General features: G+C 38.6%; 1 protein-coding gene across 3 annotated transcripts; it reads right to left on the bottom strand.

The window, feature by feature from the left end:
- Positions 1–13,168: 13,168 nt before the first annotated feature.
- WASHC3 (WASH complex subunit 3) lies at positions 13,169–55,608 on the bottom strand. Of its 3 annotated transcripts, none has more exons than XM_080658577.1 (7): positions 55,434–55,608; positions 54,766–54,864; positions 46,248–46,313; positions 43,664–43,759; positions 39,396–39,506; positions 20,539–20,603; positions 13,169–13,724 (listed from the first exon to the last, which is right to left on the bottom strand). In XM_080658577.1, the coding sequence occupies exons 1-7, from the start codon at positions 55,482–55,484 to the stop codon at positions 13,640–13,642; spliced, it is 573 nt and encodes a 190-aa protein (XP_080514703.1). In that variant the 5' UTR covers positions 55,485–55,608; the 3' UTR covers positions 13,169–13,639. The 3 variants fall into 3 exon arrangements, with proteins under 3 accessions (XP_080514703.1, XP_080514704.1, XP_080514705.1); XM_080658578.1 differs by having other exon boundaries at positions 39,396–39,503; positions 55,434–55,603; XM_080658579.1 differs by lacking the exon at positions 39,396–39,506 and having other exon boundaries at positions 55,434–55,603.
- Between the last annotated feature and the right edge of the window lie 5,340 nt (positions 55,609–60,948).

The raw sequence follows: 60,948 nt of genomic DNA on the forward strand, positions 1-60,948 counted from the left end.
TAAGCTAACAATGTAAACTATATTAAGGCTCATAACAGAAATACAAATAAAGTATGTACAAGAACCAAAATATTATTTCTGCTGGAAAATCCAGAAGGACTTCATGGAAGAGGTAGCATTTTTGACTGGGACTTGAAGGATAGGACTATATTTCAATCAGCAAGAAGTTAGGGAAGTAAGAAGAGAGAAGAATGCCTCAGACAAAGACCAGATGCTTCTATGGACAGGGTGTATTTGGGAGACAATTAGTACATTTTGGCTGGAGTACATGTAGCAGAGTAGGAGGAGATCACATTATAACATTATGTTGGCATCAGAGCCTTGACTATGAGGCTATAGAATCTGTACTTTATTAGATGATGGGGAGAAATTGAGGGTTTTTGAGCTGGGAGGTGACATGCTTTGAGATGCATTTCAGAAATCTTAATAGATATTGGAATTTTGGAGTTGAAGGGAAATAGGGCTGAGGTGATTCCAAGTGTATGGATGGGACTCCTTTTGGATTCCAATCATCTTTAGTGGTAGGTAGGGTGCTGTTCCAGAGACCCTCAAGTGTAAAGGGTTCTAGAAGATTAATACTATAGTCAGAAGTCAAGGTTCATCTTTGGCTTGGGCACCATGTTAATACAGTAGACATAGAGAAGCAAAATAGCAGTAGGGTCTGGCGGACCTGCTTCCTTACAGCACGCAGAGCCCCCTGAGGCACAATTGTTCCAGAAAGGAACAGTCAGGTCCTGGGGAGCAAGTGTAGCTTCTAAACCATCCAAGAGAAAACTGTAAGAATCCCCCACTGAAGAGACTGTACTTCTTTTTAAAAAAATACGGTGACTATGTAATACAGTACAGAATTACTCTGTCCACCATGGTAGACACTAGTTCAAATCCAGACTTTTCCATGAGTATAATACACTCAAGATTCAAAGCTTGAGTAAGAAAAAAAAAGTAAAGGATTTCTTTAATATTTTTTATTGATTATGTATTAAAATGACAATATTTAGATTTATTGGAGTAAATTAAATGTTATTAAAATATATTTACATTTCACCCAGCCTGCGTGGCTCAATGGTTGAGCATCCACCTATGAACCAGGATTGATTCCCATCAGGGCTCATGCCTGGGTTGCGGGAAAAAGGTTTAAAAATCCCCAATGTGGGGCGTGCAAGAGGCAACCGATCAATGTTTCTCTCTCATCATTGATGTTTCTATCTCTCTCTCTCTCCCTTCCTCTCTGAAATCAATAAAAATATATTTTAAAAAATAAAAAAAATAAATTTACTTTTCAAATTTGACTCCTAGAAATTTAAAATAATTTATGTAACTTATATTACCATTCTGTTGGACAGAACTACTATGAAAAGTTCATTGTTATTTTCTATCACAAAAATAAAATTGTCCTATCTCCTCTGATTTTTTAAAATCTTTTTCCTTGTAGGGAAATTGCCAATATGTGCATCAGGAATAAACTCAAAACCTGTAATAAACAGGTTAATGCATACTGGTACTTGTCTACTGTCCAGAATTGTTTATTTGCCTTTCAATGTTTCCATGGAGATTACTGCAACTGCAGGTTTCTGCTGTGCAGTTGGCATATTATAGAATTATTTAAATGAAAATTTTAAAGGGTTCATTATTTGGGGCGGTTGAAAGACAAGAAATATGGGAGACCAAAAGTTTCATACCAATCACTTTTGTATCAGGGCAAGTGGTAGCCTGGGATGTTTAAATGGACCCAGCCTTTGTAAAGAAGAGGTTAGCAAAATACTCTTCTCCTACAAAGAACTTGGAGTCAATATTCATTTTAGAACATCAACAATCCCAAATTCTCAAAAACCAGAGTCCTTGAAGGATCACTTTGTTGTCAAGGACATTCCTGTATTCACCTGCAGGGTTTCCTTTTTCTTGTGGGCCCGTGGAAATTGTCACATTTGACCCTAATTCTGACCTTTAGCTTAATCTGCCTGAATGTTGCAGAGCCTTCCTACTTCACACCAACAACCCCCTATGGTTCTACAAATTTGGTGTGCGATAGTGTTTAGCAGAACGTGAAAGAGCCCCAAGCGTTCCCCAGCCAACGGAACTGATTGTACAATGAAGATAAACTTCGGGAAGGATCTGAGACATTATGTATTTCACTAGTACTATGTTTTTGCAAGGCCCTTTGCATTTGGAAGCCAGTAAGTTTGTTTTAAATAAAAGTGATCTCCCTTTTAAAAAAATAAGTAAAAGCAAAATTTTATTCACTGTCCTGGAAGTGTGAGCAACACTTCCCCACCCTTCCCCAAAGTTAAATGATGACTATGAAATCCACAGGGGAAAATTACAACCCGAGGCATGCCTGCTACACAGAGGGTCTGCTTTGCTTCAGTTTATGTATACAGACAGCCTGATAGTATTCGGCAGACAGAGAACCTTTAGGAACAGAACAGGCAGTTCTGAAATACCTGTCACCAGCCCTCTTACAGCCGAGCAAGATGGAACTGGAAGGTTCTCATGTCAAATCTTTAATATCCGTACAACAAAAATGACTTCATCCGTGCAATTAGTGAACAAGCTGTTCTCAGAGTTCCAGGAGGAGAAACTTATTTTGACTTTCATTTGTCCCATTTTTCCTGCGCACTGAATGTTGCAACCTTCTGTCAACTCCAATATCTTGGCCTAGCAGTTACAGCCAACCTTAAAACATTCTTCCCTGAAACTGTTAGTACAAATAAAAGGAGGGAGAAATAAATTACACTCGGCCCTCCTACCCCTATGTCACATCCCCTTCTGCACCCCAGAAGGTCTGTGGTCAGAATGTGCCAGCACTTCTTCATCCATAAAATCAAACTAAATTTCTGTCTAATAAATTAACTTTACCAAGTTGTGTTTTACAATGATCACTGCTTTATTTTCCTGTTGGGGCAGTGTATGCCGTAAAGTTTAAAACAACTACATTCTTTTACTTAAAGGGAAGAACTCTGAGAGATCCCTTTCTTTCCCATTCAATTGTCTGAAGGAAGAAGGTGGAAGAAAGTCACACGAGTCTAGAAATGTATGGATGGCAGGACGCAAGTGTATATGAGAAACACACTGTGACTTGAGTATCTCATCTAGAAGAAAATGTTCAAGTATTAACATATTATATCCCAGAAAAAGCAGAAAATGGATTTTGTGTCTTCACTTTGTCTCTATGGTGAGTCCAAATAGGCAGACTCATTGATCTTTTCCATCAAAATCTGAAAAGAAATATTCCTATTCTCCCAGGCCTTATCTATCTTGCTAGTAATAAGCCCTAGGAATCTGGGGACTGTTAGCAAAGTTGCTTAAGTGATGCAACTTCTTCCAGGACATAAGCATTCCAGACTCATTAATCCAAAGTGAGAAATAGATGTAGAATTAGGGCAATAAGTGGGGAAATGCTCCCTCTACAAGCTGTAGTAATAAGCCACTTACACTGTGGCTTAGCAGATGGCACCCTTACCCTACACCATATTCCACTTTAATTTGGGGAGAATATGTTACTTAAACAAATCATTTTCACTTCACAAAGTGTTTCCATTTAATTCCACATCTGATTTGTAGAAAGTGTAAAAAAAAGTTTTTTTGCTTCTCGGTGCTGATATATGTAGTCCCACTCTTGTCACATTAATTCCCTTAAAAAAAAAAAAGTCAATTTCAGAACTTTTAAGGCTTAAGAAGGAAATGCAAGTTAATGTATTAGCACAATACCCCAGTTATAACAGCTTCATTTTCATTTCATAGATTTCCTTACATGAATATTTTTATAGTGAAAAGTCACGATTTTGCTATTGTGTGCCATGCATTGTGCTTTGACTCATATTTCTTCCCAGCTAATCAAAGGGTGTGAGGAGCCCAGCCAGGCACTGCACAAAATGTAGAATGCTTCACAAATATGTGTGTCACCCTTGCACAGGGGCCATTCCAATCTTCTCTGAATCGTTCCAATCTTAGTATACAAGCTGCTGATGCGACTATGTCATTCCATTTTTTCAAAAGGCAAATGTGCTAATAGGGATGAAAGAATAGCAGCTATAGGGACAATGGGGGAAGCCCAAATGCCCACTATGGGCCAATACAGGTATTAGCTGAATTTCCATGGGCATACCTTCTAATTAAATTTAAGGGTCTCAAATTGAAGCACTGAACTTCCACTTCAGGTCATGATGGAGTAACAGGGACCACATTTACCATCCTCCTCCTTAAACAACTCAACAACTGGTCAAAAATCCATGAAACTAAGTTCAGACATTGGAAAACAGGCAGTGCAGGATAGCAATCTCTGGAGAAAGCTAGGCGGGGGTGGGGGGTGGGGGGTGGGCGGGAATGGAGGGGAGGGATGAATGCTCTAGTTTACTCTCTGGTGAGTTTCTAGGCCACTGCAGAGTTAGGTGATCCCCCTGAGTTGAGACAGAGTTCAGAGTACAGAGATGCAAGACAGCTAGACTTCTTGGAGAAGAGCACTGGAAAGAAGAAAGCTGCAATGAGAGAGCTCCAATATCCACAGAAGGTCCCCTTCACTCTTGAGCTGAATAGTAATCAGTGCATGGGTTTAAGGAGACTATCAAGACAGAAGAAGCCACTGGAAAGGATTTGGTGGAGCAATCCCTGGAGCACACAAAGGGCTGGGAATCTTTTATATGCCTACTAACCAGAGTAGAAAGACTTCCTAACACATATGGAACTGTGGAGAGCCTTCAGAAGAGTATTGCCTCAATAGCAGGGTCAAATTAACTCTAGATTAAAGGCTGTTCTGCACCCACCAAACATTTAAGAGCAAGCCTCAAAAACATCAAACTGTTCCCAAGTAATTTAATTGCATCCTATTGCAAAACTCCCAAATATTGAAAGCATTACCAACATATCCAGTACCCCCAAACTGTTAAACTTACAATGTCTGACAGTAAATTAAGTTACCACTGTAACTAATACAAAATAATATTGAACTCAGACTGTAATTGAAAAATAAAATTTAAAAATGAATTGCCAGGCATTCAAAGAAGCAGAAACATAAGATCCAAAATGAGGAGAAAATTTATAGAAACACTCAGAAATGACATAGATGATGAAATTAGTAAACAAAGACATTAAAACAACTATTACAAATACATACCATATGTTCAAAGAGTTAGAGGAAAGCATGAGTGTGACAAGGAGAGAAGTGGAAGATATCTAAAAAGACTCAAGTCAAACCTCTTCAGTGGAAAAGTGAACTGAATGGAGCTGAGATTAATAGCAGATTAGACATGGCAAGAAGAAAAGATTAGTGAATCTGAAGGCTGTAATACTAAAATAAATAGTGAGCAATGGGACAATAGCAGCCTAACATGTGTAATTGGAATTCCAGAAGGTAAGGAGAGGCAAGTTGAGAATAAAATATTTAAATAAACAATGGCTGAAATTTTTATTTATTTGACAAAATACTTATTAAGTATCTGTGTGTACCTGGCGCTGGGAATATGATGGTAAGAAGTACTAATGCCCTCCCAGAGCTCAGGTCTGGTAGGAAAATCTATCTAAAAATGTGTGATAAGTTCAAGTGGCTGATCTCTCATACGTGAACTACTCTTTGATGTTGTCTCCTGTGACACCATCCTTTTAAGGTCATATTCTCCTAATTCTGACCACATCTTAATACTCGTTATACTGGCCTGCTCTTCTACCTGTCCAAGGAGTTGTGCGTTTCCCCTCTGCTTACTTCCTTGGCCTTTTTCCCAATCTATGTTGCAGGTTTCCTTCATGAGCTCATCTATATCCACGGTTTCATCTATCTACTCTGAGATGACACTTCCAAATATCTATCTTTAGCCCTGATTCCCCCCCCCTAAATTCCAGACATGCGTTATCTACTGAACAGTTTCACTTGGATGTCCACAAGTGCTCCCAAGTAAACAAGTATCAAATTGAATTATTATTTACCCTAAACCTGTTCTCTTATGTACTCCTTAATTTAGTGAATGGTACCTAGTGATCATAACCTTAACCCTTGGCATCATCCTTGACTTCTCTCTCCTTCAAACCTCACATCTAGTTGGTCACCAAAATCTTGCTGATTTGCTCCCCGGCATTTCTCAAGTGGGTTTCATGTCTATCCCTAAAGCTTGTGCTTTAATTCAACCTTATCATTTCTCATTTGGAATAGTCATATCTCTCTGCTCTGGTCTTGATTTCTTTCAATCATGTCCTTACAGCAAAAAGTGATTTATTTATTTATTTAATATTTATTATTGAAAGTACTTCATATGACTCCTTCCCGCTCCACATTGATCCCTTCTAGTCTACCCCACCCCCCACCCCAGGCCTTCACCACCCTAAAAAATGATCTTTCTGAAGTAGAATCTGATTATGTTACTTTCATGTTTGCCTTTTGATAGTTCTGCATAGACTTTCAGATAAAATTCAAGCTCTCCATCATGCTCCACAATGCCACAACCTGCCAGCCTCATCTCTCATTTCATATTGAATTACTCGGTTCCTCAGATGCTCCATGGTGTCTCATACATCATGGTATTTGCACACACTACTCTTTCTTGGTTTTGCTCCCTCCTACCAATAACTCTTTGTAGCATACTTTAACATTCAGATTAGACATTGCCATATCTAAACAGCTTCCTTGACATTCACCTTCTCTAAGCTGAAATTAGATGACCTTCCTCATATTCATAAAATATTCCCTATATATTCGTTTGAAGCATTCATCTTGATTTTTTTTCAAATGTAAGGTTTAAGTATTTTTTAAAATATATTTTTATTGATTTCAGAGAGGAAGGGAAAGGGAGAAAGAGATAGAAATATCAAGGATGAGAGAGAATCATTGATTGGCTGCCTTCTGCACATCCCCTTCCTGCAACCCAGGCATGTGCACTTGAGCAGAATTGAACCTGGGACCCTTCAGTCTGCAGGCTGAAGCTCTCTCCACTGAGCCAAACTGGCTAGGGATCATCTTAATTTTAAAAAAGTGTTTGTCTTTCTCATCACTAGATTGTTGAATACCTCCCAATTTTCTCTATTATCTATCCTTCTTCCTTGCTTAATTTTTCTTTAAGCACTTATCTGGCATACAATATATTTTACTTATTTGTTTGTCTCTCTCACCCCCAATAAAAATGTAAGCTACATGAAGGTGGAGACTTTTGTCTGTTTTGTTCATTTCAATATCTTTGACACCTGTAACAGAACCTGACACATAGTAAACACTTAAAAGTCATCCTATCTAATAAAAGGGTAATATGCAAATTGACCATCACTCCAACACACAAGATGGCCACCCCCATGTGGTCAAAGATGGCCACCCCCCCCCCATGTGGACACAAGATGGCTGCCACAAGATGGCCAGCAGGGGAGGGCAGTTGGGAGAGACCAGGCCTGCAGGGGAGGACAGTTGGAGGGGGACCAGGCCTGCAGGGGAGGGCAGTTGTGGGTGATCGGGCTGGCAGGGGAGGGCAGTTGGGGGGAACCAGGCCTGCAGGGGAGAGCAGTTGGGGGGGACCAGGCCTGCAGGGGAGGGCAGTTGGGGGGGACCAGGCCTGCAGGGAGGGCAGTTGGAGGGGGACCAGGCCTCCATGGGAGGGAAGTTGGGAGGGACCAGGCCTGCAGGGGAGGGCAGTTGTGGGTGATCGGGCTGGCAGGGGAGGGCAGCTGGGGGCAACCAGGCCAGCAGGGGAGAGCAGTCGGGGGGGACCAGGCCTGCAGGGGAGGGCAGTTGGGGGGGACCAGGCCTGCAGGGGAGGGCAGTTGGGGGGGACCAGGCCTGCAGTGGAGGGCCATTGTGGGGGGGACCAGGCCTGCAGGGGAGAGCAGTTGGAAGGGACCAGGCCTGCAGGGGAGGGCAGTTAGGGGTGACTGGGCCAGCACGGGGGGGGGGGGCAGTTGGGGGAGACCAGGCTTTCAGGGGAGGTCAGTTGGGAGGGACAAGGCTGGCAAGGGAGGGCAGTTAGGGGTGACCAGGCCAGCAGCGGAGGGCAGTTAGGGGCAATCAGGCCAGCAAGGGAGCAGTTAGGCGTCGATCAGGCTGGCAGGGGAGTGGTTAGGGGGTGATCAGGCTGGCAGGCAGAAGCAGTTAGGGGCTATCAGGCAGGCAGGCAGGCAAGCAGTTGGGATCCAGCAGTCCTGGATTGTGAGAGGGCAGTTGTGCATCCCTTGAGGGGTCCCAGATTGGAGATGGTGCAGGCTGGGCTGAGGGAACCCCCTCCCCCCCATGCACGAATTTTGTGCACTGGGCCTCTAGTCCTATATAATAAAAGCCTAATATGCTAAGTGTCAGACCATTCATTCAACTGTTCGACCAGTCACTATGACGTGCACTGACTACCAGGGGGCAGACACTCTGACTGGTAGGTTAGCTTGCTGCTGGGATCTGGCCAATCAGGACTGGGCGAGATGGGCCGGACATGCCCTGGAGCCCTCCTACGGTCCCTCCCCAGACCGATCATGCACCAGTGGGGTTCTTTGGCCTGGCCTGCACCCTCTCACAATCTGCAGGCCAGGCCAAGGGACCCCACCGGTGCACAAATCTGTGCACCAGGCCTGTAGTTCATTATATAAACAAATAAATCTTTGACCAACATCTAGTACATGGTACTGGTTGTTAAACTTTATTGCAGCCTTGTTTGCTCATCTGAATCCCCTTCTAGGGAAGATCTCATGGGAACAATATTCCCTAATTAGGTTCTTAGGTTCTGGCATGATTTTAGTAGGTTTTTTAAAAATTGTGGTAAAATATCCATAACGTAATTTAACATTTTAACCATTTTAAAGCGTTAGGTACATTTGCATTGTTGTGCAATCACCACCACCATCCATCTCCAGAACTTTGTCATCTCTCTCAACTGAAACTCTGTACCCATTAAACACTAATTTCCTATTTCCCTATTTCCCTCTCCTCCCAACCGGTGGTAACTACCACTCTACTTTTTGTATCTGTGAATTTGACTACTCAAGATGCGTAATACAAGTAAAATCATATGATATTTGTCCTTTTGTGTATAGTTTATCACACTATCATCAAGGTTCATCCATGTTGTAAGAATTTCCTTCCTTTTTAAGGTGAATATTCCATTGAATGTATATTCTACATTTTGCTTATCCACTCATCCATGAATGGGCATTTGAGTTGTTTTTCCACCTTTGGGCTGTTGTGAATAATGTTTTCATTTCTTTTGGGTATATGCCCAGAGGTGGAGTTGCTGGATCATATGGTAATTCTGTGCTTATTTTTTTTTAGGAACTGCTGTGTTATTTTCCACAGCAGCTGCACAATTTTACATTTCCACCAGCAATGTATAAGGGTTCCAATTTCTCCACATTCTCACCAAAGTTTTTTATTCATTGCTTTGCTTCGTTTGATAATAGCCATTCTAATGGGTGTGATAGCTAATTATGGTTTTGATTTCTATTTCCCTAATGATTCATGATGTTGGGTATCTTTTCATGTGCTTATTGGCCACTTATATATCTTCTTTGGAGAAATACCCATTCAAGTCTTGCACCCATTTTTTATTAAATTTATTGAGGTGACATTGGTTAACAAAATTGTTTCAAGTGTCTAATTCTATAATAATATATCAACTGTGTATTGTATTGTGTGTTTACCATCCCAAGCCAAGTCTCCTTCCATCACCACTGTGCCCATTTTTTATTTGGGTTAGTTGTTTGCTTTGTTGAGTTCCAGGATTAAGTTTGACTATAAGTTTATATACTGTGAAGTTTAGTTTGGCTGGATATAAAATATTTAGCTTGCATTTTTTTCTTTGCATGTCTTAAATATGTTATGCCATTGTCTTCTGCATAAACCATTGCTATCAAAAAATTTGATGACAATCTCATGTTATTTAATTTACAAGTGACTTGGTATTTTTGTTGTTGTTTTAACTAGATGTTCAAAAGATTTTTTTTTTCTTATTGCCCAATAGGCACAGTAAAAGATGTGGTGATATTAGCTGTTCTGGGTTTATTTTTCAGATATATAGTGTGCCTTCTCAATATTTAATTTTAACATGCACTCCTTTTATTTTAGGAAAGTTTTCTTGGATTGTACTTTTTGTATTTTGTTACATTATGATTTGCTTTTCTTTTTTTATGGACTCATATGTATATGGAATCTCCTTTCATTTTATTTATATATATAAACCTTTCTTCAAATCCTCTACATTTTTGCTTGTGCTTGGTATAGTCAGCCTTTCTAGTTTTAGCCATTCTAATAGGTGCATAGTAGTATCTGGTTGTGGTTTTAATTTGCATATTCTTAATGACTAACGATGCTGTGCATTGCTTTGTATACTTGTCACCTGTATACCTTTTTTTTTGAAATATCTGATCAAATTTTTGTCCATCTTTTTAAGTTGGATCTTTTGTTATTGAGTTTTGAGAGTTCTTTATATATTTCAGAGATAAGTCCTTTATCAGATGTATATTTTGCAAACATTTCCTCCCAGTCTATGGCGTGCCTTTTCATGAACTTAGCAGTATCTTTTGATGAAAAGTTTTTAATTTTGGTGTTATGTTTCATTAATTTAATTTTTTAAGGGATCATACTTTTTGTATTGCATTTAAGAAATCTTTGCTTAACCTAAGGTCACATAAATTTTCCCGTTATTTTTCTAGAATTCTTGTAGTCTTAGGTTTTACGTTTATGTTTATGATATATTCTAAGTTAATTTTGTATAATGTTCAAAGTATGGATTAAAGTTTATTTTTTTGACATATGAATAGCTGATTATTCCATCACCATCTGTTGAAATGCTGCCTTCTCCACTAACCTGCCTTTACATTTTAGTTGAAAATTAAAGCGAAGTATATGTCAGTTTAATTCTGGACTCTCCATTCTGTTCCATTGACGTTTGTCTATTTTTACACTAGTACTATACTTTAATTACTGTAGCTTATAATAACTCTTGAAATCAAATAGTTTTAGTCCTCCAACTTTGTTCTTTTTCAGAGTTGTTTTGGCTATTTTAGCTAGGTTCCTTGAATTTCTACATGAATTTTAGAATCAGTTGGTCAACTACTATTAAAAAAAATTCTGGAATTTTTATTGGATTGCATTTAATCTATATAAAAATTTGACAACTCAACAGCTTAACAAAATACAACCTTTCTCCATTGCTTTGGGAAGGATAACTAATGGCAAGTCTTAGCTCCGAGAGAAAATATAGTCCTTGATTGGGGAAGAAATTTACTGAACTTTAGAAACTGGCAACAAGTGATTTTAGTGACCATCTTTTTGTTTATAAATCTTATCAACAAGAAAGGTAAAAGGGAATGAGTTTGAAAAGACACCTTGGCACTGCTGCAGCAACTACTGAAGGAAAGAACTGAACTGTGGGAATTTAAGTTCTTCACGACTCCTGGAAATCAAGCTTGTTTTTGTGAAGAGCTTGATCAGAAACAAAAGTTTCCCTGAACATTATGTCTGGGCGCTCTTCAAGAGCACATGGACACAATTTACTCTCTAACAGGAGCCACGTTCTGGTTCAGATATAAAAGTTTTGCAGAAGAACTCAGCGGGGTATGTGTAAAAGGAAACATTTAAAAATTGCATTATAATTGCAACAGACTATAAAGATATAGATTTAGTCATTGTTTATCCTTTGGTCATTCTGGAAAGATTTTAAAAACTAAAAATTTTAATGAAAAAGTTCTGGAAATCTTGAGTGTGGCTTACCGTCCAACTTATCTTTATATCCAAGAAGAAAAGTCATACATTTTAAATGATAGTAAGTCCAAGTCAACTTGGTATTTTAGAAGCAGCTCTGTCTGTAGCCAATGCTTGTGGTGGTGGCCCTACAACATGTCCTCTGGGCCCACATGGGGTTTCAGCCAGCGCTGTAGTAGAGTCCCACTCAATCTCAGACTCACCTTTTGGTGACAGCAAACCCATCTCAAAGAAGTGCCCCATTTCTCCACTTTGTGACAAAGTGTCCTTTCAAAGGCCATGGGAACCCCCAGGCCTATGGTGCAAGTATATCACATAAATGAAGAGGAGCAGCCTTCAACCAATGGGTCCAGGCCTAGTGGACAGAGGGTCCAGCCTCTAGTTCTTCTGGTAGACAATCCTGGGAAGCACTTGCTCATTTCCAAGGTGGTGCTATGGTCCTTGGACCATGTCCCAAGCTCCCCAATGGCAATCTGGATAAGGCACCTTTGTATGGCTTTCCCCTCTCTTACACTCTCTGTTCTCTTCCTTTTGCTTCCTGGGATCACCTCACAAATGACTTACATACACTCAAGTCCCTTTTCAGGGTCTACTTTCAGGTGGCCTAAACTAAAATGAGCACCATTAATCAAATGTATTTATATATTTCCAAGTAAGTGTAGGTGGTTCTTCATATCTGTAGCTTCACCATTTGTGAATTCAACCAATAGTGAATTGAAAATATTTTTGTGAAAATGTTGCTACTGCTGACATGTACTATGTAGTTAGGCTTATGATAGCTGCGTCTGTATTGAACATGTGTAGATTTCTTTTTCCTTGTCATTAGGCTCTAAACAACACAGTATAATAACCATTTACATAGGGTTTACATTGTATTAGGCATTCAAAGTAATCTAGATATGATTTAAAGTGTACAAAAGGATGTGTATAGGTTATTTGCAAATATTTTGTCATTTTATATGAGGGACTTGAGCATCCATAGATCTTGGTACCCATGGGGGTTTCCGGAACCAATTCCCCACAGATACCAAGGGTCAACTGTATTTTACAGATTTTCTAGATTGTGTGCAAATAATTATTCTTGAAGAATAATTATTTGGTGAGGACATTTTAAACCTGTGCAAATTGAATATATTTTTTTCTGTTTAGGCAGTAAAAGAGCTGATGATAATGATGCTTGCTCATTATGAACCACATTGAAACTACCTTTGATTCAATTTCTTTTTTTTCTGGTTACCTCACAATTTCTTTTCTATTTTTTTTATTATTTTTTTATTTTATTATTTTTATACATATGTGTCCTTATTCCCCCATTACCCCCCTCCCCCCACTCATGCCGCACCCACCTGTTGTCTGTGTCCATTGATTAGGCTCATATTCATGCACACAAGTCCCTTGGTTGATCCGATAACAAATATAATACAAATATCTAACTTTGATGGTATATGAACTTATGGCCAAGTGGTGAAAAACTCTATAAGCTAATAAATACTATCAATAAGTTCTGTATGCATACTCTATATGATATATAAGCTTTAATTTGTCACATAAAACTTCAATATTACTTTCTGCCAGAAATTTAGCAACTCTTATACAAATGCACACAATACTTTTATGCTAAAAGTCACAAAAACTGGATAATTCATTCAGCCAAATTCACTTTTTTTTTTTTTGCAGTCTATTTTTGATCACTAATCTCACATTGATTTTATGTTAAATGCTCATTACATCTCTGTAATATTCCATCTTGGTAATGGTAGCACTAATTTAACTTTTTTAGGTTATTTTATTTTCCAGTTCAGGGCCCTTAATTGGTAACAGGATATACTGCCAGGTTATAAATGCTTCATTATTATTACAATTTTAGCACTGAGGAAGTTTGGTGGTGAATATCTGGCCATTTGATGATGTTTTGACAAAGAGTTCAAGTTCAGACTCTCTTTAAAGTACGTCTACACGTGTTATCTGTAATTATTATCAAAGTTAATCTTAGTCACTAAAAGAGGATTCACTATCTGAACTTTCTTCTGCATTTTTTTCACCTTCTCCATCAGGCATTGGAGCATCTGGCCTCCTGAAAGAGAAGGAAAACATTTTTAAAGGTTTTTCCAGTTGAAAAAAGCACTTACTCATTGTAAATTAGGTTCATCCTAGAATATTGCTGCTAATAAATCTGCCAAGTCTGCGTCTTTAACTGAGAGAGACTCCCACTCGCCACCGCAGCGCGCTCTCCCTGGCCGTCTCCAGCATTGTGGGGATTAAGTGCCTTTCCTGTGTGGGCCGTGGCACTGTCTTCTCTTGCCAGTGCTTACAGAGTTTGCTGCTTCAGCACTTTATGCTTCTCATTGCCATGGAGATTAGCTATAGACAGAGATGCGATCAGGGGAGACTGGCAGGACCATTGCCACAGCCAGGCAGCCTCCAAGTGCCCTGAAGTACAGAGAAAGAAAAGCCAGCAGTGGAAAGAAAGGGAAAACCTTCATGCTCAGGAAAGCTGCAGGGAGAAATTTTTTAAGTGGAGGAGTGTTCAAGAGTGGCTATTCAGAAACACAGGCAATATAGAAAATCTGTGGGGGCAAAGGTTCTTTCTTGTATTGAATGTTTTCACTTATGTGCAACATGGAGATATGAGAATGGTTAAACTCCAACTCTGCAAGGCTGTGCTATCATAAAACAAAATAAAATTTAATACTGTCATTAAAACCGTCAACTGGATAGGCTCCACCATGCTTGTCAGTAAACCATTCAGTTCACCTGGGAGCGCTATCACTCAGCCTGTGTCCCTGCTACCAAGAAGGAGAATTAAGTGAGGAAAGTATACTTTTGGGGGAACTAAAAGAGAAAGGAGGAATACAGCTGCTCTGTCCTAATAATTAAAATCTACCACTTATGTCTCCCTCAGCCCCTTGTTCTTATTAAAGATTGGGAACACCAACAAATACAACTCTTCTTTGTCAGACATATAACTACTATGCATAGTTCATTATTTACTATTATTTACTCTTATTAAAAATTACAGTTGAGTTTTGGCTTATATTTTTAATATCATACCTGGCAAACTACAAAACAGAACACATACTGGTACTGCTTTCTAGTCGTCACATATAAACCCGTTCAATTTTAGATTATGCCTAGGAGGGAATCACATGCACTCAATACAGTACAACTTTGAAGCTGGCCACAGCATTTCTAGGTGTTGACTGATGCTCTGTCTGTCTGAAATACTAACATGGGACCACAGTCGTCTTCACTACCCAGGGAAGCAAGAACTCTAGAAGCAGTGGACATGAGTACCAGGCACATTTTCCCAGTAAGTTTCTCTTTGCTCTATAGTTGATTTCTTATTGTCTTCACTTTGTTTAAAAAGGAAAAAATTGCCAGAGGGAATTATCTGACTATTACATCAAATTACATTAGTACCTATGGCAACTCAAACAAATAAAACAATGTACACAACTCCCCTAAAATAAACGCTACTTAAGAGCAGGGTAAAAGTAGCTTGGGCCTAGAAGAGCGTGAAACAATCAAATTAATTGATTTATGTGTGTAACCACTTTTTGATATATAGAATGCTGTATGGCATGGTGGTTACGAACAAAGACTATGAAGTCAGACTGACTGAGTTCAAATCCCAGCCTTGCTACTTTGTTAGGCAACTCTGGGGAAGCTATTCAACCACTCTGTACCCAACTAACTGGATTGTTGTGTTGATTAAGATAAATCACTAATGTAAAGTATATTGAATAATATCTGGCATATAGTAAGTATATTAAATGTTATTTTCTATTATTTTTATTACAGAATTATTATTATTCTAATCATTATCATGTGCCTACTATTTGCCAGGAACTGTGGTAGGTGCCAGAGATACAGAGATAAAAACCAAACAGTTCCTGCCCTGAACAAGTTGATATTTCCAGGGGGAGACAGAAATGCAATCAATTATTGTTATACAGTGTGATATACACAAACACAGCTGTATGAGCGACACGTGTGAAAAGAAAAGTAATTCACTCTACTAGGGTTGGTTAGAGAAAACTCCAGAGAGATGAAGACACTTGTGAAGGGTTTTGGGATGTGAGTAGAAGTTTGTCAGAAACAAAAAAATGTGGGAATAAGTGGGGATGAGAATCTGAGTAAAGAGAAAAAATGGGAATGGTATGATGCTACATTAGGAAGCTGGAAGTCATTCAGTAGCTAGAGGGTAGGGTGCATTGCAGTGCAAAAGTAGATGACATCAGATAATTTGGCAGGAGTAATAGGTGACGGATGGGGAAAAGTTATATAAATAAGTTTTCGCTGCAACTGCACAATTTTGGGATTCTTAAATAGTCCTTTATTTCACATTCATGTTGTTATGTAATAATCACCACTCTGAAACTCTATACCCATCCTATCTAATAAAGAGGGAATATGCTAATTGACCATCACACCTTCACAAAGATGGTGGTGCCCACAGCCAATGAGGGAATATGTTAATTGACTGCCATGCCCTCAAAGATGGCTGTGCCAAAAGCCACAAGATGGCGGTGCCATCCCCTCAGCCCTGCCAGGGTGGCAGGCATGCAACACAGCTGGGCCCATCCCAGGCCGATCTGGCCGCTCCACATGCCTGCCTCCTGAGTCCCCCAGTTCCCTCAGCTCCCCAGTCGCCCAAGCCTTGGATGGCAGCTGCCCAGCAGCCTAGGGCTGGCCCGAGGTACAGGCAAGACTCAGATGTCGGCTGCCCAGCTGCCCAGGGTCGCGCGAGGCTCAGGTAACCAGGGCCGGCCAAGGTTTGCACTGCCGGCAGTAGCAGCAGCAGAGGTGTGATGGGGGCATTGCCTTCCCCTGATCACCGGGTCACCTCCCACCCCTGAGGGCTCCTAGACTGTGAGAGGGGGCAGGCTGGGCTGAGGGATCCCCCTTCCAGTGCATGAATTTTCATGCACCAGGCCTCTAGTTAAGTAATAACTCCCCTACACTCTTTCCCTCCAGGCTTTGGCAACTACTATTCTACCTACTGTCTTTCAATTTGACTATTCTAAGTGGAATCATAAAGTGTTTGTCATTTTGTGACTGGCTTATTTCATTTATCATAACGGAAGGTTGATCCATGTTCTAGCAAGTATCAGAATTTCCTTCCTTTTTAAGGCTGAATAATACTCCATTGTGTGCACATAGTACATTTTGTTTAACCATTCATCTGTGGATGGGCATTTGGGTTGTTTCCACCTTTGGGCTACTGTGAATAATGCTACTATGAACATGGGTATACAAATACAGGGTGGGGCAAAAGTAGGTTTATAGTTGTTCATATGGCAAATAATATAATAATCAATAAATAATAATACAAGAATAAACTCTGTGTTTTACGTACTCACAACTGTAAGCCTACTTTTGCCCCACCCTGTATATGTTTTGAGTTCTTGCTTTCACTTTTGGGTATATGCTCAGAAGTGGAACTGCCAGATTACATGGTAATTCTAGGGTAAATTTTTTTGAGGCACTGCCAGACTGTTTTCCATAGTGGCTATATTATTTATACACAGTACATAAGTGTTTCCAATTTCCTTGCCAAAACTTGTATTGTTTGTCTTCATTCGTTTTTTAAAATTGAGATATAATTGATATATAACATTATATTAGTTTTAGGTATATAACACATTTTGTTATTTGTATATATTGTGAAACCATCACACATTAATTCTAGTTGACGACCACCCCCATATATAACTTCAAAAATTTTTTCTTTTTATGAGAACTTTAAAGATTGACTCTCGCCCGGCTGGTGTGTCTCAGTTGGTTGAGTTCTTTCACGTATCTTTTTATTTCAGTGGCACTGGAAACTAACAGGACTGACTATTGGTTATATACAACTATTGTTATTTTTGAAAACTTGGTTTTTTAAAGATAATCACTTAAAAATACCATTTATTTGGTAATTACCAGGCATTTACTTCAGTTTCATAGACTTCCTGAAATTCAGTGATAGACATTTTTCTAGGAAAATAGGCAGGCTCTCTTCTCCTTTAGCATGTTACACTGCTTTAGTTTAAAATTATGTACTCTTAGCTACTGAAATTTTATACATAATCAAATAACAATGTATTTTCTGATCAGTATTTATTTCAGCTTTGCTCTTTGCTCAGTACAGACTATCTTGACTATTTTTTCTAAGTTATATGAGTCTCTCTTATTATCTGGGGCTAATAAAAAAAAGTGTAGTTTATATTTTTAAAGAAAAAAGAAAACAGAACAATCTTTCACTGAAAGTTCTTGGCTGAGGCTTACTATGTATCTAAGATTCTAAATAAAAGTACACTCTTCACTTGGGTGGCACATTTTTTTCTCCTTCATCAGCCAAGAGCTATCTTCCAGAGTGAGGCTCCTTAACTTTTAGGTAAACATGATCCCCCAAGCTCCAGAATTCCTCTTTCACAAGGCAGTTGATTCCACTTCTCATATCTGGCTAAGTGTCGTTGGAGCTGGTCTAGTGGTGGTGGTGACAGGTTATAGTGAGTCACCCCCACTCCAACCAGTGCCCCTTGTGACCAATGGCCTGGACTTATGAGGTAATGGGTCAGAATTCCGGCTCCAGGCTGTGGTTGAGGAGCAGCTTTCGTGTAAGATGATGTTTTAACTGTTACTGGAATTCTACCCTAAAACTTGGCACCACTTTGCAACCAAATGTTTCTTAACATTTAAAGACAATGACATACCCTCAAATTTGCTAAGTGAGATATACCAAGGAAGAATTGGGGGTACTGGGAGTTCTCCCCTCAGTAGTCATCCATGAACTTCTTAAGGCCGTGGTTGGCAAACTGCAGCTCGCGAGCCACATGCGGCTCTTTGGCCCCTTGAGTGTGGCTCTTCCACAAAATACCATGGCCTGGGCGAGTCTATTTTGAAGAAGTGGCGTTAGAAGAAGTTTAAGTTTAAAAAATTTGGCTCTCAAAAGAAATTTCAATCGTTGTACTGTTGATATTTGGCTCTGTTGACTAATGAGTTTGCCGACCACTGTTTAGGGTAGTGATACCTAAATGGAATCTTGGAGAATATGAACTTAGCCAGGCCAATAAGATGGGAAAAGGAAGTTCCATGGGGAAGAAAGAAAACATTCAAAGACACCAAAAGGGAATAGGAAAATGATACAATCAGAGGAGAGCCAGTAGTGTGCTACAGCTACACGAGAGAGGTGATATGGAACAGTGGCAAGAAATGAAGCTCGAGCGAGAATCTGGGTCTTGATGACAAAAGCATTTATATGTAATTCTAGTGTTAGACTACATGCTGAAGGTACTGGAGGGTCACAGAAAGATTTGAAGCAAGAATGAAGTATTAACAGAAACACTCAAGCTTTAGTGACAGATTAAAAGAGAAATGGGAAACCAGTCAGGAGCTACTATAATAATTCAGGTGAGAAATGATGACAGTTTGAACTAAGCAGCGATGAGCACGGAGGTCTGTGGTCAGATGTAAGGGGTATTAAAAATGAGTCTATCGTAGTGACTGACAGTCAGGGGTAGGGAAGAGGGCACAATCAAGGATGACTTTCAAGTTGCGAATGTGGGTAGCTGGTTAAGTAAAGGATTATGAAGGTTTAGTCTGGGCAAGGGATAACGTAAAGCCCATAGGAGGTAAAAGGAGTGGAGAGCCAGTGTCTGTTGATGCTTGTCGGGATGCTAGTTTTCTATTTATTACATTTTCTCTAGAGAAAAATAAATCAGCCTTTTAAAAGTCATTTTAGCTTTCTACTGTATATTTCGTCTACTATGTATTTCCAGAAGCAAAAAGGAGGCCATGGTCAATGTTGAATATATTTATAACATGTAAGTCAATGAGTACCAAAATGGATTGGACCCATATGTTCAATTCACATTCTAAAATATGTCACAATCCATCTGCTTTTAAAGTGTGTGTCAGAAAGAATTTCCAGAACAAATGTCAAATATCCTGGAGATGCCTTAGTTCAAATTACCCATCTATGCCATTGGACTTCAGTTACTTGGATATATACTAAATGTAGATACATGTTGGAAATCAGTTCTTGTAGACTTTTAAAAAATTCTTAAATTTCATATTTTAGAAGATAAAATATGAAAAAAGACTGTTTTATGGTGTTTCACATGCAAAATGCAGTTTCTTGAAGGGCTGAGAGCCAAGAAAAATAACAAAGCAGTATATTGCTAGTAGAATACAAATGCCTGGAACACACAGTTAAATACATCGGGGTGGACCAAAATCCCAAACTGGAAAGACTTTTTACAAGTATCCAGATACTTGCAAAACAGACTACTTCTGAATAATCCATTAAGATATATATTTATCCAGGATGAGCTATGTAGCTAGCTTTTCTTGGATGAAATACATTATTGACAAATTTCTGAGCCACATATTTACAGCATTTCTCAAAAATATTTTATAAAACTCACAAAAACTGGTATCTAGTTCCATAATAACCATTAATGTGGACCTAGAGTGACTTTACCCTATTTATTTCTCAATCTGGCTCAACTTAGAGCTTGGTAGAGTAAATTTCCTATATACTAAGGTATTAAACAAAAATCTGGTAGATAATTTAAAAAGAGAAAGAAAGAAAAAGGTAGCATGGAGAGAAAAACACCACTGCTTCTTGAGGACACTACTGTTGTGCAACAAAACTGCCATCAAATTCCATCTCTCTGGATATATAGATTCATCACTGATCTACTATAACTGCCCTTAAATGTGAAAAGGCTGGTTTTAACAGCATAGGATAGATTTTTCATTTTTGTAACACTATTTATGAATGTAGTTCCCTCAACTATAAAATACTGTATAGGAAAAATATATAGTTTGAAATCTTTTTATTATAACAGATAAATTCAACATCTCGACGGTAATATCATATTAGAAGAATTACTTACTCGAGAAGATCTGGGTCTAGTCCTTCTGATATCATTTTGTTTCTTATTGCCATCACTGGGACACCCTAAGCAAAGGACACAATTATAATAATTCAATGATTAAAAATGCCTCCTTCATAAAAACAGAAAAATAGACCAATGGATTGAACTGAGAGCCTAGAAATAAAGCCCAAGCATATATAGTCAACTAATATTTGACAAAGGGGCCAAGATTACTCAATAGAGAAAAGAAATTTTCTTCAATAAATGGTGCAGGGAAAATGGAGTATAAAAGAATGAAACTCAATATGAGGAGTCTTCAGAGTTATATCTCTCAGAGAAATGCTACAGATCTTGACAAATTAAGTTCAAATCATTGTTAACTATAATCCTCATTTCTAAAATAGGAAATATGCACAGCCAGTGTGGCTCAGTGGTTGAGCACCTACCTATGAACCAGGAGGTCTCAGTTAGATTCCTAATCAGGGCACATGCCTGGGTTGTGGGTTCAATCCCCAGTGGGGGTGCCATGCAGGAGGCAGCTGATCAATGATTCTTTCTCATCATTGATATTTCTATTTCTCTCCCTCTCCCTTCCTTTCTAAAATCAATAAAAATATATTTGAAAAAATAAAATAAGGAAATATATTAAAATTTTATTTTATTTTTTAAAAATATATTTTATTGATTTTAGAGAGGAAGGGAGAGGGAGAGAAACATCAATGATGAGAATCATTGATTGGCTGCCTCTTGCACGCCCCCTGCTGGGGATCGAGCCCGCAACCCAGGCATGTACCCTCAGCAGGAATCGAAGCTGGGACCCTTCAGTCTGTAGGCCGATGCTCTATCCATTGAGCCAAACCAGCTAGGGCTAAAATTTTAAATATTTACTTTTTTTTTTTCATGTATAGGGCGTAATGTCACAGGAAGGTCATAGTATGCAGCCACCCGTGAGGAGTAAGCCCAAGTCACTGTTGGATGAGTTATACACAAAGCCATTCTTCAGGCACTCTGCTCTCTTTACACCCATTAAATATTTAGTTAAAAAAAAAATGTCCAGAAAAGATGCCTTCTACAACCACCATCCCTTATTTTGGTTATGGAGGAAGAGAAAGTCCACGTTCCCTACAGCTTGCTAGGCTAAAGGAGGATGGGAAAGCAAAGGCTTCCGTTCAGGTTTGCAGGTTTCCAGGAACACTCTCTCTCCTGAGTGGCAGCAAAGGCAAGGCTGTCATTTGTAGGCCCATTTACACATTTATATTCAGAACTGTTATGTTTAATTTTATAAATTAGTAAAAATTAATCTGTTAAGACTTGGCTAAAATGAACACCGAAATGCATCCTAAATGTTAGATGGATGAAAATAAATAGCACCATCACAAAGTTATCTTCAAAAACATACTCCTGAAAGTAATACTGTTTCATGGGGGCAATCTTCAAGGTATTCTGCAAATGACAAACAAGGCAGAAGATAAAACTCTGGGCTTCTTGTTTGCTTATGAAGTTTAACAATAAATGAAAGACAGAAAAATAAAAGTTGCTTAGGGGCATTCATTCCATGTTAACAGACTCTTACATTTGGGATACAGTAAGCATGAGAATAAAACTTGCACCATTTTTAAAATATAGGTGTCCCAAAAATGTATACACACACTTTGAATAATTATAAAGGCAATGTTTATTAAAATACATTTTCAAAATTGAGCTGTTAAAATATACATTTTTTGGATACCCTGGAATTAAGACTTGTGAGATTTTTAAATAAAGTATACTTAATAATCACTTGATAATAAAGTTTATATAATAGTGGAGGAGAAAGCTGACTACTTGAATGACAAGGGTGGGAATTTTATTTGATAATTACATGCCATTCAACTATTCAGTATAACAGAGAAAGTTAGAAGTTTGAAACAGTTCAAAGAAGAAAACACTGAAGTGCTAAGGAGAACAGGAAAAGAGAGCCGAGTTAACATCATACTTCTTTAAAAAGACCTCTGTTTCTGTTAACTACAGTTTGATGGTATAAGGTCTTTCTACAAATTCAACTGTGATTTATTTATTACTAGTGGCCTGGTGCACGAAATTCGTGCACGGGAGGGGTGTCCCTCAGCCCGGCCTGCACCCTTTCCATTCTGGGACATCCCTCTCACAATCTGGGACCACTGGCTCCTAACCGCTCACCTGCCTGCCTACCTGATCGCCCCTAACCACTCTGCCTTCCGGCCTGATCACCCCCAACTGCCCCCCCTGCCACCCAACTGCCCCCCCCGCCAGCCTGCTCACCCTCAACTGTACCCCTGTTGGCCTGATTGCCCCCAACTGCCTCCCCTGCCTCCTGCTTGCCCCCAACTGCCCCCCCCGGCCGGCATGATTGCCCCCAACTGCCCTCCCCCTGCTGGCCTGCTCACCCCCAACTGCCCCCTCCCCCCCGCCAGCCTGATCACCCCCAACTGCCCTCCCCTCCTGGCCTGATCGCCCCCAACTGCCCTCTCTCCTGGCCTGATCACCCCTAACTGCCTCTGCCTTGGCCCCGCCACCATGGCTTTGTCCGGAAGGACATCCAGAAGGTCTCCCGGGTCTAATTAGCATATTACCCTTTTATTAGTATAGATACTTTAGCATAATCTACAGGAAAGCATTAGAAAGGTTATACAAAATTACGAAGCTGAGAAAACAGAAGGAAGAAGAAATGAGGTTGAAAAATCTTTCCTAAAATATAGCAAAGAAAGTGTGTGTAGGGTGGGATGAGGGCAGGTGGTAACTGGTAAGGGAGGAATAGGGAACAGGGAAGTTGATGGAATTAACTAAGCTCCCTATTTTAACTTTAGTTTCATGGGATTGGTTATAGAATAAGAATAATAGCCCTAACCGGTTTGGCTCAGTGGATAGTCAGCCTGCAGACTGAAGGGTCACAGGTTCGATTCTGGTCAAGGGCATGTACCTTGGTTGCGGGCACATCCTCAGTAGGGGGTGTGCAGGAGGCAGCTGATTGATGTTTCTCTCTCATTGATGCTTCTAACTCTCTATCCTTATCCCTTCCTCTCTGTAAAAAAATCAATAAAAATATATTTAAAAAAAAGAATAATAGTTTTACCCTTAGTTTCTCAAAGCTGACTGCAGCAAAATAATACAAATATTACATTATTAAAATTTGGTGAGTCTTCAGTCGTTTCTGTATATGAATATCGATAAAAGAAAATATACATAACTTATAATATCTTACCCTATTAGAGATTTTACCATTATCAGCTTAATACAAATATCACGAAGCTTGATAGAAAAATAATTTGGTCTGTTAGAGAGGATGCATTCCAAAGGGATTTGCTCCTGTTTCTAGTGATGTTGCTTAGAAAATTTGTTTTGCTGTATTCATCCTTAGAGGTTAAGAAACAGTCTGGTTTGTTAAACATCAAAAAGAAGTGTCCAATTTCTGATCTCCAAAAGACAAGGCTACTGGTGGTCTAAGAAGGACACGACAGACCTCAAGACTAAAGTTTACTGAACTGTGGGATTATTTTTGGCAAGTGATTGTGGCCGTTTGTCCAACCTAAGTAATGAAGAAGAGAGAAGGCAGCCATAAGTCTGATGTTCCAAAAATCACGTCTGTATTTGCGTCACTGGAGAAAGTGTGCAAAGAAGCCACAGTAATGAAATTATGAAGGCAACACTAATAGCTAAATTCTAGTTTCTTATATCATAGTAACTGTTTTGAGGTTATAGTACTGCCAATATTTACATTTATTTGTTACTGTGTTAATGAAATCCAAGCTACTAAGTTCCTTTATAAGCCATGTTGAAATTTTCCCTAAAGTTTTAGATTAGAAGGGGAAAAACCCTCTTACTCAATCTAATAGTGATGATTTTCCTTTTGTAAAATAAAAAATGCTCCTTACATTTGAGTCTTTCCTCTCGGTTTATGAGCTTGAATCACTATTCAATTCTGAAAGATGGAAAATATGAAGTTTATGAAGGTTTTTCCCTACTTGGTCAACAGTAAAGAAAAGATCTATTGAGTTGATAGGTGGGTAATACTTTTTTATTTTCAGGGAGAGGGAATGAGTAGGAGTTGAAAATATGCTATGGGTTGGAAAAAGGCAAGCAGTCCTCCAATCAGGCTCCTTTTATTTAAATTTTAACTTAGTGGAATGGACTCAATCATTTCTTTGCCTTCTGATTTTCAATAATGCTCTCTTTAAAATATCTATACTGCATTTTATGTAATATTTTATTTTTTTAAATATGTTTTTATTGATTTTTTTAGAGAAAGAAGAAAGGTGAGAGATAGAAACATTGATGAAAGAGAAACACATCAATTGGCTGCCTCCTGCATGCCCCCTACTGAGGATCCAGCCAGCAAATCTGGCATGTGCCCTGACTGGGAATTGAATTGGTAACCTCTTGGTTCATGGGTCAATGCTCAACCCATGGACTTATGTAATATTTTAGTAGGGTATTATATTTAGGATAACATTTTTCAGATGAAATATTCTATTTAACAGATAATAAATGTTTACTCAATAAACCATAACACAAAGGCAAGTATATGCTTAATAATCTTTTCTCCTTCTAGAAGCTGTCTGTGAAGGGATACAAAATTAATTTAAATAAATCTCTTAATCACTGTTGAGTGAATATCGCTATCTAAAAAAAAGAAAGCTTTATTTTGAAAGACTACAGATTTAGAAAATGACAAACTCTAAAATTATCTCTGATATTGTTGTCTCCAAGGGTCATTAATTTGAACCTAAATATGTGGGCAAAAAAGAAGTTCACAAATCTTGACTGTTTTCTATGGAACTAAAAGTAATTTATTCCCTTTTCAGTGATTATTTCAACAGATCAGTTTCATAGGGAGAAAGAATTCTTCACTGGCCATCAGATATCTTTAAAGATGAAGGAATAAATCATGATAAAATGGATAAAAATTAGACCAGCCCTGACCAGGGCCCCAGGAAGTTGGTAAGGCAGTTACTGTTACTTTATCCATAAAATAAATTCATGTTAGCAGTTCCATCTGTGCCTTTTAGGCATGGAAACTAAGGGTAACCTTAAATGCCTATCAAGAAAGCCATTAAAAATTGTTTCAAAAAGTTGGAGATGTATTGTTATGCGACTCAAAATATAGCTGCATCAATTTCCCCATGTGACTGATTTTCCCCCTGGGTGTTCTTGTAACATCCTATCTAATAAAAGAGTAATATGCAAATTGACTGTCACACCAAGACACAAGATGGCCGCCCCCATGTGGTCAAAGATGGCTGCCCCCATGTGGACACAAGATGGCCTGCAGGGGAGGGAAGTTGTGGGAAGTTAGGGGTGACCAGGCCAGCAGAGGAGGGCAGTTGGGGGTGACCAGGCTGGCAGAGGAGGGCAGTTGGGAAAGAACAGGCCAGCAAGGGAGGGCAGTTGGGGGCACTCAGGCCTGCAGGGGAGGGCAGTTGGGGGGAACCAGGCCTGCAGGGAAGAGCAGTCGGGGGAACCAGGCCTGCAGGGGAGGGCAGTTGGGGACCAGACCTGCAGTGGAGGGCTGTTGGGGGGGGGACCAGGCCTGCAGAGGAGGGCAGCTGGGGGGGGACCAGGCCTGCAGGGGAGGGCAGTTGGGAGCCAGCAGTCCTGGATTGTGAGAGGGATGTCCGACCACCCGTTTAGGCCCGATCCCAGTGGGATCCGGCATAAATAGGCAGTCGGACATCCCTCAAGGGGTCCTAGATTGGAGAGGGTGCAGGCTGGGCTGAGGGACACCCTTCCCCCCGCCCCCCGTGCATGAATTTCGTGCACCGGGCCTCTAGTGATAAATATTAGATGTTAAGGACCAAAAAAGCACATGATGTGTTTTTTGCATTTTGTAGTTATTCAAGTTTTTAAAGAATTTCAAAGTAATTAGATGCTATGGAAGACCAATTTTCCTCCCTTCATTATAATATAAAAGCAACATCTAAAACGGAAAGACTTTCTTTGACAATATAATTAATGCTATAGCTTCATTAGGAGTACTTTAGCTACATTATAGCTTTGCTAAGCCTCATTTCACTCAACTGATATTTGTTGTTGAAAATATGTGATTAGAATTTTCTAAACTTAATTATTCATTTGTTTTCTAGGAATAGAAACTTTAAAAGAATTTTCATAGCAAATCATTTTGGAATTAGCTACATGACTTAAAGTGCAGTAAATTCAGATGGTGTCTTACTCAGTTTTTGGAAACTCATTTTATATACACCTATTCAAGAGGATTTAAAGAAATATCTCCAAATATAGCAATAAAAGATAAGAATGAAATTCTTAATAATTAATTATAAAGATAATTTTACTGATTGAAACCAAAGAATATTCACGTTTGAACTAGTTTTTCAATATGGTAATGAGTTTTGTGTATTATGAATCACTCATTCAATGTCCTTATAGATCATGAGTATCTATTTAAAGAGAGATGGCCAGAATTAGGCATTTCCTCTGGCTACAAAACCACAATAAAAGCCCTGAATCTGATAATGTGTCATCAGCACATGGTCTAACCAACTAACTGAATAAAAGTCATTTGTGTACTTGAACTAGGAAAATAAAAAGAAAAGTTGGGATGCTGTATTATAATTATTCTGAAAACCCCAGTGAGTTGTACTAAGTTCTGGTGATATTTATTTAAATTGCAGCATTAAGGTAAATACAAAAGATGTAGATATCTTCAGGTAGAGGAATATATAATTTTCATTCATTTTCTCAATAAGATATTTTGAAATCTATTTTATTTCATTTCAAAAAATATAGTAAACATATTAGCATTTTCTCCAAATTGTAAAATAATCCTTATTACAAAATTACCTAACTTTCAAATGAAGTTTGTTCTTGCATCTTACATTGCTGCAATCCATTCAAAGCACATTATCTTCCACACCAGTAGTGCACACCTTGTTATGAATGCTTACACTGAGATCCTTGTCCAAACAGGGTGCTAGAACTCCTTCCTCAAGCAAATGGTGTCTAAGACACGTCTTTCCTCCTGCAGTGAGTCTACTTCCTTACTATAGCTCATTTGCTCCCTGGTCTTTACTTTTCCTTCCATTAACTACCACAATCTTAGCCAAACAATTTATATTTATGGTGAGATTCTCCATACTTCTAAAAAGAGTAAATGTAAGTAAGTAACTATGTAATTTACATTACTAATTTGGAAAATTTTTATGCGAAGTACCTTATTTCTGGCAGAGGTGGGCACTGAGAAATCAAAGTTGGATAACTAAAACGTTATGGTTGGAACAGAGTAAAAGAATTATACCACACATTTTGCAAAGGATAAAAACTGTCATTGTTAGCATATATCTTCAAAAACTCCCTTATGAACCTTAACAGCAATGTTCCTTTTGTCACAACTTCTAAAGTAAGAGCTAAGAAGTTGTGTAAAGGAGTTGGAATGAAAGATCCAAGTCCAAAGTTAAAAATATTTTTCTGCTAAATTCTCATCTTTGTTGCTTCCCATTTGATATATAATTGAAAGGAAATCCCTATGAATTTTAAAACTACATTAAACTTATCCTCTAAAAGTTCTTTCCCCTGTGTTTGTTTGCTTACATTCTTTCTTTTTCTTTCTTTTGTGAGGAGAGATGTACAGAGATATGATGTTACAGTGAAAAGGCAGATGAAGTAAATTTGACATTTAGCAAAATAAACTAAATAATGAATTACATGTTTTGGCTTGAAAGGACTTTTCAACAAACTGTCCTATACATTATCTCCATTATTTTAATTATGACAAAAATATGATATAGAGAATATGTTCCTAAAGAAATATATTCTCTTCAAACATAATTTGATACTTAAAAAATTGATTTCACAAATTTAACACCCTAAATGAATTACCTTATCAATTATTTTTAAAAGATTATTTTGCATTCTCAATTTTATGTTTCACTTACTCTCCCCTTTTAAATTATTTTAAAATTTTATTATTTTTAAATTAATTTTTAATTACCTGATATATTATTAAAAAACAAAGAATTCAAGGGTACAATAGCTGAATATCCTTCTACGATTCTACTGGAGACTGACATCTGGGTACATCAGCTTGTTGGTGTGTGACAATTCTTCAGCTATGATTGAGAATTCCAAACCCTCCTGAGTGAGCTTCACGATTCAAAATACATTTCTCCAGAAACTATAAGCACCATAAGTAAAAATAGTTATAGTTAAATAACTAGATTCTGGAAACAAATTAATCACAACTCAACACTTTCATGGTAGTTGAATGCCACCTGAGGATAACTATAATGAAAAATATGTGATATCAGTATTAAAATATTCTGAGCCATATGATTATGGCAACAGTGGTAGAAATAGTTAAGAATCAAGGCAGGTACACACAATATTACCAAATGGATACTGATTACCATCTAACTTAGTACCTGCCCAGTACATGCCTCTCCTTCAGTGTTCTAACTTCATCATGCATTAGGAAACAAGAAATCTAAAACCCAAACTTAGCAATCATTGCTTACTGCTCTCGAAGCAAACATACCATATATAAGAAAAATCAAATAGCAAAGAATAATTTAAAAGCAAAACTTCTCAACATTAAACATGTACACAGTATGATTGGTTCTGAACTTCCTACCTTTTAAGGCAACTTGGGAAGGGTTCAAAGACAGCCAGAATATTGAAAAGTAATAACCGGTAAAACTGGCGTAATTCATCACACATGGCTTCCTTAGAAGCTAGTTCATTGACTTTAGCAGAGAATAATTAATTTTGGTAATTCTTTGCCAACAGTACTAGAAAAAGTTACCTGTTTCTAGATTCTCCAGATGCTCAGGCCATGGCAAAGCACAGCTAACACCTGAGGGGCTCCTGACTGGTGGTCCACTGTCACAGCTTTCTGCCTCAGGAGAAATCTCTATCTAATCCTTGCATTTGATATAAGACAGAATGCCAGGAAGGACGTAACTGTGTTCACTTGAGTCACATTTATCCCAACTCAAAGTTACTACTCATATAGTGTATCATTCTGCTAAGCTTGGTTTCTTTCTTTTTAGTTGTGATCAAATGGACTGGCTGACCATTCAGTTGATGGCAAGGAGAAACTATTTTCCCTTTCCAATTTTCAAAGTTAGCTAAATTATGCATTTAATTAGACAAATGTTCATTTGCATCTTTTCATTATCTACATTCACATGTAGATAGGAAAACAATCATTTTACATATGGCTTTTATCTTCAATGGGAAACACCACAAAAACTTGTCCCCCCAACCCTGAATGTACTAAAAAAAATACTGACCTTGATATTGATTAATCAATCTTTGGTATTAAAAAGGAAACAAAACACATGTTGACATTATAATATCTACGGAGTTAAAAAATACAAAAAGAAACAACATATAGTTGCTACACTAAATCCATACCTGTGTTTTCCACAGCTATTACTATATATGAACCACTATTTAAAAAAATTTATTGACTTTTAGAGAGAAGAAGGGAGAGGGAGGAAAGAAGGGAGAGAGAGAGAGAGAGAGAGAGAGAGAGAGAGAGAGAGAGAGAGAGAGAGAGAGGAAGAGAGACATTGATTTGTTGTTCCACTTATTTATGCACTCATTGGTTGCTTCTTGTATATGTGCCCTGACCGAAGATGGAACCCACAATCTTGTTCTATCTGGACAATGCTCTAACCAACTAAGCTACTTGGCCAGGGCTGAACCACTTTGGATCAGTGATGGGGAACTTACCCTGGAGCTCTCTAGAGCTCCCGAACAAGATTTGAAACCCTTTAATTACTCTTACAAAAACTACACCTTATCTAAAGTGCACTCTACTTCATGCCTGATTAGTTTCACAAGGTCCAAGGTACATCACTTCTTGGTGGACATCTTTAATAATCAGTTGGAGACTCTTCCTCCTTAGGTAATGGAAGTCACATTTCCCCAGGCCAACATGCCCTGCTGGCAACAGATGCATCAGAACCACCAGGACCAAGGAGATTATTCAATTCACATTTGGAGCCAGCCAAAGAAAACAGAGCTTTAAAAAAGCCTAAGTGTCCGAAGAGAATGTTTTGGCAAATTTGGTTTAAAAAAATACAAGTCATTAGCTTCTTAATGTGGAAGTTGGACTTTTCCAATGTACAATTTATTATTGGCAAAGGATTCACCAAGTCCTGCCAGTAAAAGGGGGAGAATTGTTGGAAAAGTGATCTATGTACACAATTCCAGTTAAGTTATAAAAGCAATATGTAATTTAGTAAAAGCTTGTGCTGCACTATTATGACAACAAGCATTAAATCAATTATCTGCCACATTTGGAACACAATAGTATTACTCACTCAAAAATCCTGTGTAAAACTTGCTTAAAAAGGAAAAAAAAATCAGAAAATGCCAGCAGGTGTTCCAGGAATATTCATTAATAATGAGATCCAAATCTGGATCAATTAAATAGAGGACAAATCTAGAGATATCATTTTATGTATGAAGAAACTGGTCTTAAAAGGTGACATGACCCAAACATCGCCACACGGGATTGTGTGACAAAGCTGAGAAACTGTATCATGTTGCATACCAGAAGCACAGAGTACAGATCTGGGTGTACTCTTTGACATCCAGATGTCTTACAAAAACAACTTCTTTCTGGAACTGCCCTCACTCATGCCTCACAGAGGGTAGTAATCTGAGAGTGACAGGAAAAGGTATGGAGACCAAAAAAGAAGGTACTACTTATTTCTCTGTGAACTGGTACTGGTGACATTTGAAAAATTCTTCTGGCTTATGTCCAAAGGAGCTTATATTAATTAAGCAGTTTTAACAACTAAGGATCTAAAATTGATTTGCAGGTTCTGTGAGAAGTGAGGCAAAGCAAATGTAAAAGTAGGATATTCCAGGAGATAGCTAGGCCCAGGAAAAGGCAGATTTTGTGGCAGCTCAGGAAGGAAGCCAAAAAGATTACAGTGCATTGAAGCCTGAAAGTTTTTTTAAAAAAATCTATATTTGTGATTTGTAGGACTTCCTATGTCTTGCTATATAAACTGAGTGACCACTACATGGGTGGTCAGCAAACTTATATTAGCAGAAAAATTAAAAAGGCTTGGAAACATTTGTCTACTCTCTGCCTTACTAGAGAGAATAAAATGGTTCTAAACAAAAATTCAAAAAGGAAGCAAGAGAAGTCATTACAAGAGGGTTGAGGGTCTAGTGAGTATTAAGATGCTGAGTTAAAGAACATCACATTTTGGGAAAAGATAAACTCAGCTTAAGTGGAATGATAGGTGTAAGACTCTGGCTATGGAGCAATAACTCATTCTTAAATGATAAAAACATAAAGTCAATTAAAAAATGAAAGAAATCCCATTACTGTCTGTGGGAGGAAAGAGGACTTCTGGCACTGTTAACTCCATTTTGAGGGTATAGAAATATTATTTGGGGGATCCTAGAATAGATATTTATACTGTTGGTATATAGTGATTTTTCCACCCAGAAAGACAGATCGTTTTTTTGGTTTGTTTTTTAGACCATGCTAATGCTATCTTCCCTTTTGTTAATACAAGCAATCCCCTATCCAGATTGTAGGCTTCTAAAATTCAGCTTTGTTAACATGTAGTACTGTGTACAATGGGTGAGAAACTACTCAAGACCATACCAACAGACAAAGCACAACGCTTTGATGAGTTATGCAGATACTGGTCTTTCTCTATATTAATAACTAAAACAAAATTTTGAGTAGCAGGTAAGCTAGAGAAACTTTAGTCACCTTCTGAGGTCAAGAAAAATTGGGTGTTTTAATAAAAATCTACACTCTTGTTGGGAAAGTGAAACACTTTCCAATATTGATAAGGCAATTTTTAATGAAGCTACCCTCTAGAATAAACTGGTATTAGGTTACTTCTTATAGGAAATGTTCACATTTGTTTTCGTTTCTATTTATAGTCCATTGAGCCCTGTTTGTTCTCAGTCACAATCAAGGAACTGAACCATCTTAGGAGAATGGACAATTGATTAGAAGACTAATACAGAAAACAGGAAGGCATTTCACCACCGGAAGTACAGAGATACAAAGCTATCTAGGTTCTTCCATGTCAGTAGCAGAAACTGAAGGGTTCAATGACACAGATTGCAATGGGTGATATTGTCATCTGTTCTCCTAGCTAGAGTTGCAGTTCTGTGAAGATATGGATACAGAAAACACTACTAACTATGTAGATGCTGTTGAAGAACAATATTTTTGATGGTGACTTAAGTCAATAGAATGATTATACTCCTGGAAAAGTGCTAAGTTATTCAGAAGAACCAAAAGATGATGTTCAGCTAAACCCACAAGGGGGTGTAAATAGAAATCAAAGAGTAAAAAATCCTCAGGGCAGGAAACCTGAATAGACATTTTTCCAAGGAAGATATACAGACAGCCAAGAGGCATATGAAAAGATGTTCAATATCACTAATTACTAGGGAAATGCAAATCAACCACAACAGGCCTTACACCTGCTAGAATGTCTTTTATTAAAAAGACAAGAAATAAGAGTTAGAGAAGATATTGAAAAGGAAACCCTCATACAGTGTTGGTGGGATTGTAAACTGGTAGAGCCATTATGAAAAACAGTATGGAGGTTCCTCAAAAAAATTAAAAATAAAACTACCATATGATCCAGCAATTCCTTATCTGGGTATTTAATCCAGAAGAATATGAAAACACTAACTAAAAACATATATGTACCCCTATGCTTATTACAGTATTATTTATAATAGCCAACATATGAAAACAAGCTAAGTATCTATCGATGGATGAATGAATGAAAATGTGGTATATATACAATGGAATATTACTCAGTCATAAAAAAGGAAAAAAATGCCATTTGTGACAACATAGAAAGATCTCAAGTATATTATGCTATGTGAAATAAGTCAAATGGAAAAGTACAAAAACTGTATGATTTCACTTATATGTGAAATATAAAACAAAAAAGTAGCATGAACTAACACAACAAAAATAAACTTATAGATACAGAAAATAGAAAGGTGATTACCAGAGGCAAGGGATAGGGTGAGGAAGGGCAAAGAATATATGGTAACGGATGGAAACTAGACTTAAGGGGTGAACATGCAATAGAGTATAGACACAGAATAATAATGTTGTATACTTGAAATTTTATATAATGTTTTTAACCAATGCTACCTCAGTAAAAATATATAATTTTAAAAATCCTCAATTAATGTCAGGAGAAAAAAAAAAAAAAACAGTGGGAGAACTAGCAGGTAATTAAGAGGAGAAATACAAGGAAATCGAAAACAATAGCCTAAAGTAAGAGAGAGAGAGAGAGAGAGAGAGAGAGAGAGAGAGAAGAGAGAGAGAGAGAGAGAGAGAGAGAGAGAGAGAATTTGTATACAGCAAACATGAAATTTTAAAATAAGTAAACATCATAATGAACAACATAAACTGATGAACAAAACAGACCCGGAGACAGGGAAGCATTGATCAGACCGTCAAACCTCAGAGGGAAGGTAAGGGAGGTTGGGGGTAAGGGGGAGAGATCAACCAAAGGACTTGTATGCATGCATATAAGCCTAACCAGTGGTCATGGACAACAGGGGGGTGGGGGCATGCGTGGGGAGGGGTTTGGGATGGGAATGGGAGGATGAGGACAAATATGTGATACCTTAATCAATAAAGAAATTAAAAAAACACATCCAGGATTGTTAATACTTAGTGGGATGAAATGAATAAATAAGAACTGGCAATTGAAAGGCATGTCTTACAACATTTTACAACAGAAGGAGAAAGATACATATCCAGATATATGGAAATTCTTGAGCATGGAATAAAGGAACCCCTAAGTAAAGCTGAAAAAGGCAATAGCTGTATTATCAGATGGAGCATTCTTTTTGGTCACTTGACCAGATGCAGGACTTAGATGAGGTTTTCTGAAACATGTTGCAAACAAGCAAAAGGACGAAATACAAACATGATGTAATGACAGCTTAATTTTGCTGAAGTCAGAGCATCTGATGAATTCTTACATGCTGAAAATTTTCTCCTTTAACAGATAAAGCGAGCACTGAGGGGAACTGATTTAACTATTTCATACTTATACTAGAGGCCCGGTACACGAATTCATGCACGGGTGGGGTCCCTCTGGGTGACCTGCGGAGATCAGGGCCCAGCTCCTGCCCCCAGCCTCGCAGCCCTGCAGCCCTGCCTGGCACCCCGCCTTGGCCTGGCGCCGCCTCCTCACCTGCTCCACCATCATGCCTGCTGAGCAATCGATCAGGGCCAGGCCCCCCTCCTGGCTCCCTCAATGCCTGGGACCCAGGTGGTGGCCGTGCCCCCCGCCACCACCGCTGATCACCATCTGTGGGGCAATCAGCAGGGCAATTGGGCCCCCGCTCACACCCGTCTTGGCCTGGTGCCACCCGCTTACCTGCTCCACCACCCCACCATGGTCCCGCTTTCATTGGGCCCATCAGGGCCGGCAGCACGACTACTATTGCCTGCTGCCAGCGCAGTGTCGCCAATGCCCCGCCATGTTCCATGCCACCCCGTGTCAGCGCACGTCATAGCGAGCGGTTGAACTCCTGGTGTCCCAGTCAAACTCCCAGTGGAACGACCGCCCGAGGGGACAATTTGCATATTAGGCTTTTATTATATAGGATTTGAACAAAGAGACAGAAGTGAATGATGATGCAGAAGTGACAGGAACTGTGGTAGTGACCATGTCCAGGAAAAAGAATCAAGGACGTTGTCAAACATGTAGCCTACACCTGTAATTGGACATTTTGACAGTCACTCATGGTATACTTAGGAAACAGGAGACATGGTAGATTTATAGATGGCTTAAGCAGAGCAATGATTGGTAGATTCATGTTAACCGTGAGGAAGTCCACTACTTGATCTATTTTTGCTTTGGTCCTACAGAACATTTTAGATCAATAGTTTGAAGAAATGGGAGCACTTCTATACATTTCCAGGTGACACAAAGCTAGAAAGGAGAGTTAACATGCAGGATAAATAGTCCATTCAGTAAATATTGATGGAGCACCTTTATTGGCAAGGTGTTAAAGTGAATACAAAGATCAAGACACAGCTCTTCCTCTCATGATTTCCTTTTTCAATAGGAGAGACAAAATATGTGTAAGTGATCATTGAACTAGGTATGGTCAGTTTCACAAAAAATGTAGATATCGTGGTTAGACTGGTCAATGTTGGGAGATATTGCCTAAGTCTTATGTGTTGGTGGTTTAGGAATCTGGGAGGATTTAGTGGAAGTGTTCATAGGAATGTGTTAGATGAGTAGAATCTGGGCATGCAGTAATTAAGAGAAGGAGAATCTAGATTCAGAGGTGGAAAAGCATGGAGCATATGTTGGGAAGGATTTGTGGTTTGGTATGAAGAATGGAATTCAGGACAGGGAGCGGTAGGAAACAAAAGTTGGGAAATAAGATTCTGGGATCCAGGCTGGCACAATAAACTGAAAACAATAAAATGAAATTTAACTTGGATGAACTTGCAGTTTAAAGATGGCAGTGTAAAGATGTTGTTCCCCTTTCCTCTTGAAAATTACCCCCAAACAGTGAGGCTCAAACTCCACTTTTAATGACTCAGAGGTATATATGAACCAAAATAACATGGAAATTAAAAGCAGGTAAAAGAATGATTGATGACTCTGTACAGATAGGCCAAGTTCACTTCCAGAACCCTGGAAATGTTGAGGAATCAGAAATACCCATACCAAAGGCAGAGAGGAGGCAAAGGACTGAAATCAGAAAAACTGGGCTAAAAACAGGAAAAGTCTGAGGCTGGAGAAACTAACCCCCTGCCCATAATCAGTGACACCAAGCAAAAGGAATGGGCTGAAGCTAAAGTACTACCGAACCTAAAAAAATAAAAGGAATAATCATTTATTCTTTCTTAAATGTTTCTAAATAAAACTTACTTTAATGTTGTTATAATATAGGTTGGAATATTTTAAAATAGTTCTTAATGAGAAGGGCTTTTTTTTTTTTTTGGAAATAGATATGTTCTGGCTTGAAGTCCCAACTTCAGAGATTTTAATTTAGTAGGGTAGGAACCAGGAACCTGTATTTTGACAGAGCTTGTCAATCTAAAAATCACTGAGCCAGTGTAAAAAAGAAATCTATCTCCCATCAAAAGGTAAAATAGCCTAGAGAAAAACAGAGGCATTTTCATTCGTTGGTAAGCACTATGTGTCAGGTATTCTTCTAGGAACTGGGAATATATTCTTGTACAGGGAGATACACACACACAGTATGTAGGATATGTAGTATCCTAAATAATAAAAGCCCAGCGACCAAACGGTGGAACAACCAGAATGACCGGTTGACCTGTCGCTATGATGAGCACTGACCACCAGGGGGCAGATACCCAACGCAGGAGCTGCCCCCTGATGGTCAGTGCACTACCACAGTGGGAGCGCCGCTTGGCTGACTGGGATGAGTGGCTGCTCCTGCTGTGAACCCCAGGCCAACTGGCAGGAACCCAGGCTGCTATCATTGCCTCCTCGCCCCAGGCTCCTCCTCCTTACTCTCTGCTGCCTCCTCCAGACGCCCGCAGGCCAAGCAACACCACTGCTGGGCTTGCAGAGCTGACCCCGGAGGCTGGGAGGTGGGTTTGTGGCCACTGCGGGACTGAAGCCTACTCCGTAGCCTCTCAGTGCTATTGTCCCTGGGCCCAGCCCTGACCGGGTCCCCTGGAGAGGCGAGTGCTCCGGCTCCACAGAAGATGCAGGACCAGGGAGCAGCCGCTCAGAGGGCAGGTCCACAGCCACTTGGCAGACCAGGATGAGCAGCACTCCCACAGCGGGCTGATCCCTGCAGGCCATGCCCCACACCAATGCACGAATCCTGTGCACCAGGCCTCTAGTTTAAAATAATATCAGAAATTTATATGAAGAAACATATAGCAGGTAAGGGGTAAAAGGAATGGGGCCAGAGAGCAGGTACTACATGGGTAAAGATTTGAAGGAAGTGAAGGTGTACATCATGATGATATCTGGGAAAAAATGTTTGAGGCAGAGAGAACAGCTGATGCAAAGGCCTCGAGGGATATCAAGGAAGGCAATAGAGCTGGAGCAGAGTAAGCCAAGGTAAGAGATCAAAAAGGTAAAGAGAGAGCTAAATTGTACAGTATCTTGTGGGCCTCTGAAGGACTTTGGCTTTTACATCTGGTGAGATAGGAAGGCACAGGAATAAAAAAAAATGAATACTAAAGGAGCCATTTAAATATATATGTGTATACACACACATATATATATAACTCCGAAAAGTAATGGAACTGGTCTAAATAATTAATAACAAAATAATTTCAAGTGGTAGCTAGAAACCTTAGCTGGCTAAATTAAATCTAGACAATACCTAGTATAGTACTTTAAAGTAAGTGTTTAATAAACACTTGTGGAATAAATGGACAGTGTTTTATACAGAAAAAGAAAATAAGTGTTTTTAAAGTTTTTGTAAAATCAGAAGTAATGCATCAAGAATATAAGTTATGCCCAGCCGGCATGGCTTAGTGGTTGAGTGTCGACCTATGAACCAGGAAGTCATGGTTTGATTCTGGTCAGGGCAAATGCCCGGGGTTGCGGGCTCGCTCCCCAGTGTGGGGCGTGCAGGAGGCAGCTGATCAATGATTCTCTCTCACTGTTGATGTTTCTCTCTCTCTCTCCCTCTTCCTTCCTCTCTGAAATCAATGAAGATATATATATAATACAAGTTATCCTAAGATAGAGTCTTTTATCAAAGATGTCTGGGCCTTCTTATAGAAACCATCCAGTAGACTTTCCTATTTCATACTTTATATGTTAGGCAAGAAGAGTCACTCTGAAATCTTTCTTTCCTCTTTTGTTTGAGAGAGTCAAACACAGTTTTTAACAGTCCACATTTTAAACTTAGCTTAAGCTTTCTTGGATTCCAGCTTTAAAAAACTAATTTATCATGGGCCAGATCAAAACAGCTCTACTTTATTGTTTTAATAAAAGGACTTCATATAGTTTCATCCCAAAGTCTGATTTAGTTTTTCCTACAGACTGGATAGAGCCCAGGGTTTTGACTGTCTAAGGAGAATTCTGAAAGTGACAAACCCACCGCTCTGACAGCCAGGAAAAGCGAAGGTACTTTCTCCTTCCCACTGTGACCACTGCAGCTTCCAAATGAGCCCACCCACTCTTTCTGGTTGCCAGATACTATTTGTTTTAAATTATTTTGGTGATAAAAATGCATGGACAGCAAAATAAATCTGTTCTTCTTTAGTATTAGTACTTCCTTTGCCTGATAATGGAATGGTACAAAAACATTACTCTTTTAATTGACAGAAAAGTGATGGGCAGCTAGCTCCTTCAACTATAATAGGGCTTTCTACAGGAATGAAAGGAAATTGGCTTTTGCTGTTATAGACAGCTGCAGATATTTCTGGTGTCATACCATGGAATGATTTCCTAGGAAAAAAATATAAATTCTGAAATTATATAATACATTAAAAGCATTACCTTACATGGCCAAGAGATATATGCTCTTTTCTATGAACCAAACCACTGACAGATAAAATTCAGAATAAAAATATACAAAAAATTATTTGTGCTAGTATATGGAAACTAAGCTAAAGCCATATGAATAGTCCACTTTCATTCCTCTATCAATACATCCAAGATTTGCAACAACTTTATGTAAATCTATATTAAACTGTTAGTCTGAAGTGTGAGATCAATTTTAAATAGGAAGAGTTGACTTCTGGTTACTTTTTTTCAGTGCATTAATTGAACACAGGAAAGAAATAAGTAAGGGAGTAGAAAACTTGGGTAACTTGTTTTATCAGTTGTTTAGGTTGAAAAATAACAATGAAACCTCTAGGGTCAAGAATTTCAAAAGAGGCTGCTAGACAGAGAAGACAGACCAAATCAGCTTACCACTTGAACCATTTTGAGATATCTGGCATATCTTGGATCCTTGGCTACAGTTAAGATATTTTCTGCTGTTACTTCACTTTCCTGTGGTCCAGATTCTTGTAAACTGTTCTGCTGTAGAGAGTATTGCGTGTAAATCTTTAGACAGTTCACAAAAGGGGTCCATCATGTTACTTAAAAGGGATGTTTCTTTTTATAATTCTAAAGCAATTAATATCAGAAAAAATCATATTTATAAATTTAAATAGCAATAATTTAATTATAAGATATGTTTCCAAATATTTATAAACATTTAAATGATTTCAGAGGAAGCTATACTTAAAAACACTATATTGTTCCTTAAGAATGCAAATATATTTATGGAAATAAAAATATTAGAATTTTGCTTTACTTGTCTCTAGGGTGCTGATAAAAAAGATGAATTATAGGTGGACATATTACTTTAATAAAACTTCTAATAAAGCTAATAAAACTATTTGATTTGTCTATTGTTCAACTCTAATGGACAATGAACTAATTTTCCAGGTATCTACCATCTACACAATTGAATTCTTCATTTACTAAATAATCTTTTTCTAAGTAGCTATAGCTATTCTAACATCTCAGAAAGCAATGCCTAGAGAATTTATGGAAGAAAAACCCATTTTTCAGACAAAATTTATCTGGTCTTGAGTATTCCAGCTACTGATGGAACTATTAATAGTAGCATTCTTCACAAGGTCAAGATTAAAGACTAAATACTATTTACAGCGAAGAATACTGGGGAATAATCTTTTATCTTACAAGCAGTTCTCACAGTACTGTGTCCAGACAGCTACCCTGCCCTCTCTTAAGTGCAAAGGTAGGCCTGTCTCTATAAAGTTATAGATTTTTCTATCAACCTGAACATTTAAAGTAAGTTTCCTTTTATGAATTTTTACTCATTATCTGTATATCAGCATTAAGAGGAATTTCCTTAACAGGATGAAATCAATTTTATGTATATGCTGAAATGTAGACAAATCAAGAAATACATTTAAATATCCATAGTTTAAAAAATATGAATATGAATTATAAAGTAAGGTTCTTCCTCAGATAATTCAAATATAAATTAAATCTGTCAAAAAAACTGAAGTGACTAAGACATCCAAAAATCCCTCAGGTTTCTACTGTTATGTGACACCATTAAGTGCACAAAAAGGAGTGTGTGTGTGTGTGTGTGTGTGTATTTATTCATGTGTAAAATAAATACAAAAAGTCCAAAACATTTAATTAAATAAAAAATTCAAACAATACCCAAGTAAGTTCTTAAAAAAATTATGAATAAACTCATACAATATTACAGCCGAATAAATGATAATTACATGCAGTCCCTCTGGATCTCAAAACTTAGCTGTTAACTTTTGCCTAATAATAAGAACCTCAACAAGGTTTAATTATGTCAGGTCTTACACCTTTCCTATTTGAATGACCCAATAAATTCTCTATCCCATCTCTCAACTGTCCTTCATTTTATTCTCAATCTGCACAATTGCATGTTCTATTGTGAGTAATGATGAAATCCATACCATGAAATTAAAGTTGCAGAAAAATCAGAATGCAAATCTTGGATCTTTGACTCATATAGAGATTGCAAGGAATGGATGATTAAGAAAAAGGCATGATCATCCTTTATCTGATATGTGAGTTGATTGTAATGCCAATGGAAATTCCGTATTAAGCAATACTTACTACTTAAGTCCATTTCAAAATATTTTACAAAAATATACCAATTAACAATGGAGACAAAATAAGTTGATTTGAATATTAAGAACATGATAAACAATTACATTATTAAACTAATCAACTCACAACTTTACCACAATTTTTAAACTCAGGAGGCCATCAGAACTTCATAAATTCTCCTAATGAAATAGTATAGAATTTAAAAATAAAATTGCCAGATATATCAGGTTATTCTGAATTTTAGAAAATTTTGCTGTGATTACTCATAATAATTTTTTTGAGACTTTAAATAGGCAAGACAAATACAACTGCCTAAGTTTTAAAAGATATACTATAGGTGGCATTCATAATAACACTTGGAAAATTAATATTCTAAGTTACACAGATACCATTTAAAAATTTATAGGAACATATGACAGCTAGTATCCACTCTATTAGGTAGAGTGGAAACACTTTCTTAATATTTTTACGTCATATTTTAGAAAAAGGGTGGTCCATATTTAATTGAAAGAACCTTGTAAAGTTAAACACCTGCATTTCCTCATATATCATATATTCCAATGGCCTTTCATAATGGAATTTCCTATATTAATTAAATGGTTCTTAAAATTTCTAGTATCTAATTGTTAAGTAAATGGTTATCTAATTTATTCCAGACACCTATATCTAAATATATGGCTCCAGTTGAGCATCGATCTATGAACCAGGAGGTCACTGTTCAACTTCTGGTCAGGGCATATGCCCAGGTTGTGGGCTTGATCCCCAATGTGAGGCATGCAGGAGGCAGCTGACCAATGACTCTCTTTCATCATTGATATTTCTCTCTCTCTCCCTCTCCCTTCCTCTCTGAAATCAATAAAAATATAATATATATATGTATGTATATGTGTGTGCATATATATATATATATATATATATATATATATATATGCACACACATATATGGCTCCTCCTACAGTGCCTCATACCACATGGGCTCAATATGTTTAAATGAATCCAACATAGTTGCTGGAGGCAGTGTAGTGTAGCAGGTAAGACCTAGGACTTTTGGCACCAGATGCCTGGGTTAAAATTCCAGCTCTTACACTTATTGTTTGATCCTTAGCAAATTACTTATCCTCTGCATACTTTATTTGACACATATGTAAAATAGAAATGATCATATAGTATTTACTTTGTACAGTTGTTATGAGGATTAAATGAGTTAATTTATGAAAAGCACTTAGAAGTATGCTTGGCATCCTTTATGTGTTAGTCATTATCATTATGATCAATACAATAATGATCTAAAAAAATCCTGTGAAAAGTACCTCCATGTACAAATGCAGAATTCCATATAGATAGGGAGTGTACTTGTTCAGTATTACTTGGTAGACCACTACTTTAGTGATGACTTTATTTGGAATTTTAATACTTCACTGAGATACACTAGAGATTATTCTAAATCAATTTTTATTTCTTGAAATAAAAGTAATAAGGAATTTAAACTTATACAGAGGATAAATGGACATTACAGCATAAGAATCAAATGTAAAGTGTGACCCTTACTTATGCTACAGATCTGAACAAATCAAATCCAGAAACACACTTTTTTAGACATTTAGTATTTCTTACATCAGTATCTCTCAACTTTCAAGGACCTAAAAACCACCTAGGGATCTTGTTAAAATGTAGATTCTGGCCTGGCTGGTGCTGCTCAGTGGTTGAGCATAGATTCATGAACCAGGAGGTCATAGATCGATTCCTGGTCAGGGCACATGCCTGGATTGCAGGCTTCATCCCCAGTAGGGGGCATGAAGGAGGCAGCCAATCGATGATTCTCTCTCACCACTGATGTTTTCAACTCTCTTTCCCTCTCCCTTCCTCTCTCTGAAATCAATAAAATATATTTTTAAAAAAAGCAAATTCTGAGTTAGTAAGTCTGGGGTGGAGCCTGAGATTTCTAATAAGCCCCCAGGTGATGACCACACTGCTGGTGCATGGAGCACACTCTGAGTAACAAGATGTTAGATAATACAAGGCAGTTACTGTCAATTATATTGTGCATGATAAAGACATAGTGGCTCTGCAAGAAGATGTCAGGACTTTTCAGAGATGCTCCAGGATTTACACAGAGGTGAAACGACAAGATGCCTGGGACTCACTACAGCAAGTAATAAAGAGATGAAGGTTGGCCACAAAATCTTACCTGGTGAATCTCAGTAATGGGCATTTGGATATTCCCTGTACTGTTCTATTATTGTGTATAGTTGAAAGCTTATATAATAAAACATCTGAAAAGTAATTTCATAAAAACTTAGAAAAAAATTTCCATCGTGAGCTTGAAGAAAATAATTATATTTAAGACTTTTCCTAGTCCTGTTAGATCAAAGAAAATATAAACTTCAGGAAGCCCTTAAAAATAACAAAACAGCTAATATTTTTTCAAACTTCATTTTCTATCTTAAGGCTTTAAAATATTATTATTCAAAGCCTTACATGTTTAATTTCTTCCATCAAATCTGCTGCTTAGGTCTATCTGGTTCAACCAGAAAATCTGCTCATGTTTCTTGGAAGTTAATACTTACCTGTGATGGCTCTGAAGTGGTTTCATTTGTGACTCCAGTGACACTTACAGGGGAGACTTCAACTGTGACATCATCTAGGCCTGGGATAGATGACAACTGAGAAAAGAAAATGAATGTTGGTATATGAGGATAATAATAGGTGCTTAAACATTGTAAGTTTCTAGGGGTGTGTTTTAAGTAGCTGTTATGTTTTTAAGCCTATAGAAACAAGTTTATAAAATCTCATTTTTGGTGTTTGAAATTCGCCATGCCATAAACTACTTAAAACAGGAAGGGCAATCACAAATAAGATATTTTTTTAACAATTTCTTACAAATCTAATTTAGATTATAAACATTCTTTGCCCAGGAAGTACTTTGAAAATATATAAGAAATCCTAGTGTAAGTAATGAGAGCATGGGCTTTGGAGTCAAAGTGCCTGTGTTTAGGTCACAAGCATGTGACGTTGTATAAAACTTCGTAGGCCTCAATTTTCTCACCTGCGGAGTGGGGATAAAAAAAATTTACCTCACAAAAATGTTGTTAAAAGATTATTACTAAACATACTTTGTAAAATCAAAGTACTGTGTAGCACTTTTTTTTTTAATCCTCATCTGAGGATATTTTTTCAATTGATTTCATTGACTTTCTAGAGAGAGTGGAAGGGAGTGGGAGAGGAGAGGAGAGGAGAGGAAGAGAAACATCAATGGGAGAGAGACACATCAATTGGTTGCCTCCCACACTTGCCCCAATGGGGGCTAGGGATCAAATCTGCAACCCAGGTATGTGCCCTTGACCCAGAATAGAACCAGAGACAGGTGTGTAGGCTGACGCTCTAACCAGTTAGCCACATGGCCAGGGCTTTGTAGCACATTTTAAGTATCAATTACTTGAGAAATGACAAAACTATTTTTCTAAAGATATTTATTTATTATTATTTTTTAAAGACTTCCAAGACATACTGTTGTTGTTGTTGTTTTTTAATTTGCTGATTTTAGAGAGAGGAAGAGAGAGAGAATATTGATTTGTTGTTCCATCCAACTGTGCATTCATTGGTTGATTCTCCCATCTGCCCTGACTAGGAATCTAAACAACTGAGCTACCTGGCCAGGGCTGACAAACCTTGTCATCACATTTTAATGTCTGACACAGCTCACTCTTTTCTTCTTTCTTTGAACATTTACCACTGAATGCTACTAAAATGTGTTTATTTTTCATGCACAAAAGATGGGTGTGCTGTCAGTGGTTGAGCATTTCAGGTTGGAGTTGCACAATCCATGCAAACCCTCTTTTCCAATTTCACCTTGATATCAATGATATACATTTGTCAGATGTTTGGCTAGTTTCGGAGATTAACTCTATGACTATTGAAATAATTAAGGTTAACTTGTCCACATAGTAACTTAATTTATGACCTTGGACTTTAACTCAAGAATTCCCCAAACATTAAAACAAGACACATAACTATAATAAAGAATAATGAAAAAAACCAATATTAATAAGACCTGAAGCAGTGGTGTTTATTGGGAACTGTTGACTGATGACAGGACTTAGCACAGTGGCTATGGCCCAAATAGTTTCAAGTGGGTATGGCTACTAGAATTTCTGGCACATATTCAAGGCCAGGTATCCTAAATTTTCTAAGCTAAAGAAATGTTCTGAGAGAATTACAGTGGCTGAAGTCTATCAGGAGATACAGAAAGTATAAACTAGACATCCTGATCCTTATGCTAAAGATATTAGTCATTTTACTTCCTAATAAATATGTAATATTTCTTTTTCAGATTTTTTTTTTTATAAAATGACAAAAACGCAAAAATATACTTGTGTTTCCCTTACTTTATAAACAGAAAAAAAAACCCACAAAATCTGCAAGGTTTCAAATCAAAACACCCTTCTATTTTTGCTAGTTATCTTTTGTAATTTCTGACATCAAAATGTGTATTCTTCATTATGTATTTAATATATTTGTAAATAGAAAATAGTTGATATTTTCTCCAAATTTTGTCTGGAGACATCTCAAGTTTTATATAATATTTACTGTGTTATCAAATGATTACTATTAAGATAACTGAAAATTTTCCATCAAATGAAGCAAATTATATAATAGCTCAATTTGTTAACGTTACACTATGCTTTTCACTAGTAGAATGAAAGAAATCTCAATCCATGTATACATTTATTTATTTTTTATATTTTTATTGATTTCAGAGAGGAAGGCAGAGGGAGAGAGCGATAGAAACATTAATGATGATAGAGAATCATTGATTGGCTGCCTTCTGTAGGCCCATACTGAGGATGGAGTCCACAATCCGGGCATGTGCCCTTGACCAGAATCGAACGTGGGACCCTTCAGTCTACAGGCCGACACTAGATCCACTGAACCAAACCACCTAGGGTCATGTGTACATTTAAATAGACTCAGGTTCATAATGAATTTCTTTTCCTTTTTAAATTACAATGAATTAAAAAAAAATAAAAAACACTGTATCGCCTCAGGATGCAGGAGCTGTTTAATTTGTTATTAAGTGCAATTGATGTATAACTGAGAAAGTTGATAAGTGTAAAGCAAAGTTTATCCCATAAATTATTCAGAAATACAAACCTTTGCATCTAAAATATTGAGAGTTGTTTCAATTTGTTGGATACGAAGAGAAAGGTCCGCCAGCTTCTGGAAAAGATTAGAAACAAAAGAATGAAGTCTGATTAAAATAAACTTATGGTTAACAAAGGGCAGATTGCAAAATAATAAAACTATGGTTTAAGTATATAATTTTCTAATATACTACTCTCTCATTTACATGAGTAGGAATAGGAACTAAAGTATCCTATTATTTTCATTAGCATGCTTCACAATTATTTTATAAAACTGTTTCTCAGATAAGAAGTTACATTTACAGCCTTATCAAACTCATTATCAGAGCTACAATCAATACTGGGATCAGAATATAAACTCCTCCCAGGACAGAGTTTCTGTTCACTGCTATACTCCCAGTGCCCAGGATAGTACTTGATACTTAATAGGAGCCTAATAATTATTTGTTGATGAATGAAGAAATTCTTCACAGAAAACAGTAATAAAAAATTAACACAAGACAACCTGGAACAGTATCTGCCTTTATAAATTACTTTAACACGTAAGTATATACAATTAGTCCTAAATTCAAACTTTTCAAGTTTGAAAAGTAAAAGGAGATGAAATTGAAAGATGTGCAGTTCATGTTGAAGAGAATTTAAAAAAACAAAACACACACACACACCAGAGTTCTAAAAAGCAAAAGGAATCAATTTACCATCAAAATCCCAGATAAACTAGAACCATAGGCTTACTGTGCTCTAGTTATTCTGCACTATTATCTATATCTATCTATCTATCTATCTATCTATCTATCTATCTATCTATCTAATCTATCATCTATCACCACACAAAAGTAACATCATAAATTATGAACCATAAGAATATTTACTTATAGTGCCCTAATCCTAAACATTATATTTAGTGACAGTGCAAGAGCAGTTTGCCAGTTTTCTAGTTGGCCAATACACAGCATTTTGACTGCTTTCTAGGATATTATCTCGTAAGCAGATTTGGTCATTTCTCTCTTTCCATATTTAGAAAGAGAGAAAAACCGAAAGCCACCACAGAGTAGTTAGTGCTTTTTCACTTATTTTTAAGATGAGCATCTTGATATTTTTAAATATATAATTCACAAATAAAACATCAAAATCTAGTTTTAATGGCATTCAAAGCTAAGTTTAACTTTGATTTCTAGGATTTGTTCACAGAAGGCTTTTATATAAAGGTAACACAGGTTTATAAAATACCGTATATATGAATTCCTCCCCAAACTATAAGTGTTTTCCTGAAAATCATGAAAGTTACATTTTGGACAATTTAATCAATCTTTTAATTCACTAGAGAAGCTTAGCAATTGCAGAAATCCTACAGCAAATGAATGGGTAAACTGAATGATAATTTCTGACTTTTACATATCATTTGAAATTTCACACCAAATATATGAAGTAGGAACAATCAATATGACAATTTTCAGCTGAGAATAAATAGTAAGTCTTCAAACAAGTAAAATAATCTGAGCTCAAAACTGCAATTCCAGGTACTTTCTTTTTATCTAGGTACTTTTTTGAAAGAATTTTACATTGTTCTGAAAGAGTTTTACACTGTTAAAAGATGATGCTAGCCCAGCCGGTGTGCCTCAGTGGTTGAGTGTCGACCTATGAACCAGGAGATCAGTTCAATAACTGGTCAGGGCACATGACGGGGTTGGGGGGGGGGGTCGATAACCAGTAGTGTGTGTGTGCAGGAGGCAGCCGATCAATGATTCTCTCTCATCATTGATGTTCCTATTTCTCTCTCCTTCTCCCTTCCTCTCTGAAATCAATAAATTTTAAAAATACACAAAAAAGAAACATGATGCCATAGATGATGATGTGTCAATGTAGATTGTAAAAAATGGGTTTTAACAAATTCCCCCTGCTGGTGGGGGATGCTGATTAGCAGGAAAGATTGTGCGTGGAGGTCAGGGGTTAGCAAGTATATGGAAACTCAGTGTTTCTGTGAACCTAAAACTGCTCTAAAAAATAAAGCTTATTAATTTAAAAAGATGGAAATTACTAAATATTTCCTAGATAAGATTTTTCTTATTCAAAGCTAATAATAATAATAGAGGAATATGAAAATTAGCTGGGACACTGTAACATCACGACTGAACAGCATGGACCTGAGGCTGCATGGTGCCTGGCTGGAGCGAGGGACCTCAGGCTGTGTCCCCCGCCCGGTGGGGCTTGACAGGGGACCTCAGGCCATGCCCTCCCTGTGCCCCAGTGCCGGGCAGGGGGACCTCAGGCCACGCCCCCTGCCTGGTGAGGCATGACAGGGGACCTCAGGCCGAACCCATGCCCCGGCGCCAGGCTGGGGGACCCGAAGCTGTGCCCCCCGCCTGGCACCGGGCTTAGGGACCTGAGGCTGCGCCCCCAGCCCAGAGGGGCTTGACGGGGGTGGGGCCAGCCGGGTCTGGGTCTCACCCAATGGGAGTGAGACCGGCTGGGTCTGGGTCTCCTGTGTTTTCGAAGCGCGTGCGGGTGGTGGGCGAGGCCTTGACTCTAGGTCCCACAGCGCACCCCAGACTCTGACAGCAGGGAGATTTTCATATATATTTTACTAATTTTCTTTCATCTCTGACACTTCTATTATAGACAAAAGGGCAAATAGCAATATTAAAATATTTCCTCTAATTAATTCCCTTTTAATGTGCATGAATTTTGTGCATTGGGCCACTAGCAAATAATAAATTCTTTTCTTACTAAGACAAAGGATGCTACTGTGCTATAAACACCAGGGATCAAATTTTTCTGATAAAATTTCCTAAGACAGATGCTGTTTATTTGGAATTATTTAAAAATTGGTATTAAATTCTTTTCAAGGTTAGATCATAATATGAAACTGTCCTTCAATTAATACTCAATGATTCATATTTAAAAATCGATATTAAATTTTTTCAGGGTTAGATCATAAAACTAAACTGTCCTTCAATGAGTAGTCAGTCAATGATTCATACCAGAGAGGATAAGGATTGAAATTCAAGTCTTAGTAAAGAGGAAATGAGAATGAAAATGTTTATTTGGAAAATTACTTGTTGATAAGGAAGATTAAAGAGGCTTGGCCAAAAAAGTTATACAGTTGGCCCTCCATACCTGCAGGTTCTGCATCCTTGGATTCAAACAACCGAGAACAAAAATATTAAGGAGAACGTTATGTATTGCTGATATTTACTAAATAGATGGACTACAATGGTTGTGTCTGTACTAAATATGTACTGACTTTTTTTTCTTGTCATTATTCCCTAAATAACACAGCACAACAATTATTTACATAGTATTTACATTGTATTAGGTATTTTAAGTAATCTAGAAATGACTTAAAGTGTATAGGAGGATGTGTGCAGATTATATGCAAATACAATACCATCTATATATATAAAAGCCTAAGCGACAGAATGACGGAACGACCAGTCACTATGACACACACTGACTACCAGGGGGGCAGACACTCAACACAGGAGCTGGCCCCTGGTGGTCAGTGTGCTCCCACAGCCAACCTCCTGCGGCCCCTCTCCCCGTCTGGCCCTGTGGCCCCTCCCCCTGGCCAGCCAACCTCCCAGGGTCCCTTCCTCCGGCCAGCCAACTTCCCACGGCCCTGATCGGCCCAATTGCAGGCCAGGCTTGAGGGATCCCACCCGTGCACGAATTCGTGCACTGGGCCTCTAGTTTTACATAAAGGACTTGTGCATCCCCAGATATTAGTGTCTCTTCAGGTCCTAAAACCAATCTCCTGTGGATACTGAGGGATGACTTTTTTTGAATGCAAATTCATGTGGTATATTAACCTTTGGCTTTAACACTCATTTTACCTACTCTCATCTACTTTTTCAAAACCTCACCAAACCCTACCTGCTTTGGCTCAGTGGATAGAGCATTGGAATGCGGACTGAAAGGTCCCAGGTTTGATTCTGGTCAAGGGCACATGCCGGGGTTGTGGACTCAATCCCCAGTAGGGGGCGTGCAGGAGGCAGTCGATCAATGATTCTCATCATTGATTCTATCTCTCTCTCCCTCTCCCTTTCTCTCTGAAATCAATAAAAATATATATTAAAATAAAAAAACCTCACCAAAATAAAATGATCTTTTATATAAAAAAAACATGACAAGATCATATGAATGATTTATTCATGCAAGACATGAAAGACACTGATCTAAACATCAATATATTTTAATTTATAATAACTTATCTCAACATCCTTGATATCTAATCTAATAACCATAATTGTGAAATACAGTAGTCCCCCTTTCTCTGTGGTTTTAGTTACCCAGCTCAACCATGGTCTGAAAATATTAAATGGTAAATTCCAGAAACGATTCGTAAGTTTTAAATTGCATGCCATTTTGAATAGCATGATAGAATCTTGATTTATCACCCACCTATTTCTAAGGTAGTGCATTTTATTAAAGTGCAAAAGAAGATGAGAAGAAAAAATACGAAGTGAAGAGTTAAACATGGAAACAAAAATAAAATCCTGCGGTTTTTTTCAGATTTGTAAAATACCTAATTCGCTAAAAGAAAACAGTATTTTAAAATAATGGATCTCTTGGTATATCACACTGGACTGCACATGTCCTAGAAGCCAGAAAGAAGAGCAATTGCTTGTTTTATTAAGCTTCATCTGACACACAAGCCCAGAAGTTGTAAAAGCAGTTGTAAACGTGTAGCATTACATAGGGTTTTAAACAAAACATTATTTAGTTGTAGATTAAGTCCAATGGTGGACTTAAAATTGGATGTAGAAGACAAGCACTATAGCCCTAGCCAGTTGGCTCAGTGGATAGAGCATTGGCCTGTGGATTGAAGGGTCCTGGGTGCGATTCCAGTTAAGGGCACGTACCTCGGTGGCAGGCTCCTCCCTGGTGTGAGCTCCCCCTGGTTGGGGCTCATGCAGGAAGCAACCAATCAGTGTGTTTCTCTCACATAAGATACTTCTCTCTGTCTTTCCCTTTCTCTCCCACTCTCTCTAAAAATCAATGGAAAAATATCCTTGGGTGAGGATTAAAAAAAAAAAGAAGATAAGCACTATAAAGTTTTTTAGATTATGTGAGAATTCTAAGCACTTCTGCCTATACTTAAGATTTTTTTAAAAAAGCATTTTAAATACTTAAAAATGATTAAAACCTCAGTGTTCTAGGCATGTTACAAGTCTGAGTCAAAATAACACATCTGACTGCTCTGTTTATCGGGTTCCTTTGACTTTAAAATTCACTATAAAAGGTTAAATTTCTGCTGAGTTTTATTTGCAATGTGCACAGAACTTGCATGGTGCTCCCCTCCCCCATTTAAATTTGCAGTCTCAGTAAGATTTGCTGATTAGGGCCAGAATAGAAATGCTTACTGGGGATCTATGAAGGAAGAAGAGATGACCCTAAGTAACTCTGATTCAACTACTTTCCTTTCTCCATCTTCTAACTTCTCTCCTACCCTGGTTCCAATCATTAGAGTTACAAAGTAGCCTGGTATCCAGAAAGCTTTTTAAAAAATCAAGTTCTTTACTTTTTTCTTTATTAAAGAACTCTAAAGACCAGTATTAGTGATGAAGAGAGCCCCAACAATTTCTTTGAAATTTAATTTCAGGTTGAGTTTAGCAGTGAATGAAGTTGTTACAGTTTAGTTCAAACCGGATTATGTGAAAAACAAAAACAACAACAACAACAATAACAGGTTCTCCCCTCTCTCTCAGTTCACTTCCAGTTAAAAAAATAACACCCAGGTCCACTTTTTCTGTGAAGGGAAACACAATCAATTGGTTCCTATTTCAGACTTCAAATAAACAAGGACTACAGACCTAGTAGGTGCTACTAACAATTTACAACATAATTCGAAAAACCACATCAATCTTAATGTGGTAGAGAAAATGGCACTTTATGTTTAAATACATATATTACATCTATTAAAAAGACATTACATCAAATGGACATGGCATAGCAAAAAAAGAGAATACAAATCTAAACAGTTGTTAAGAGTGTTGGCTGGTGCCGAAACCGGTTTGGCTCAGTGGATAGAGCGTCGGCCTGCGGACTGAAAGGTCCCAGGTTCGATTCCGGTCAAGGGCACATACCTTGGTTGCGGGCACATCCCCAGTGGAAGGTGTGCAGGAGGCAGCTGATCGATGTTTCTCTCTCATCGATGTTTCTAACTCTCTGTCCCTCTCCCTTCCTCTCTGTGAAATATCAATAAAATATATTAAAAAAAAAAAAAAAGAGTGTCGGCTGGTGCACTGAAGGGTCACAGGTTTGATTCGGAACACATGTGGTAGGCAAATAATCGATGAGTCTCTCTCACATCGATGTTCCTCTCTTTCTCTCTCTCTCCCTCTCTCTCTGGCTCTAAAAAAAAAAATCAATGGAAAAAATATCCTCAGGTGAGGATTACCTAAATGAGTAAATAAATAAATAACTTTTGAAATAGCTATAAAGAGGACACCACAGTCTCACTTGACAGTGATGTAAACATACCTCTTATTCATTCTTAAAGGTGTAATATAACAGAATAGTGAGACATTTTTGCATTTTTCAGTTAATGGATCAGAGCTGGAATCCCAGCTCTGCTACTTTCTTGCTGTATGTGGGCAAATTAGATCAGCAACTGCAGTTATAAATACTATGCACTCAAATATATGTTGAATGAGTGAACGGATTAAGCAAATGATTTAAACTTCTCTACATCTTGGTTTCTGTATTTCTAAAAGAGTGAAAACTGGACCTCTCCCAAAAGGCTGGGCTGTGATGATTAAATGCATGCAAAGCACTTAGTACAATGCCTAACACAGAACAAGCACACAATAAATATGACTTACTGTCATCATATTAAGCAAACAGCCTACATATATATCCAAACTGCTGAAATATGGATTATAAAACATGAGTTACTATCAACTTAGATGATCATCTAAGGAGAAAAATGCAATAAACAACATTTAAACTTCATGAGTTTTTGGTCTAGTTTTTGTGTCTAGAGTTCAAGGAAGAACAAGGGACTATTGAAACAGTTGAGGGGAAGTTTAGAGAGGAACAGAAGGAAAGAAAAGAATGGATCATGAGGCTCTGATGATTAATAAATAATCAATAAACAAGAGATGGTTATTGTATAAATAGCACTCACTCCTCAGTGAAAACTGTCAGGCACTACAAAGTTGAGGGGCTGTCCTTGGCCCAGAGAAAGTCCATCAAGTTGCTTCCATAGGTCTGTTTGTTGTTGTTTATTTTATTTAACTGGTGATGAGAAATATGGGGATGGAGTATTTGCTCCTTTCTGCTAACAATCCTGGAATTATCTCTTCAGATACTTCACCTTACACTGACATAAAAAAATAAGGGACTAAATCCTTGGCTTACTGCTTTTTAACCAGTCAATGCTATATCCCATTTAGAGAGGCAACAGTGTAAGGTAAAACTCAGGGAAGCAAGTACCTAGTCTTTGGGTGATAAAATATATTGACTTGAGCCCCTTAATCTATCAACAATCATTTCACTTCTTTTTGTCTTAGAGAGAAGACAGAAGAGATTTTGATAACTACACAAAAACAGCAGCTGGAATCTATACGTAAAAGTAGTTTTCCTGTCTCCATGCAATTTTTATTAATAATACATCCAACAAAAACTCCACTTGCTAAGGTTATACCTTATATTAAATACAAGACAGAATGAACTGAATATTGTTTATTTAATTGGCTCACCTATGAATTATTGAATTATACCCTTTTCTCTTTCTTAAACCCAATTTCAACCCATGTTCCTTCCCATTCTTTTTTTTTTTAGGCTTTATTTTGATGATTAATTTATTTTTTATTAAATTTATTGGGGTGGCTGGTTAATATGATCATATAGGTTTTAGGTGTGGGTTTCTATGTTACAATATCTGTATATTGCACTGTGTGCCCACCATGCAAAGTCAGTTCTTCTCCCTTCACCACATATTAGGTCCCCTTAACCCCCTCCGTCCCTCGGGCAAGCCTTTATTTATCAAAGACAGGGATCCCTGGATCTAGCAACTAATCCTTAATTGGGTACTTAATCTTCACTTCACAAGTCATTTATCTGCAGACAGTATTTTTATTCCCATAATGAGATTTGATATCAAAGTTATGTTTTAGGCTACCTTCTTAACCATTTTTGGGGTCAAGGAATGTAAAATAACTTTAATGTAAACTGAAACAATGTGTACCTAAAAATGTAAATCTTTGGGGTAAGAAAAACAGCCAATTTTAAAATGAAAAAAAAATAAAGCTTTCAACTGTGATGTTTTGGAATTCCTTTTGTTGCCTTTAATCACAGTAAGCCTTGCTGAACTATTTCCCAAAGGCCTCTAGAAAATTCAGCAGGGAGAGGGGGTACAGGATTGATGGAACAGAATCAAAGAGGACTTAAAGTTTGTTAACATAATAACTGAGTGATCAGGTCATGATATGTGAAAAGACTATAATTCTCGTTTTATTCATTTGCTGCCTTCAAAAGTGCAAAGTGATTTCGAGGCTGTCAAGAAACCGGATCACAGGACCTACCTCCTCACAAACTGTAGAGAAGCGGTTGAGGAACTGTACAGTGTGCACCACAAACTGGTTTAGAAATGCCACCGTTCTTTTCTGTTGAATAGCTGGCACCTGCGTTATGTGAAAGAAAGACGTGATTCGTACCGGAGGAACGTACCCTGTGCAATCCCTTTGATGTTAGTGACCAGGGGTGTTCTGCTGTGTGGTACGAGTCCCTTGAAGTCCTCTGACTAGCCCTTCACTTGTCTTCCTACCCCGTGGGGGTGGGGCGTCCCAACATGACAGAGGCTACGGAAAAGTTTCAGAATGAACTCTGAATTCGCAAGTACGAACTTGCCGGTGAGGACCACACACAGAAACACACAAAAAACCTGGGGGCCGAATTAAAGAGGTAGGGTTAGAGGTCACAACCGGCTCCTATCGCCAGTGAGTCACCCTAGAGAAGGCAGACTCGTGACACGGGAAGCGAAGGCTGGGAGAGGCACGCTAACCCCTTAAACAGCTCGGGAGGGACCCCTTTCGAAGGTGAACAGTGGGACTCTCCCACCCGAGGACGGCAGAAGAGCAACCTGCGGTCAAGGCAGGGGGAGGCAAGGGAGATGGGGTCTCCCTGAAAATCGGGCGTCCCTCTACCATCCTCCTCCCAGGTCACCGGAAGTCCAACTCCTTCTTTTACAAACCTTGGTCAGGTCAATGCCTGAACCCATGAGAGGAAGCCCGTCCTCATCCATCTCCTCAGCGGGCGGGGGACCCAGGCATCACCCACAAACCCTCCCAGATGTGGTCCATCGAACCCCGTAATAGTGTTAGAACGTCTCCCCCAGGCCCCGCCCCGGGCCCTTCCTTCCGGAAGGAAACGCCTTCGAACGCCAATCACTCAGCGGTTCTCGGAGAGCCCGCCCTCCCGCCTGGCATTCTGGGATTGGTAGTTCTAGTTCCAGATTGTAACGTCAATCCAGGGGTCGCGAGGTGGAGCAAGGCTGAAGTTCTAGCAGGAAAACCTTAAAAACGTGGCAAAAAGTATAAGTAAAAAATTGCGTTCGTTTGAGTTATCTCTGCCTAGTCCTGTTATCTAAGTAGCTCATTTGTTAATCAAATAGTCACTTGTTTTTCAAGGGAAAATAGCGTTCAGTGTTGGCTTTGTCAGGGAACCATTACAGAGGCAGCTGCACCCCCTGATCCAAGAGTGGCTCCACCAAGTTCCTTTACCAGGAAGCACACTCAGCATCTCAGCATCAGTGCACCACAGGATTGAACTAAAAGCGCATTTGGGCTTTATCTCACGTATTTTATGCATCCATTAGCGAGGTATGTCGTAAGGTATCCAAAACCCTAAGCTCCTAAGGGTGTTAGCATAAAACTGGACATAATTAAGCATTTAGATCCTGTAAACAAAATAAAGACATTGTGCATGCACTAAATTTTGAGATGGAGAAAGCTCAAAATGTTTTCCATATAAACTAATGGTAATTGCTTCTTCGTTTCACACCATTTCAGCCTATGAATGCTCTACTTTTGGATAGAGGAGGAAACTTGTAATAGGCTAAGGATTGGTTGATTTGCATATAAAAACATGCTTCCAAGTAAGTTGTTTTATTACCTTTAGGCATCAGTTAGCCACAAATGTCAGAGCTTCAAGAATATAGAAAATAGCCCTAGCTGGTTTGGTTCAATGGATAGAGTGTCCACCTGTGGACTGAAGGGTCCTGGGTTTGATTCTGGTCAAGGGCACATGCCTGGGTTGCAGGGTCCATCCCAGTAGGTGTGCAGGAGGGAGCCGCTTGATGATTTTCATCATTGATATTTCTCTCTCTCACTCTCCCTTCCTCTCTGAAATCAATAATAGATTAAAAAAAGAATACAGAAAATAAATATCCTATATAATAAAATCCTAATATGCTAAGTATCCAGTTGTTCATTCAACCAATCAAAGTGTAATATGCTAATGATATGCTAAGGCTGTTCAACTGCTCACTATGATGTTCACTGCTCCGACTGGTAGGTTAGCTTGCTGCAGGGTCTGGCTGATCTGGACTGAGCGAGATGGGCCAGACACACCCTAGAGCCCTCCTGCAGTCTCTCCCCATCCTGGCCTGCACCCTCTCGCAACCTGGGACCCCTCCGGGGATGTCAGAGAGCCGATTTCGGCCCGATCCTGCAGGCCAGGCCAAGGCACCCCACTGGTGCACGAATTCATGCACCGGGCCTCTAGTAGTCAATATAATGAGACCTGTAATGAATGGATGCTTTTTGCATTTGTAAAGACAAATGGAAAATCTAAGAAAACACATAACACTCACCTTGCATATGTGGACTTTCAGGTAATGAGTTCAGTAAGGTGCCTCTAGGGTCTCAATTCAGTTTCTCAAGAGGTGAGCACAAGGGAAGGAGTAACTGCCTGGCTATGTAAGAGGCGGAGGGCATTTGGGAGAACTAATCATTCCTCATCCAGGCTCTCCATCAAACCTGTTTTAGTAACCCCTGAAAGACTCCACCCTCCCTTCAGAACTAATGCCCCAAGAAATCCAAGAGTCTTAACTTTCCTGCTTTAGATTATGCCATTCTCTTTTAATCCTTATACCAAGCCTTGCTTTCATCACTCATTTCATACCTTGTACATGCTACCTTTATCTTGTTGTGACCATGTGGTATTGCCAACTTCTTTGTAATTTCTTTAAATTCCCTAACATTATATAGCTGTGCTAGTTAGTAGCTGCCTATTTTTAAGTTAAGGATTTATTATGCAAGTGAAATACTTATCATAGAAAACAGAGTAAAGAAAAAAGTATAGGAGGAAAAAATGTCACATTCTTATTAGAAGTAACCATTGCCATTTTAATAGAGTCAAGTTAATCTTGAATTCGCAATGTCAGATTTGCCTCCCATTGGTGTGGGTATGAATGAGGTAGGTTTGTCATGAGTCTTTGCTTAGGTTTACATACCCTATAGCACTCTGCACAGAATAACTCTCTCCATATATTAAAAATAATTTGCAGCAAACGATGCCACTATCAGCAGCTTCTAATTAACCTCCTCTGGCTGTTTCAGTAAATGACTCAGCACCTGGACTTCTTAAAGCGGTCAGGTTTTTTTGAATCACAACCACATAAAATCACTTAACACTACTTTGGAAGTTCAACATCAACATTTGGTCCTGTAGCCTTGTTTCTAGAGTCCAAAATGATCATGTTAGAACCTTTGCTATTACCCTTTTAAAAAATGTGCCAGGAGGTGTGAGCCAGTCAGTATAGGAAAGTGGTTCACAAAATTTTCCAGAAGCCCTACATAGAAAAAAAAAAATTGAGGATCCCTAGATCAGTGGTCAGCAAACTCATTAGTCAACAGAGCCAAATATCAACAGTACAACGATTGAAATTTCTTTTAAGAGCCAATTTTTTAAACTTAAACTTCTTATAACGCCACTTCTTCAAAATAGACTCGCCCAGGCCATGGTATTTTGTGGAAGAGCCACACTCAAGGGGCCAAAGAGCCGCAGTTTGCCGACCACGGCCCTAGATGATTGTGTTTGAATATTTAATATTCACTGAGCAAACACATACATTGTTGGGGATTTAAAATGGGAACATTAAATGGAAATGAACTATATTGGGAAACCCATCTTTAAAAGTCCCAATTTTTAATTCAAAGATAGTATTTCATGTCCTTTTATTTTCCAGGCTAGGTTCTACTAGTTTCCTGCCTTAGAAAGTCTTTCCTCTTCTGTCACATAGGCAGGAATGGTTAATGGATTCTGGCTTTCATCTTGAACTCCAGAGCCAAACCTGGGGTCACATAATAGATACTCAGATGATGGCACACCTTATATATCTGAAAACTTTTTAACCCTCTCAAGATTTCTGAATGAGATCTTCAAAATCCACTCTCTCTGAATTGGAGGAAAGGGTTCTCTGGCAGATTCATTCTTCCTCCCGGGTAATGGTATTTGGGAGGAGGAAGAGGCAGTTGGCAGCATGTCTGATGTCAATGTCTGCTAGGATCATGTAGGGAAGTTGGATTTTGGAGCTGGCTATATTATCTCAGGACTCCAGGAAATCGTAGCTTCAAAGGAAAAAGAGGATTTTGGTAGTGGTAAGATGTGTATAATATTGAGAATCCCTTGCAATAATTCCACATTCTCCCAGTTATTTTCCCTCAATAGGTAGAAAGCAATGACCCATGGTCTTGTAAAGATCATATACACATGTGAACACATCTTATTGTGGCAGGTGAGTGGAATGATGGGGAAAGGAATAGGTCAAAGTGAAAGAACTGCAGAATGGCTCCATGGTCCTTGGGGGTTAAAATATATTTGTGGGGTAAGACCTCTGATGCAGCTGTATATAGCACCAGGTCCTAGACTTGCTCACAATCAGGCACCAGGAAAATCTCACTAGAACTCCACAGATTTCAATGAGGGATGCATGCACAGATGTTCTCCTTGGTACAGGCTCTTTGGGGAGAGAGGCATTGTTAGACATTCACAACACAGCTTGAGGCTCCAGTGTCCAACTTTCAGGAGAACCAGCCCTACAGAACATTTGGCAAAATATTTAAGATTCTAGAGTCTAAATCTTAATGAAAATGATGTTTCTTTATAGGCTAGAAAACAATGTGAGCTATTATACAATAACTAGAGGCCTGGTGCATGAAATTTGTGCACTGGGGTGTGTGTGTGTGTGTGTGTGTGTGTGTGTGTGTGTGTGTGTGTCCCTCAGCCCAGCCTGCACCCTCTCCAATCTGGGACCCCTTGGGTGATAACCGACTCCCGGTTTAGGTCCGATCCACTCGCCTGCCTGCCTGATTGCCTGATTGCCCCTAACTGCTTCTGTCTGCTAGCCTGATCACCCCCTAAACACTCCCCTGCCAGCCTGATTGACACCTAACTGCCCTCCGTTCCTGGCCTGGTCACCCCCAACTGCCTTCTCCTGCAGGCCCGGTTGCCCCCAACTGCCCTCCCCTGCAGGCCCGGTTGCCCCCAACTGCCCTACCCTGCAGATCAGTCCCCCCCAACTTCCCTCCTCTACAGATCTAGTCCCCCCCCAACTTCCCTCCCCAGCAGGCCTGGTCCCTCCCAACTGCCTCACCCTGCAGGCCTGGTTGCCCCCAACTGCCTCCCCTGCAGGCCTGGTCCCCCCAACTGCCCTCCCCTGCTGGCCTGATCGCCAACAACTACCCTCCCCTGCCGGCCATCTTGTGACGGCCATCTTTGAACACATGGGGGTGGTCATCTTGTGCGAGGGCGTGAGGGTCAATTTGCATATTATCTCTTTATTACATAGGATTACAATAAAATCTATTTGTAATAAACACTCAGTTTTCGTTAGTACTAGTGGAAGAAAGAACTAGCAATTAGCAAGGAAACATTACATTAAGAAAAGATGTAGAAAGTTCTTTAAAAATAATTTATATTGGTCTGGTTTAATCTTAAATGTTAATCAAGAAAGTAATTTCTTACAGTTACAATCTAAGTAAAAATAAACCCAAATGAACTAAGCTGTTTAGACAGTCTATCTTCCTTATCTCAGTGGTATAATTTATCACTAATTGCCTCTGGCTTACTTTAGGGGTTAGTTCTCTGGGCCTTATTTCCTTTATACACTGTCTCAAAAATAGAGATTTCCTAAAACAGTAGTAGAAAGCTCTTACTAGAGATGGTTGTAGAGATAAACCTTAATTTCAGCCACAGTCTAATCTTGTCTGGATTTGGCTCAGTGATAGGACAACAGCTGTGTTTACAAAAAAGATCAAAGTTTTGTGTTTAACCATCATTAGAAACAAAGAGACCAGCAACATTCATTGCCTTTTATTACAGAGGAAGGAAATAGGTACTCAACTCAATATAGCACTAAAAATGCAGTTGGTAGAAATGCTTATTTCATATATCTTTAAATCTATTGGGTTTCTCAAATTGCTTGCAAAGGCTGAGAAACCTGGTGGCCTCCCCTTAAACTTACCATTGTTCAAATGAATTTTATGTTTATACTAGCGGCCTGGTGCATGAATTCCTGCATGGGTGGGGGCCGGGCCTGAAGTGGGGAGGGGCCATGGGAGGTTGGCCAGCAGGCCCCACCCCCGATTGGGGTGGGGGGCCAATCGGGGCAGAGCTGGCCAGGAGGAGGTGCTGCGGTAGGTTGAGAGGGGCCAATCTGGGCCTCGATCGGGCCAGTTGGCCCCCCGCAGTGCACATCATAGCAA

This window comes from Plecotus auritus (assembly GCF_963455305.1).
Source record: "Plecotus auritus genome assembly, chromosome: 3".
Classification (NCBI taxonomy): domain Eukaryota; kingdom Metazoa; phylum Chordata; class Mammalia; order Chiroptera; family Vespertilionidae; genus Plecotus; species Plecotus auritus.

Bases quoted from the DNA above. Each gene is read 5' to 3' on its own strand.
- WASHC3 (XM_080658577.1), bottom strand. From the start codon at position 55,484: ATGGATGAGGACGGGCTTCCTCTCATGGGTTCAGGCATTGACCTGACC. The intron at 43,760-46,247 runs GTTTGTATTTCT...TTCTTTTCTCAG, and splicing joins TCAATATTTTAGATGCAAAG to TTGTCATCTATCCCAGGCCT. The intron at 13,725-20,538 runs GTAAGTAATTCT...CTTCTCTTTCAG, and splicing joins CTAGACCCAGATCTTCTCGA to GAGGCCAGATGCTCCAATGC.